General features: G+C 44.9%; 1 protein-coding gene across 2 annotated transcripts; it reads left to right on the forward strand.

Moving 5' to 3' along the window:
• Positions 1 to 18261: 18261 nt before the first annotated feature.
• Positions 18262 to 60041, forward strand: RFWD3 (ring finger and WD repeat domain 3). 2 transcript variants are annotated; one of them, XM_027843253.1, is made up of 13 exons: positions 18262 to 18357; positions 22369 to 22783; positions 30433 to 30641; positions 31714 to 31808; positions 31896 to 32105; positions 34279 to 34370; positions 38279 to 38393; positions 40180 to 40405; positions 47648 to 47798; positions 48204 to 48380; positions 54314 to 54528; positions 55618 to 55829; positions 57487 to 60041. In XM_027843253.1, the coding sequence occupies exons 2-13, from the start codon at positions 22371 to 22373 to the stop codon at positions 57628 to 57630; spliced, it is 2259 nt and encodes a 752-aa protein (XP_027699054.1). In that variant the 5' UTR covers positions 18262 to 18357; positions 22369 to 22370; the 3' UTR covers positions 57631 to 60041. The 2 variants fall into 2 exon arrangements, with proteins under 2 accessions (XP_027699054.1, XP_027699055.1); XM_027843254.1 differs by having other exon boundaries at positions 31899 to 32105.
• The last annotated feature ends 4361 nt before the right edge of the window (positions 60042 to 64402 follow it).

A 64402-nucleotide genomic window follows, 5' to 3' on the forward strand; every position in this document is an offset into this window, starting at 1 on the left:
TTTACCCAGTTTCCTGCTTTCCTTCTAATCTTGGCTGCATTTGTCTTGTTTGAGCAAAAACTTTTTAATTTGAGGTAATCAGAATTATCCATTTTGCTTCCCATAATCCTATCTCTTGTTTGGTCATAAATTCCTCCTTTATCCACGGACCTGACAGGTAAAATTTTCCATGCTCCCCTAATTTGATTATGATATCACCCTTTACACCTAAATCATGTACCCATTTTGACCTTATCATGGTATATGGTGTGAGATGTTGTTCTATGCCCAGTTTCTGCCTAACTGCTTTTCATTTTTTTCCAGCAATTTTTGTCAAATAGTAAATTCTCATCCCAAAAGCTTGGATCTTTGGGTTTATCAAACATTAGATTACTGTGGTCATTTCCTATTGTGTGTTGTGTACCTAATCCATTCCACTGATCCACCACACTATTTCTTAGCCAGCACCAGATTGCCTTCATGATTACCACTTTGTAATACAATTTGAGATCTGGTACTACTAGGCCACCTTTCTTCACATATTTTTTCATTGATTCCCTTGATATTCTTGACCTTTTGTTCTTCCAGGTGAGTTTTGTTATAATTTTTTCTAGTTCTATGAAGTAACTTTTTGTTAGTTTGATTGGTATGGATCTGAATAAGTAAATTTACTTAGGTAGAATTGTCATTTTTATTATATTATCTCAGCATACCCATGAGCAATTGATTTTTCCAGTTGTTTAGATCTGACTTTATTTTTGTGAAAAGGGTTTTATAATTGTGTTCGTATATTTCCTGGGATTGTCTTGACAGGTAGACTTTCAAGTATTTTATATGGTCTGCAGTTATTTTAAATGGAATTTCTCTTTCTATCTCTTGCTGCTGGACTTTGTTGTTAAGATATAGAAATGCTTATGGTTTATTATTTATACTACAACCACAACTGCTAAAGTTGTTGATTTTTTCAATTCTTAATTGATTCGGTAGGATTCTCTGAGTATACCATCATATTGTCTGCAAAAGGTGAGAGTTTTGTTTCCTCACTGCCTATTCTAATTTCTTCAATTTCTTTTTTTTCTTATTCCTATAGTGAGCATTTCTAGTACAACATTGAATAATAGCAATGATAATGGGTATCCGTGCTTCACCCTTGGCCTTATTAGGAAGACTTCTAGTTTATCCCCACTACATATAATGCTTGATCATGGTTTTAGATAGATACCCCTTATCATTTTAAGGAAAGTTCCATTTATTCCTTTGCTTTCTAGTGTTTTAATAGGAATGAGTATTGTATTTTGTCAAAAGCTTTTTCTGCATCTACTGAAATAAAGATATGATTTTTATTGGTTTTGTTATTGATATAGTCAATTATGCCGATTGCATTCCTGGTATAAATGATGGCCACCTGGCCATAGTGTATGAACTTTGTGATAAATTGCTATAATCTCCTTGCTAGTATTTTATTTAAAAAATTTTGTATCAATGTTGATTAGGGAAATTGATCTATAGTTTTCTTTCTCTGTTTTTGCTCTTCTTGGTTTAGGTATATTTGATATATGTGTCATAGATATGTCATAAATAAATATATATGACATATATGTGTAATAAAAAGAATTTGATAGGAGTCTTTCTTTGCCTATTTTTCCAAATAGTTTATGTGGTATTGAAATTAATTGCTCTTTAAATGTTTGGTAGAATTTACTGGTGAATCCATCTGGCCCTGCGGATTTTTTTCTTAGGGAGCCCATTTATGCTTGTTCAATTTATTTTCCTAAGCAGGGTTATTTAAGTATTCTATTTCCTCTTCTGTTAATCTGAGCAATTTATACTTTTGTAAATATTTATCAATTTCACTTAGATTGCCAGATTTACTGACATTTAATAAGGCAAAATAGATCCTAATAATTGTTTAAACTTCATCTTCATTGGTGATACATTCACGTTTTTCGTTTTTGTACTGGTAATTTGATTTTCTTCTTTCTTTTTTAAAATCAAATTAGCCAAATTATCTTTTTTTCCCACAAAACCATCTCCTAGTTTTATTTATCATTAATGGTTTCTTTACTTTCAGTTTTGCTCACCTCTCCTCTGATTTTCAAGATTTCCAATTTGGTTTTTAGTTGGGGATTTTAATTTGTTCTTTGTCTAGTTTTTTTCATTGAGTTCCAATTCATTGATTTGCTCATTCTCTGTTTTATTGATATAAACATTTAGAGGCATAAATTTTTCCCTAAGTATTGTTTTGACTGCATCTCGCAAATTTTGGTATGTTATCTCATTATTGCCATTCTCTTTAATGAAATTATTTATTGTTTTTATGATTTGTTCTTTGACCCATTCATTTTTAGGATTAGATTATTTAGTCTCCAATTATGGTCTGAAAATGATGCACTTAATATTTCTACTTTTCTTCATTTGTTTGTGAGGTTTTTTATACCCTAATACATGACCAATTTTTTGAAGGTGCCACATACAGCTAAGAAAAGGTATACTCCTTTCTATTTCTATTCAATTTTCTCCAAAGGTCAATCATATCTAACTTTTCTATAATTCTATTACTCTCCTTAACTTCTTTCTTATTTATTTCGTGGTTAGATTTATCTAGTTCTGAGAGAGGAAAGTTGAGGTTCCCCCACTAGTATAATTGTATTTGCTCTTTCCTCCTGTAACTTATTTAACTTTTCCTTTAATAATTTGGATGCCATGCTTTTTGGTGTATGTATGTTTAGTATTGATATTACTTCATTGTTTATGGTGCCTTGTAGCAAAATGTAATCTCCCTGCTTACCTCTTTTAATTAGATCTATTTTTGCTTTTGCTTTGTCTGAGATCATTATTGCCACCCCTTCCTTTTTTTTTAACCTCAGCTGAAGTGTGATAGATTTTGTTCCAACCCCTTATTTTCACTCTGTGTGGGTCTCTCTGTTTCAAGTGTATTTCTTGTAAACAACATATTGTTGGACTCAGGTTTCTAATTTGTTTTATTTCTACTTCCTAGAACTCACCTACTTAAGGTGAGTTCATCGCATTTAGCTATTAATTCTGTGTATTTCCCTCCATTCTATTTTTACCCTGTTTATTCTTCTCTGTCTCTGTCTCTGTGTCTGTGTGTCTGTCTCTGTCTCTGTCTCTCTCCTCTCCTCTTTCTCTTCTTTTTCTCCTCTCTTTTTCTCTCTCCTCTCTTCTCCTCTCTCTCCCTCTCTCTCTCTCTCTCTCTCTCTTTCTCTTTCTCTCTCTCCCTCCCCTGTCCCTCCTTTTAAAAGTCAGTTTTGCTTCTGATCACTACCTCCCTTAATCCATCCTCCTTTCTATGAGTCCGCCCCCCCCCTTCTTCCCTTTCTACTCCTTTGTTGGGTAAGATAGATTTCTATACCCAACTGAGTATGTATGTTATTTCCTCTTTGAACCAATTGGGATGAAAGGTTCATGCATTGCCTGCCACCCCCACATACATTTTCCCTTTCCTTACATGCCTCTTTTATGTGAGATATTTTCCCCCATTCTTCCTCTTCCTTCCCCCTTCTCTCAATGCATACTTTTTTCTTATCCTTTAATTTTTTTCATACCCATGCCCTCTGTCTATGTATACTGCTAACTGCCCTAATAATGATAAAGTTCTTAGAAGTTATAAGTACCATCTTCCCATATAAGAATGTAAATAACTAACCTTATTGAATCTCATTTGATTTCTCTTTCATGTTTACCTTTTTATGCTTCTCTTGAGTCTTATATTTGAAAATCAAATTTTCTATTCAGCTCTGATTTTTTCATTGGGAAGGCTTGAAAGTCCTCTATTTCATTAAATATCCATTTTTCCCCTGAAGGACTATACTCAGTTTTGCTGGGTAGGCTATTCTTGTCTGTAATCCAGCTCCTTTGCCTTCCAGAAGATCACATCCAAAGCCCTCAGCTCCTTTAATGTAGAAGCTGCTAAATCTCATGGAATCCTGCCTGTGGCTTCACAATATCCGAATTGTTTCTTTCTGGCTACTTGCAATTTTTTCTCCTTGACCTGGAAGCTCTGGAATTTGGCCATAATATTCCTGGGACTTTTCATTTTGGGATCTCTTTCAGGAGATGGTCAGTGGATTCTTTCGATTCCTATTTTGCCCACTAGGATATCAGGGCAATTTTCCTTGATAATTTCTGGAAATATGATCTGTAGGCTCATTTTTTGATCATGGCTTTCAGGTAATCCAATAATTCTTAATTTAGTTCTCTATTTTCCAGGCCAGTTGTTTTTCCAATGAGATATTTTCACAGTTTCTCCTATTGTTCAGTCTTTTAATTTTGTTTGATTCTTTCATGATGTTTCATGGAGTTATTAGCTTCTACTTGCCCAATTCTAATTTTCAAGGAGTTCTTTTCTTCAGTGAATTTTTGTACCTCTTTTTCCATTTGGCCAATTCTATTTTTTTAAGGTGTTCTTTTCTTCAGTGGATTTTTGTGCCTCTTTTAGTATTTGGCCAATTTTAGTTTTTTAAGGTGTCATTTTCTTCAATATTTTTTGTGCCTCTTTTACCAAGCTATTGACTTTCTTTTCAAAATTGTCTCACAAAACTCTCATTTCTTTTCCCAATTTTTCACCTACCTTTTTTGTTTAATTTTTAAAGTCCTTTTTTGAGCTCTTCTAGGAATTCTTGTTCGGCTTGAAAATTCCACATTTTTCTTTGAGACTTTGCTTGTGCTGTTTTGACATAGATGTCTTCTGAGTTTGTGTCTTCTGAGTTTGTGTAACCGTAGTAGCTTCTCATGGTGAGGTTCTTTTTTATTGTTTGCTCACTTTTCCAGCTCTTTGCTTGACTTTCAGTTGTATGTTCAAGTTGGATGAGGGTGGAGGCAACACTGTCCCAAGCTTCAGGTTTTTCACACTGCTGTTTTCAGTGCTGGTTCCAGTGGTCTATAAGTTTTTGGTGCTTCCAAGGCAGCATGGTCCAAGGAAAGGTGTGGTCATCACTCTTCTGGCTTGTGCTCTATTCTTTACCCAGGATGGGCCCTGCTCCTCTGTAGCTGCAGATGCTATCACTCCTCTCCACCCTGGAACTGTGACCAGCTCCCCTGTTCTTCTGTAGTCACAACACTAGCGCTCCTTTCTGCCTTGCACCTGAGACCAGGGTCCCTACTCCTTTGTGAGTGACCGCAAGCACCCCTCTCCACCCTGGAACTGTGACCAAGGATCCTGCTCCCTTGCAGCCATGAGCTCTAGTGCTCTCCTTCACCCCAGGAACTGCATATGGCCAATGCAACAGGGTCCTGACCCCAGCACTAGCAAAGGACCTCCTATAAGCTCTTTCTGACCAGTTGTCCAACCTTCTTATTGTCTATGGGCCAAGAGCTCCTGAAGGGACTGCTGCCACTGATGCAGCTACCTGCAAGGTCTTCCATCGGTGCTTCTGCTGGTGCTCCACTGCGTGCACTCTGAGCTGAACCCCACCCTGGTGTCCCAGACCTCTCCCACCAACCTCCTGAGTCATCTTGGGCTGGAAAAAAGTGTCTCACCGTAACCTTTTGTTGGCCCTGCCACTCCAGAATTCTATCTGAGGTGTTATTTTAAAGTTATTTGGAGGGGAGTATTGGGAGAGTTCAGCTGAGTTACTAGTGCCTCTTTTCCACCATGTTGGCTCCACTCGCAGGTGATTTTTTTCTAAAGTGTAGATCTGACCAAGTCAACCAGTTTACTCAGTAAACGCCAATGGCTTCCTATTATCTCCTCAATCAATATAAAGGCCTCTTTTGGTGTTTAAAACAATTCATCACCTGGCCCCTTCCATTTTTCTTACTCTTCACTCCACTCCATGCAGGAGTATGCTGGAGCCAACTTATGCCTGCTTGAGAGAGCCGATTGTTAAATTTTCAATGCTAGTCAGGTGTTGATTTATTGTTTTGTTGATTTTTAGATTTAAGAAAGTGGTGGAGATCATGTTGATAACGCAGATTAAACTTAAAAGTGTACCCTAAGGGTTAGCTATGTGGCCACAGCGGATAGAGCACCAGCCCTAAAGTCAGGAGGACCTGAATTCAAATCTGGCCTTAGACCAAACACTTGACACTTACTAGCTGTGTGACTGTGGGCAAGTCACTTAACCCCAATTGCCTAAAAAAAAAAAAGCATACCCTAAATGCATTTTCCCTAGAGAGCCAGTTAAACATTTACCAGCACACCCCTACCCCCCCATACTCTTTGATGATTTCTTATGTCTCTGCCCTCGTGTTGGCTGTCCCCAGCATGCCTGGAATTCACTCTCTACTCCCCTTCTCCTACCAGCTTCCCTGGCTTCCTTCAAGACCCAGCTCAAATTCTACTTTCTATAGGAAGCTTTTCCTGGTCCCCCCAACTACTTTTCTTTCCTCTTCCCCTTTTCCTCTTGAATGACCTTTCATCTGTTCTCAATCCATCTTGTGTATACCTAGTTATCTCCATGTTGTCTCTCTCATTAGAATGGGAGCTTTTTGCCTTTCTCTGTATCCTCAGCTCTCAGCATAATGCCTGGCATATACATGGTAGGTATTCAATAAGTGCCTCTTCACTGATAGCCCAATATGTCTAAGGTAGTGAGTGTTAGGGCTAGGATTTGAACCCACGTCTTCTGATCCTAAATCCAACACTCTTTTCTCATTGTACTGTGCTGCCTCTATAACATTATTTACCCCAAATTGCATGGGGAAGAAGAGCCAGGATTTGAACCAGGGTCTCTGATTCCAAGTCCGGTGCTCTTTCTATAACACCGCACATCTTTGTTAAAGGCGATTGAATGAACAAACCATTTACATTAGATCTAACAAAGAGCACTTATATGTCAAGCCTTTGAAAAATGACAAAAATCCAGGGACAGACAATGGCTAATTGGTGGAGAATGTAAGGCAATAATGCATGCCAAAATGAATAAATCCTTCCCATCTGTCTGGCCAAACAGAGGGCAGGGGAATGCAATAGAGTTTGGAGATAGCTGGCACACTCTACATTAGTAGGATTCCCTTGTCCACTTCCTGGGGACTGGACTTTTTATTCTCTTAGACAAGCAGTTTGCCTCAAGCTTGCATTCAATTTTCATTTCCTCATTTTGGGAGAGTTCACTTGTTTCAGCCGTGATCAAACCCTCGGATTCCCCAAAAGCCTGTTTGAAAACATAAAATACGACAAAGATTCATAGCAGACGACCGGTAGTTCTATTGTATGTGACACAGCATTCACCAGCACACTGACTGCTTTCCCCCAAGCTCCCCACAGAGGGCTGCTGATAAGCTCAGCAGCTCTCAATTACCCCCAGAATCAAATATAAACTCCCCTGTTTCACTTTTAACATTCTTCACAGCCTGACCCCAATCTATCTTCCCATACTAGATGATGCTGCCAAACTGGCCTTTTCTGCATTCCTCATGGGCAGCTAGCTCAAATCCAGCTTCAGATACTTAGGAGGTGTGTGACCTTGGGCAAGTCACTTAACCCTGTTTGCCTCATTTTCCTCATCTGTAAAATGAGCTGGAGGAGGAAATGGCAAACTACTCTAATGTCTTTGCCAAGAAAACCCCAAATGGGGTGATGACTGTGAAAGACTGGACTACAATGTGCTAAGCGCTGGAGTTACAGAAAAAGACCTTGCTCTCTAATGGGAGAGACAACACAGAAAAGGAAGCTGAAAAGGTGGGGGGAAGGGAAAGTAGTATCTTTGAGGGGAGGGGTGCAACATGATGGAGAAATCCAAAGGAGTGGATCCGAGCGGAAAACGAAGAGATGGCCTGGGGACCCTCCTTAAAGGGAGGTTTGAGGAGAAGCTCTCCATTCTTCCCTCTAATCAGAGAGGTCCCAGGGACAGAGTATACCAATGAGATGGGAATTCCAAGGCTGATTCCAACATGCAGCTTGATGAGGTTCCTGATGATGAGGTTTGGGTTTTTTGTTTGTTTGTTGCTTTTTGGTGAGGCAATCAGGGTTAAGTGACTTGCCCAGGGTCACATAGCTAGTAAATGTTAAGTGTCTGAGGCTGGATTTGATCTCAGGTCCTCCTGACTCCAAGGCCAGAGCTCTATTCACTGCGCCACCTAGCTGTCCCTGATGATGAGGTTTTGGGGGAGCATGATATAAAGTCCAAAGTAACCCAGCCATATAGAAAATGAAAAGGGTATTAGGAGCCCCACCCCTACACACACACACATTCCTTTTCCATTTCTTCAGTCTCCATTGGTTTTTCTATGGGGATTAACTTATGATGGCATCTTGTATTTCTCCTCTTTTTGTTATTATACTTTTAGTTTATTGAGCATATTTTTTGGATTTTTAGATGATAAGCCTCCAACTCCTATACCTCTATGTAGCATAGAGTTGACCCTGGATTCTTGAAGGTTGTTGGCAGGTTTTACTGTACCACAAAGACATTGAGTATGGTTCTAACCGACATTCTGAGTTGGCTTCCGCGGACCAGTTTAACTAAGTGTAGGGAGGCTCACCAGTAGGCTGGTTATTTGGTAAAAAATTCTTTGGCCATGGCAACCCATGGAATGAAGAAAGACACAAAATGGTCCTCAGTCTTGAGTAGCCCTCTTTAGCCTCCTCAGTGATGATGGCAGAGTGATGGAAAAGGGAGTAGAGAACTTCTGGAGGGTCTGTGGAAGGATAAGAACACTAATCTTGTTGGGAGATTGGTGAATTAGTCTCAGAAAAACAATTTGGATCTAAACTCCCAGGCCCGTTGACCAGCAATACCATTACTTTGACTTCACCCACACATACAAAAGTATTAATAACATTACTTTTTGAAATAGTAAAGAATTAGAAAGTCAGTGCCCATCAGTTGTGAAATAGTTCTACCAATTGTGGTATGTAGATAAAACGAGGTATTGAACCACAATAAAGAAATGACAAATAAGATGGATTCAGAAAAACCTAGAAAGACTTGTATGAAGAAGAACATTTAGACAATGACTATAACAACATAAAGGAGATTTTGCTGTCTAACTGAGCTCTGACCCCTAATGATAGGGACTGAGCTGGTGGAAGGAGAGAAAAAGACAGGCCCACAACCTTTGGAGTACCCTAGAAGGGCAGATTAGTAGCCTGGCTCTGAGGTAGAGAACCAGAACGATAACATAGTACCTGTCCAAGATAAAATTGGGCCATTTTCTCGCATAAGTCAGCTCTACTGAGGGGATTTTGCAAACTTATGTATTTGTTACTAGGTTACTACTCTAACACCATCTGTGTTCTCTCTCCCGCCTCCAACCTTCATTGTTAGGAGGCAGAGGTCAGTCAGTAAACATTTATTAAAAGCCTACTAAGTGCCAGAGATACAAAAAAAAAAAAGAGAGAGAGAGACAAAAAACAATCCCTGCTCTTGGGCGGCTCAACAGTCTAAAGGGAAAACAACATGAAAACAACAATACACAAATAAGATATAGTCACCATATATTAAAGATAATCCACAGAAGGAAAGTACTAGAAAATTTAGAGGGATGGGGAAAGACTTCCCATAGAAGGTGGGATTTTAGTTAAGGATTGAAGGAAGCCAGGAAGTAGAGATGAGGACAGAATTTGGGGGAAGTCTGGGAAGTCACTGAGGAGGAGAGAGCTCTCCATCCTTGGAAGTCTTCAAGTGGACGGCTAGAGGATCATCTGTCCCCGATACACGGAAGGGTCTTTTGTTTTAGATGCAGATGAAATTGGAGGATCTCTGAGATCCTGGGAATTTGAGATGAAGACCCTAAACCCAAGGGCCATCTGAAGAGGTTTCTGCTCATGCTATTCACTATTTTTATATCACTATCAACCCAAAATAAACACTAAGATCTTTGAGAACCTCCATGACCGGCAGGGTTATGCAGACTGTCCCAGGAGCTAGAGGCTTATGCTGAGAGACAGAGATGAACGAATGAGTAAATGAACAAGCATTTCTTAAGTGCTTCCTCTTTGCCAGGCACTGTGCCAAAAAATAATTATGCAAACACAGAGCCCTCCCCCACTTGCATTTACACTCACGTGATTGAGTCCTCAGAGGGGCAACTGCTACTTTGGGGTTTAGGGGTAACCCTGTGGAGGGCTATTCTGGCTACTATAGTTCATTAGTTCATTAACAACCAGCCTTTAAACTTAATTAACTTAGCAAAGGCATTTTATTCAAATAGCATGGCAAAAACAAAAAAACAAACAAACCAGTAACTACAAAACATCTCCCCATAACCTCAGGCCTATTGTCTCAAAAATACACAAGGTGTCCTTGGAGAGAGTAATTACTATGAAGTTACTAAAGTAATGAGGTCTGTGTGTAAAGGTGTGTGTGGAGCACAACTCCTGGTATGACTCCATAGTCTATTACTTTCCAGAGCTGATGGAAAGTAAATAACTCAGTGTCAATAAATCCTCCCAGTATAATATAAGTTCATTGATGATAGGAGCTGTCTTTCTCACCTTTGTACTTGTATCCCAAGTGTGTGACACATGTCGTTGAGTCATTTTCAATCATGTGAGACTCTTTGTGACCCCATTCAGGGTTTTCTTGGCAAAGAACCAGGAATGGTTTGCTGTTTCCTTCTCCAGCTTGTTTGATAGAGGAGGAAACTGAAACAAACAGGTGAAATGACTTGCCCAAAGTCACATGGCTAGTGACCAAGGCTGGATTTGAACTCGGGTGTTCCTGACTCTAGGTCTGGCGCTCTATCTACTATGCCTACTTGAAGTAGTTGCTTCATAATTCTTGAGCTTATTGATTGATTAAGACGCAATTGGTTAATTAAGACAGAAAGCTAGTCAAGAAGCTTCCAAAGGGAGAAGAAAATAAGAGCTGTTCCCAAATGCAGTATTGGCATAGTGAAAAGAGCTCTGGTTTAGAGCCACAAGAGCTGGCTTTCATCCCCACCTCCGTCCCCTCCTAGCTGTGGGACTTTCAGGTGAATTACTCCCTCTTGTTGGGTTTCCATTTCCTCACCCGTTAAATGATGAAGGATCGTACAAGCTGACCTCTGAGGCAGGGACCTTACACTTCTGAATCCTATGATCCCGTGAAAAATAATCCAAACTGGAATTGGGTAAGTGGATAAGAAGAGTAGAAAGTACTATGAGATCAGGAGAGGCAACTAGATGATGGCAGCCGACAGAGATCTGGGGTTGATGTCAGACAGACCTGAGTTCAAATCCTCTTGGGACACTTACTAGCTGTGTGACCCTGGGGCAAGTCATTTAACCTCCGTGTGCCTCAGTTTCCTCATCTGTGAAATGGGGATCATCCCAGCACCTCCCTCTCAGGATTGCCATGAGAATCAAATGAGATGATATATGTGAAGTGCTGGCTGTTTTCGTTATGAAGGAGAAACCACCGGCAGGTAGGGGGATCAGGAAAGGTTTGGAGGGGGAGGGAGAGTTGAGGGGTCTCTTGTTGGGGAGATTTTTATGAGTGTGGGAGTGGGTTGTGCTTTCCTGAATTAAGCACAGACACTGAGATGAGAAAGTGCGGGATGTGTGTGGGGGATGGTACGTCCTCTTTTTCCTCTGGCCTTTATAAGGAAGCTCCTGGGTCTTGAGAGGGTAAGACTTGGGGAGAAAAAACAAAAAACAAACAAACAAAAAAAAAAACTTTCTTTATAGATTTAAGGGGCACTGGCTCCCCCTTGTGGCCTCTTTGCAAACAGCGCTTCCAACCTGGGGCTCTGACTATTTCCAATGCCCAGGGGTACTGAACGGCCTTCTCTCCATTTTAGTGTTTTTCAATCAGACCTTGAATTACGATGAGACTTTTATTTATTGATATTTTCCCAAGAACGATCTTTAGGGACATCTTGAGGCACAATTGTCAATAGGCAAGGTTTATTTGTTCCCTCTGTGTTGCGGGCTCCCTGGAAGCCCAAGCGTCTGGTGCCCTCAAACAGCTGGTCTTCCACTCCTTGTTGGCAATACCCCAGGTTCTGCATCATGATGGCCCCCATCTCACCCACTGAAGTTCCACTACCCCACCTGTTCTTTGCACAAGACACTTCATCTCCTGACTCTGAACATTTTTACTGGCTGCCCCTGGTGCCTGGACCACTTTCCCTCCTCATCCAGTCTTCCCAGACTTCCTTCAGATATCAACAAAAGTCTCACCTTCTGTAAGAAGTCTTTCCCAGTCCTCCTTAGTCTAGCGCCTTTCCTCTAAGACTACCACCGATTTAACCTGTATATATCTTCTTTGTACATAGATGTTTGCATGTTGTCTCCCTTGTTAGATTGTAAGCTCCTTGAGGGCAGGGACTGTTATTTGCCTTTTTTTTTTTGTATCCCTAGAGCTTACCATAGTTCCTGGCACATAGTAGGAGCTTTTAAAATGCTAGTTGACTAACTATCCCTTTCAGGACCTTGCTCTCTTCTTGGTCACTCCAATAAATATATTTGAGGAGCAGCTAAGTGGCATAGTGGATAGAGCACTGGCCCTGGAGTCAGGACGACCTGAGTTCAAATTTAGGCTCAGACAGATATCACTTACTAGCTGTGTGACTCTGGGCAAGTCACTTAACCCCAATTGCCTCACCAAAAAAAAAAAAAAATCAAACAATAAACATATTTGAGCTAAGAATGCAAATTTCTAAGGCTGGGGACTATTAATCATTTGCTTCTTTGTATCCATAGAACCCAGCACATAGCTGGTGCTCCATATGTTAATTGACTGAATGAATGAATAAATGATAAAGCATTTATGAAGCCCTTACTGTGTGCAAAGCACAGGGTTAAGCTCAGGGGATGCACATAGACCAGTCACACAGGTACACTCTTGAGGAGCTCAAATTCTAATGGAGGAGACAATACGTGTGAAAGGTTTTAGAATAAAACCTCATCATTTTCTGATGTTGAACCGTTTGCCGGTGCCAGGTTGTTGGGAGCAAGAATTTTCTTTTTGGTTCTTCCGTAGCTGCGGCTGCAGCTTCTGAAGGAGCAGCTGCCAGGCTGTGTCTCCCCAGACCCTTTCCAGGATGATTAACTGAGGGCTCTGGGCTAGAAGCCTTGCTATTCCCAAGGCTCTTGGGCTCAGGGTCCTGGGACTGTCTCCATCAAGATCTGAGGGGATGGTGGTAAAGATTCTGACAGTGGTTTGGCCTGCGCGGCGCATGCTGCCGCATCCTGTCTCTTGCTCAGGGTGCTAGGTGTGGGTGGTAAGCAGTGGGTTGGCAGGTGGTAGGGGTGGCTGATCCCTTCTCCACAGGAGTTGCTTCCCCAGATGTTGGCTGTGAGGGCTGAAAGCAGGAATCATGGTCTGGGGGCTAGGAGAAGGGGTTGTCATTCCCAGGGCTCCTGTGCTTGTCTGCCTGTTGGTGGCAGCTTGTCAGCAGATGCTGCTTGTGGTGATGAGGAAAGTGGACCTCTTCTCCACAATGATTCCTCACCTCCATGATGGCTGCCGGGCTGGCCTAGAAGCAAGTCCAGTGGCCCAGGGCACATTTCATTCCCCAGGCTCTTGGGTTCAAAGTCCTGAGGTGACTCTGTCAGGGTCTGAGGTTTGATTGACAAGGGTATTGGAGGCTGGTAATGGTCTTAGAGATGTTGAATGACAAGGTTTACTTGGGACTTCTTTTAAATTGTTCCCTCTCCCCCCATCGCCATTTTATTATTATTCATTTAATCAAGCATAGAGTCAGCTTTCTGTGAGGGCACACAGCTGCCAAAATAATTTTTCTTAAGAACAGATCCGATCATTAAACATTCATACCCAGTAAACTCCAGTGGCCTCCTATTGCCCCCTTAGGATAAAATAGTGTTTTAGACCTTCACCACCTGGACCTAATCTATCTTTCCAGACTCATTATATGTTACTCATTATCCTGCTATCCTACACTTTACAACCCCACCAAATGCCCTCCACTTCTTATCTTAAAGCCTCTTAGCTTTAGAGGGGAAGTATTTTATGTCAACTATTCCATATCACCTAGTACATGTCTTTGATACAAGCGCTTTGAGGTTACTGCCTGATTATCAACGGAATACACACCGATGGGGACTCATGAGGAAGTGTCAGAAGCCACAGCCCCTTTAGCATTACCCCTAGAAACCTGAGAGGAGAAGCAGCCGACCTCTAGGGAGCTGGCCCACCAATGAGAGTGGGAATTGAGGAAATAGCCCTGAAGAGATGTCACACAGGAAATAAATAAAAAACAAACACAAGATAGCTAGGAGGGGAGGGCACTAACAGATGGGGGGGCGGAATCAGAAAAGATTTTGTGTAGAAAGTGGTACTTAATCTGAATAGTGTAGGAAAGTGTGGGGGGTGGCTAGCACCATGGTATGTGGATCGGGAGGTGAGAGAGGATAAGTTCTATTTTGGACACGTTTGGTTTGCAGTGTCTCCAGGACATCCAATGAGAAATGTCCAAGAGGTCATCTGTGTTGAAAGACTGGACCTCAGAAGGCTACAGTAACAGTCATCACTAGCATTCATATACTTTTTAAGGGTTACAAAGCCATTTACATGTATTATCTCATTTAATCTTCACAATGACCTTGCTAGCTAGGTGCCATTATTATCCCTATTTTATGGATGGGGGAACACATTCAGAGGTTAAGTGACCTGCCCAGGGTCACAAAGCTAGTAAGTGTCTCAGGCCAGACTTGAACTCAGGTCTTCCTGATTCCAAGTCCAGGTTTCTAGCTGCCATATCACCTAGTTGTCCTAATAATACATAGCTTAGGGAGTCACCTGCATAGAGATTATAACTGAACCTATAGCAACTGATAACATCACCTAGAGAGGGTATGGAACAGGTATTTTTAGCTTTTTTTTGTGTCATGGCCTCCTTTGACAATCTGGTGAAACCTAAGGATGCCCTTCTCAAAATAATATTTTTCAATGCACAAAATAAAATACATAGTATTATAAAGGAAATTATATTGAAATATAGTTATTAATTTTTAAGTACACAGACCTAACGAGAAAAGGGACCAAGACAGAGCTTTCGGTGACCCCCAAAGTTAGGGCACACAGTAGGTATTCAATAGAGATGATTGATTATTAATTAATGCTCTATTATACATGTAAACATTATAGTTGGTACTTTCCCAGTGTCTCATTGTGATATGGAGGGGACCCTGGGTCCCCAAGGCTATACTTAACAAAGTAACGCTAAATGCTTGAGAAAGTTTCAAATCCTGACCATCAAAGGACTGACATGTTTGTTATCTGAGGACCAGCCTGGCTAAACATATTCTCCAATTCTTAAGTCCTCAAAATTCCTAAGTGTAGAGAAACTCATTGGCCAGAGCTGTGACTAGGTACGGTTTGCACCAGGCACAGATACTATCAAGTGCCCCGGGGCAACTAGGTGCCAGGCAGCCCTACTTGGAGGAGAGGTCTGAGACAGAGCTCCTGGGACCTTGGCCTGAGGGTGGGAGAGCAGGTACAGGGGGAGGAGGAGCTCTCCCCAGTCCACCATCTGGTAGCCTCCTATTTTAACAAATGATTCTTCCTAACTAGACGCTAGGCTTTATTTTTCTATGCTGTCTATGCAGACAACAAGCACCCTCTGAATTCAGCGCCCTGAGGCAAAGCCCCAGTTCTGCCCTGGTTCCAGCTCCAAGAGGTCGGCCACCAAATGATTCATCTGAGAAGGGCCGTGTGACTATATCCTGCTACTGTAAGGAACTGGGCTCTGCCATCCTTCACGAAGCTTCCCAAAAAATCTTTCTGAAGCGTGAGTTTAACCAGACCATCCCGCTATTGAAAAGCCAAGATAAAACAGAAGCCCAGTATTTGAGGTCCTCCATAGTCTGACTCCAATTGCCTAATTCTGCAAACCTCCCTTTGTAAATGCTGCGTTCCGGCCAAGCTGGACCATTCTGGACCAAGCTGGTCCGTGGCCAGGGTGGCCGTGTGCTGCTTCCCTCCCTTTGCAAACCGCACTCTTCATGTGTGTACCTTGGAGAGCCCCTGTCTTCTGGGCTCAGGTCAAATCCCATCTCCTTCCTCTCAATAAATATTCCCCAAGCACCGTCTGAATCTTTCCTCCGCCCCCATCCTTCCCACTCTTCTGTTACACCCGCCTGAATGCCTGTCACGGCCACTTTCCTCCCATGACACACTGAAAGCAGAGTCATTCCAATTTTTGCATCCTCGGTGCCTAAAACAGAGCCTTGAATTTAGGGGGAGGGCTTCATTCACTGAGACACAAGGTAATCATTGGGCCACAGGCAGGACTGAAGGAATAACATTAAGGCACAGTGTGTTTCAAAATTCTCCTATTTTTCATATAAAAACATTTTTACTTTACTGATAAATTTTGTTTCATTTTCTTAAAATGGCCCCAGTCAAGAGGATCTGAGTTCAAATGTGGCCTCAGACACTTACAGCCATGTGACCCTGGGCAAGTCATTTAACCCTGATCGCCTCCCAAAATAAACAAACAACAAAACAAAAAAAACCAGCATACAAAACTACCTGTTAAATGTTTGTATCTATAATCCCTGAAAACTCAAGGAAAGTAACACCCAGGAATGCTTGTGAATGATACGGCAGACAGCAGTTTTCCATTTGTAAAAGCTGGGTCAGGAGCGTGCCTTATAAATTAGTATGAGCGTTATCCAAAGTTTTCAACCCGAGTTTCACTGCCTTTTAAAATTTTCTTTATTTACAATTGTACTCATTGAGTAAATTGTTATTAGATGGCTCAGTAGATGGTGTCAGGGAGACCTGACTTCAAATCCAGCCTCAGCACTTGCTAGCTGTGGGAAAATGGGGATAATAACGGCACCTACCTCTCAGGGTTGTTGTGAGGATCAAATGCGGCGATGTTTATAAAGCTCTCAGCATAGTATTTAGCATACAGTAGGCGCTATATAAAATATTAGGTTCCCCTGTTGTTCTCCCTGGTGCTACTTTGCTCGTTAGGCATCACCTCACACAAGTCTCCCTTTATTTCAATGAATTCTTCCTAGGAAGGAAAGAAGGAAATAAGCAATTAATAAGCACCTACTGTGTACCAGGCACTTGTGCTAACCATTTTATATATATTGTCTCATAAATGTTGCCTCACAACAACCCTATGAGGTAAGTGCTGTTATTATCTCCATTTTACAGATGAGGAAACTGAGGCAGACAGAGGTTAAGTGACTTACCCAGGTCCCACAGCTAGTAAGTATCTGAGGCTGGATTTGTCATATTTGTCATTCCTTGTGGAGCACTAGTAGTCTATCACATTCACATACTGTAATTTGTTTAGCCATTCCTTAATTGGTGGTCAATTTGCTTTCCTTTTTTTTTTTGCTATTAATAATAATAATAACATATTTTTATAGCACTTTAAGGTTTGCAAAACACTTTACAAATATTGTCTCATCCAATGGTCACAATGATAACCCTGGCAGGCAGGCGCTGTTATCATCCCCATTTGACAGATGAGGAAACTGAGGCAGACAGTGATGTGCCCAGAGTCAACTATTACCAATAGTACCGAAATATAAATATATATATGTGTGTGTGTGTGTGTGTGTATATATATATAAAAACAGGTACAGAGACAGATAGAGATATACACACACAAAGTGAAATAGATTTCTTCTTGTTTGCACAAAAGTCCCTTGGGATATTAACTCAATAAGGAAATTGCTAGGTCAAAGATTAGGCACCATTTTCTAATATTTTGCATGAATCCAAATTGTTGGGGGAGGCAATCGGGGTTAAGTGACTTGCCCTGGGTCACACAGCTAGTACGTGTCAGAGGTTGAATTTGAATTCAGGTCCTTCTGACAGCAGGGCCAGTGCTTAATCTACTACGCCACCTAGCTGCCCCTAAATTGTTTTTTAAAATGGAGGTCATGGACTCAAGGGGCAGAATGAGACACGTACTTTGAGCATGGCTAAAGACTCGCCCATTTGTTACAAGGTTTTGTTTTCCTTTGGGGGAGGGGGGTTGGGCTTGATGGCCAACTAGGTCTTTGCCAGTTTCAAGACTCCCCAGGGCCTAGGCGACCCAAGATCAGCAATTCTCCACCAATATAAGTTTTTCCCGCCCATAAGTTCAAATGAAATGGAGATGGGATGAGTCCATTTCCGTACAACCTTTTAGGGGGCGGGCTGTACGGTGATGGAAAGATCCGGCCACCAAACGGACGGAAGTGTCTGAGCTTCCCGCCTCCGTGCCGGACCAGTCTGTGAAGAGCCGCCAGAAGAGCCAATCAGAGCGCCTCTGGGCCTGACTCCTCCGACCAATGGGAGAAGAGGAGATGGGATTGGCTGGAAGCTAGAGACCATCGTCCAATGGGAGTTGGCGGCGGTGGCGGCTGTAATGGCTGTTGTAGCGGCGGTAGCGGCGACGGAGGCGCGGCGGCGTCTGCGGAAGGCCCAGGCCTGAGCTAGCCTGGGAGGCTTCGGGGAGAGCGGTCTCCGCGTGCGGCCCCGACCCGGGATCCCAGCGTCCTCTGTGAGGCGGCAACAGGTAACGAACGGCGCGGGGCCGAGGTTCCGGGGCGCCTCCTGCCCGCAGGTCTAGCGCCTCCCGGCCTCGGCTGTCCTGCCGACCCGGGCCCGGGACCACGGAGGGGCCGCGGTAGGCCTCAGTTTTCACGTGTGTCACATGGGGCCGCAGGCCTGCCAGGCCCGTTGTCCGCTCCCAGCTCGAGCCCCGGGGTCCCCGGCGGAGGCAACGGCGCAGGCCGCGTGGGACGTTCTGGGCCTCAGGAGTAGAGAAACCTGGGGCCAGAACCCACCGCGGCGGACGCCGGCCGTAGGGCCCAGGCTGAGCCCGACACCAGGCATGCATCAAGCGCCTACTGCGTGCCGGGTACCGGGCTAAGTGCTGGGCATCCAAAGAAAGGTGGTAAGCAGGAAAGGAAATGTGTATTCCTTAAGCACCTTCTGGGTGCAGACACTGGGCAAAGTGGTGGGAATACAAAGACAGGCAAAAAAACAAACCCGGAAACAGCTGAAACACCCACCCCAGCCCTCAGAGAGCTTACAGTCTAATGTAGAAGGCAATATGAGAATGGCTCTGTGCTGACCAGTTAGGGGTGGGATAAGCTGCAGAGAATCTGTAGAAGGAAGGCAGTAGCATTACTGGAAATATATATGCAGGAAAGGCTTCTTGAAGAAGGTGGGATTTCCAGGGACCCACAGGAAGCCAGGAGATGGGGGGGTGGGGGGAAATATCCAGTGAAAGGAGATGGAGGGTCTTGTGGGTCTCCTTATCAGAGGACTGGCCGGGAGGGGTCCAGCTTATGAAGGGCTTTAGAAACCAGACCGTGGGTTTTAGGTTGATTGGATCCAGGAGGTAAGAGGGTGGGCTGGAGTTGATCGATCTGGGGGTGACCTTACTTTATTTAGGAAGCTTTATTTTTATTTAGGAATACTTTATTTTGGCAGCTGAGTGATTGGAATGAGATCCGAGTCAGGAGGCAGAAAGCTGTTGTACTAGTCTGGGAGTGGATTGTCCCTCCTTTGTCACAGGAGAGAAAGGGGTGTCTAACCAGGATGTGTGGGGTGACCCCTGAGGCTTCCTGGGAGGACTTCAGCTGTAATAGGGAGGTTCTGAGGAGGGGAACAGTTTGGGGCAAAAATAATGAGTTCTGTTTTAGACTTGTCCAGTTTAAGATGTCTGTGGGACAGCCAGTTGTGCCAGGAGAGACCCTCAGCTGGTGAGCGCGTCACCAGATGTAGTCGCACAGAGAGGAGATGGGAGTGCAGGACAGAGCCTTGGGAGACGCCGTCAGGGAGTGGGGAGGACCTGGATGAAGATCCAGCAAAGGAGGCGGACAGAGGAGAAGCAGGAAAGAGGGTCGGCATCAAAACTGGGAGAGGAGAAGACGGTGATCTGTAGCGTCCAAGGCAGCAGGAACGTCCGGGAGATGAAGCTTGGGCCACTGGGGGTCATTGGTCACTGGGCGTGCCGTGGAGCAAAGCCAGTCTGCAGAGTCCAGGAGAGAGAGTGACCTTCTGGGGAGGAGATGTAGAGGGCAGAGGGATCGAATGGGGGTTTCAGAAGAGATAGGGAGGTGGTGAGATTTGACAAAGGGTGACTGCTGGGTGACCAGGTGGGAAGAGGGTCAAGAGTAAACAGTCTTGTGTGGTGTGCGCCACTAGGTGGCGCCATGGTGCGTGGAGCCTCAGGCACTAGCTGTGGAGCTCTGGGCAAGTCACTTACCCCTGTTTGCCTCACTTTCCTCTTCTGTAAATTAGGGGCAAATAGCGCCTGCCTCACGGAGCTGTTTTGAGAATCAAATGAGATGGTTTACGTGGAGCACTGCATAAATGCTAGTGGTGGTGGTCATCGTGCTTGTGGTCAGGACCAAAGAAAAGAAAGTTAAGGTTGTACATCCCGGGGAACAGGCCGGGATGGAGGGAGGAAGGCAGAATAAGGGCGAGGAGTCAGGACCTTATGAGGAATAAGGTCAAGGGAGAGTTAGAAAGATGGGAATCTGTGATTAGAGGAAGGAACTTCAGAGTTAGAATCACAGATGTAGCACAATTATGGGTCATCGAGGCTATGACCCTCCTGAGACAGAGGATGGCCTGGGAATCCAAGATGTTTGAAATGTGTCTTTGTGTGTGGGAGGCCCCAAGTATGGAAGGAGGAGTTTGGACAGAAGATGGAGACTGTGTATCAAGTCATAGATCCCTTGAGAAAGCAGGGAGAATTACCAGCAGAAGAGTAGATGCTGCTGTAACGATTTGGGCAGGGTCAGGCAGACAGACAGACAGACAGATGGGAGAAGGTTACTTAGTGTTTCTGGCAAAGGGACAGTCTAGAAGCCCTTGTCAGGAGCAAGGATTGTGCTGGCTCCAGAGTTTGGAGAATAATAACTGAAGGAGTACCTAGCACTCAAGAGAGTGGCTATGAATGTACAAGGGTTAAAATCTAAAAGTGCTCACAATTTCATGCTTGTGATTTGATGTTTTTAGAGTAAGCTGATTGTCCTTCCAAGCTTTAGATTTTGATAAACTGATTATTTCTGCTTTGAAAGCTATAAATTCTGATATTTGTTCCTGGATTCAAGTCCTGCTTCTGAAAGGTAAGGCTGTCTGAACTAAGGTTATTCACATAAACCTTTCAGTACTTGAGGTCAGAGGTGTCAAACCTGCTTGCAGCATGGCCAATTGCAAAATTTTTAATATAGCCTGAAGCAGATTAAAATACAATTGGGAAATGTTTAACAAAATAAAAAAGTATCATACAGTATAGATAAGTTAATTTGTGGTTTTCTAAGTCATCCTATGGCCTGCAGGGATCCATTTCTCTTTGAGTTTAAGTTAGTAGAGGGAGTTATCAGTCCTATCTCCACCTCAGCTCTACTCCCCCTTGTTCTTGATACTCCTGAAACCACAGGTCCAATCTCTCTCTCTCCCTAATTTCTCCTTTTATGGATTTAGTTTTCTTTTGCACCATTTTGGCATTTCTTATTCTTCCTTATTCTCTTAGAATTTTACTGGATTCTGTGTTCATCGAGTATTGGTTCACTTTCCTCGGTCTTATAATATTTGTCAAGTATTCTCTTAGAGGATTAAGTACTTATCTTTCCTTCCAGTTTTAGGAACCTCTCTTTTGATCTGCTCCTGCTCTTGATTTATTTGAATTTTCTTCCTCTTGAAATCTTTGGTTTTAGAGACTTTTTTTCCCTGTATTCATTCCTCCATCACTCACTTTCTGATTCTTTCCCGCTTTAATGGGTACACCCCCAGAGTCAGAGTGCACAGCTTCTCCAGCTTTATTCCATGTTGGAGGAATTTCACTGACCTAGGTCTCTGCCTTAAGGAGCTTCCAAAGGGACATCTGTGACTGGCATTCCACCTGGTTTTTGCCCCTTGCAGCCATTCCAGCTGATCCCATTACCCAGTTCATCATTAACCATCTACCTTTTCTTCTCTGGATGGCTGAGTCACTATCTGGACATTTTCACAGGGCTGAAGGAATGTGGGGAAGGTATTCTGGCCAGAGTCTCTACAGTTTTGGGGGTCTCTAGGATAGGGACCGTTGCAGCCGGAAGGCAACTCAGTTTTCTCCCACCCTCTCTTCACGTGGCTGGGCAGAATTAACGTCTGCCTTTCAGGATGGAGAGTGTGCACAGGTTTTCTGCTGAAAGAGGAGAACCTCATTGTGCGTCCCAAGCGCAAGCTCTAGTGGGTTGAGAAGATGACGACTGGTGGAGGATGGACGCCGAGAGTGCTTTAAGGATGAGCGCTTAGTGTCAGGTGTTGATCCGTGGGTTTTCTCTCGTCCTGTGCGTTTAGCTGTCGTTGCTCCGTGTCTAGTACGTCAAAAACGCTCCCTTTGGCATTTATGGGGCCTGCCTTCCCGGGCCAGCCAGCCACTGGCTTGTTAATGAACGCCTCCCAAAGCAAAGCAGCACAGACCTCTGCTGAAGAGCAGCTCTGAAAGACTAGACCTAGTCAAACCAATGGCGAGGCGTTGTATGTTTGCTTTGTATGTACTTTTATCTCTTTTTTGTCTTTTCAGCAATGGCTCAAGAAGAAATGGACATTGATCTTCAGGTGGGAGAAGGAGGTCCTGCTATGGAACATGGGGAGGAGGCCTCTGCTGATGCATTCGTTGGGCAGGTGGATGCCCCTCTGCTTCCTGTTCCTCAGGTGCCAATCGAAGTGACCGAGGAAGTTGTGTCATCTGCCGAGGAGAATGTGGACCTTGGCGCCGCAGCAGCAGAAGATACAGTAGGAGCTGATGTCAATCCCATCCTCCCAGAGTCTGCCCTGACCTCGGTGAACAGTTTCATTGACAGACTGCAGCAGCTGCATGGGGTGCTGGGCCTCTTGAGGCAGCCCTCCCAGCAGATGACGCAGTCAGTGCGAACGAGGAGGAGGACAGTCCGCCTGCAGAGGAGGGCGGGAGGGTCTCAGAGGACTGTGGACTACAGGTAAGAGGCAGGGAAACGCCCACACAACCAGGCGGGCACGCAGAGACTATACTTTTTCACCCACTGTGCCCGGGGAGACATCTGGCTTTATACCAAAAAGAAAATCCAGGTGTTTTCAGGTGGGATAACCGTGTTCATCTGGCAAAGCGTATCTTGGCACGTAATGATGGAAATCCGTTTACCAATCCATGGTACCCAGGGGGCCCAGATGGGTGGATTTCAGTCAGATTATCTTTTTTTTTTTTTAAAGCAACTGGGGTTAAGTGACTTGCCCAGGGTCACACTGCTAGTAAGTGTCAAGTGTTTGGTCTGAGGCCAGGTTTGAACTCAGGTCCTCCTGACTTCAGGGCCGGTGCTCTATCCACTGCACCACCTAGCTGCCCCCAGTCAGATTATCTTAAATCCTTTTAAAACACTGGAGGAAAGTAGCCTAGCGTTGTGGGAAGAGTCAGTGAGGTTTGGGGTAAGTCCTAGCCCCGTAAGCTTGGGTGTCTACAAAATGAAGAAAAAAACACGTCCCAGGTTGGAGTAACACACATAAAAGTGCTCTGGGGTGCAGACCTATGGGGATCCCTTTTATCGAGATCAGGGGCCCCCTTTGGCGGCTGGGCCAGTGAAGTCTATGCACCCCTTCTCAGTCACGTTTTTGAACAATTAAGGAAGTGCTGGTTTTCAGTTAGAGGTCAGTGAAAATGTAAATGGTATTTTCTTTTTTCCTGAAATTTATCCGTGAACTCCAGGTGAAGAATCCCTGGCCGAGATGCTATTGCTCCCCTCGCACGAGTTGTTACGTTTCTCATAGGCTGAAACTATTTCCCAGCTTTGAATTGAAGTCTTTAGGGGCAGGGATGAATTACTTCATTTAAGAATCCCCCAATAGGGGCGGCTAGGTGGCGCAGTGGTTAGAGCACCGGCCCTGGAGTCAGGAGGACTTGAGTTCACCTCCGGCCTCAGACACTTGACACTTACCAGCTGTGTGACCCTGGGCAAGTCACTTCACCCCACTGCCTAGCGAAAAAAAAATAATAATAATAATAATAATCCCCTAATAAATAAGCGTGTCCTGTCTGGTCATCTTTCAGGGGCCCTAAGGCTGGAGTGGGGAGAGGGAGAGTTCTAGAAAGAAAGTTATGTTAGGTTGTGAGTTAGTTTTGAGCATATTCTTCAGTGTGAAGACCTTTGCTGCTCTCGACACTTGAGAATGTGCTGTGAATTTGAGAATGACTTCCCTTTATAACCTTTTGTCTGGACTGGTCTTACCAAGAGGTAGGTGTTCTTGATAGATTGTTGTGCGGTGCAATTATTATGCATTACGTTTTCTGCTAAGACCATCCCTCTTTATTAAGTGGTTGCACTTTTGTGGAGTATATATGTGTGTGTACATATGCATGTATGTGTACATACATGCATATGTATGTATATGGAGGCTGCACCTTCATAAAATCCTGCACCGATTCCTCCTTGTGTCATGGAGGTGACCGTGGCTTTGTGGACGCTGCCTGCAGAGTACAAGCTCTGACAGTTGTCTGTGTTAGAGCAGCTTCGAGTCTGATCCCAGCCTCAGACCATGCCTGTCTGCCGAGGACCACCAGCAGGCTCGCCTCTTGGTAATGGATTTTAGCGGCTGTGGCCCCCCCGTGAATCCAGATAGGGAACTGCCTTCTGCAGGGCCATTGGCAGCGTGATGGAAGAGGAGGCCGAGGGTGAGCCGCTGAGGGGTAAGGAGCCCAAGCCAGCTGGGTGTTCTCCCCTACATGAAACCAGAAGTCAAATGGCGGCCCCAGGCTCTTCTGGAAGAAGCGACTTCTTGGCAAAGTTGGGTTTATTGTGTGTCCAAGAACCACGTTGTGGCGGTATACGTGGTCGTCTGTGACACTGCTCATGCTGAGTGTTTGCAGAACGGCCGCAAGAGAGGTAGCAGAGCCTCCGTGCCAGCCCCATTGTGGAGGAGGAGGCAGGAGAGACCTTCTGTGAAGAACTCAGGAAGAATTCTCTAATTGAACTTCAGGGTAAAAATGGGCCTTGGGAAGAGGGGAATAGAAACAGTGTTGGGAAAGATGGTTCAGGAGAAAGACATGAATGAGACCAAAGACCTCACCCCCATCTCTCAAGACAACTTTTTTTTTTTTAATGAAACATTAACTGTAGCTATATGCAACAGGATATGGAACCAGAAGGTTTTCATCATAAAACATACATTTGAGAGCTACTCCTCCAACAGCCCATCCTGACACAAATCCTCTTCTTATCCTAAAAGTTACCCTTCACAGCCAAAATGGCTTCATCCTGCAAATCTCCACGGCTTTCTCTTGTGGATTTCCTCCATTAAAACTTCTTTCCCAGATTTTCTCCTGAAGCAGTTGAGTGTTTATGAAGTCCCAGAAGCACTGTGCAAGGCACTGGGGTTACAGAGAACAAAATGAAAGTCCTGACCACAAAGGGCTTCCATTCCATCAAGGGAGACATTGTGTGCTGAAGTAGCTGCACAGTATTTATAAGGCATATTCCAAGTACAAAGTGAAAACTTGAACAGAATTTTGAAGGAAACAAAATGGTTTTGTTTGTTTAGTGGGGGGGTATATTCCAGACATGGAGTTGAGAGTTTGACTGGACCATAGTGTGTGAAGGGCAGTAACAGATTGAAAAGGTTGATTGGGACAGGGTTGGTTGTGAAAGATTTGCAAAGCTAAGAGAAAATCTTGTATTTGGTCCTGGAGGCAATAGGGAGCCACGGAGTTTACTGAGTGGGAAAGTGACCTGACTAGACCTTCACTCTAAGGATAGGATGTGGAGGATGGCCTGGAGAGGAGAGAAACTTGAGGCAAGGAGACCAAGTAGGAGAATATTGCAGCGGTCCAGGCAAGCAATGACAGACCTCATGGGCGGCTGCCCTGGGCATAGAGAAGGGGGTGGAGGTAGAAGTTACTGACTCTGAAAGCTGATTGGGTAAGGGTAAACCTGAAGTTGTGACCCTGGTGATGGGAAGAATGGTGGTGCTCTTGGAAGACAGGGAGGGGGAAATAGGAAGTAAAGAGAACAGGTTTGTTTTGGACATGTTGATTTTGAGATCCCTGTAGGATATCCCGGTGTTGCCCAGCAGGCATTTGGTGGAGAGAGATTAGGGCCAGATCTGTAGATTGGGAAGCTGTCTACATTCTGGTAGTGGTGGTGCTGGTGGTGTTTTTCAGTCGTGTCCTATTCTTCGTGACCCCTTTTAGGGTTTTCTTGGCAAAGATGCTGGAGTGGTTTGCCTTTTACTTCTCCAGCCCATTTTACAGATGAGGAAACTGAGGCACACACATAGATTTGAACTCAGCAGAATGAGTCCTCCTGACTCGAGGCCCAGCACTCTATCCACTGTGCCATCTGGCTGCCCATATACACCTTAGAGATGACAGTTAAATCTGAAAACTAATGAGATAGCAGGGAGAGTGTTGTTAGAAAAGGATCCCTTTCAGAGCCACTGGGGATGTGTGCACATGCGCACCGGCCTAGGTTGGGGTGGGGCATGGATGGTGACCCATCACGGGCGACTGAGAAGGAACATCCCACCAGATGGGGAAAGAATGAAGAGGCCAATGTTCGGGGTGCCTCCAAGGAAGGGATGGTCAGCAGGGTCGAAGTACACACGGATGAGCGGGAGGAGAAGAGAAGGCCAGACCCAGGTCTGGCAATTAAGAGATCGCTGGCTGTGGGATCAGGGGTTGAGGCAACAAATGTGAGCAGCTTCTGCCAGGGATTTGTGAAAGGTGGAAGGGATGTGGGATGATGGTGTGAGGGGCTGCGAAGTTTAAGGGTTGGAGAGATTTGCTCCTGTTTGTAGCCATCAGGTTAGGGGTCCTGTTCCCAGAGGATGTGGGAGGGACTTGGCAAAAGGTACAGAGAAGAGGGTACATTGTGGTCTTCTTGAGGTTTCAGATCCTTCCGTTCTTCCCGAGATTTAGACTGGACATTGGACAGGACCTCAGGTATCCCACAATCTGGTCCCCTTCCTTGACAGATGAGGTCACTGGAGTACAGAGAAGGGATGGGACTGGCTGAGCTCCCCCTTTTGAGACATCCCCAGCTGTCAGGACACCCCCCCCCCTCGCCCCATGGAATAGTGAGGTCATGTGTAGCGAGAAGCCCGTGAATTCTCTGTTCACCCTGCTTTACAGATTCGGAAGTGGGGAGAGAAAAAGCTTACAGTCTGCTGCAGGGTGGACAGAAGTAGTAGGGCTGCAGTCGGAGACCTGGAGACCCCAAGCTCCCCACAGGGAAGGCCTTTGGCAGGCTCCGGTGTCTTGTCCGTCATTCTCTGTGCCTTTGGGATCTTTTCAGCCAAAGAGCATTTGTGGCTTCACTGGGCGCTGACAACACGTCTGAGAGTCAGGTGGATCCTTTGTGGCCCAGGATGGGCACAAGGCTTCAGGGCACTGCACGTGAAGTGAACACCCACTGCTCTTAATTTCCCAGCAGAGTACCCAGAGAGTTCCTGAGCCTCCGAGGTCTCGACAAACCTTATCCTTAATTTCCTTAACAGTTCTGGAGGGCAGTGAGGCAGCCAGCCAGGTTTCGAGGTTATGTGCCTCTTGCTTAACTGTCCCATGTTGGCATAGTCTTCATTTTCTGACCCAGCCCCTGGGCGAGACTGTGTTGTAATTGCTGTTTTCTAGCAAAAGGTGGCCAAGTAACTCAAGAAGAGCTGGCGCTTTAGGCCGGCCTGCTGCATGACATCTTGGCTTGGCTGTGCATGGCATACAGCATCCCTGTGTGCCGCCGCGCCTCCCTGGGCCTCCGGGAGCCCGGGCCCGCCCCACGGAAAAGTTTCTAAATCATCATGGAGGCACCGGCTGTCCACACCAGCCTCACTAACTCTTGTCCTCCAGCAGAGGCAAGATACTGAAATGAGAAAGGAAGGCAGACTGGACCCTAGGCGGAATTTCTGACACTTATCTCTTTCATACCCTCTTCAACCTTTTACTTTTTCCTCCCGCATTGTCCAGAATTATCCACTCTTTCCCTGGCCCCATCAAAACTCTCATTTCTTGTCTCAATACAGCTCAGCTCAGAAAGCAATCTGATTAAACCAATCTGCTATAAAATGTGAATAACTAATGGTTTTTCTTAGCCCTCTTGGGGATATTTGCTTGTTCACCTAAATTGGTGTAGTTAGGGGCAGCAAGGTGGTGCAGTGGATAGAGCTCCAGCCTTGGAGTCAGGAGGACCTGAGTTCAAATCTGGCCTCAGACAGTTGACACTTACTAGCTGTGTGACCCTGGGCAAATCACTTAACCCTGATTGCCTCACCAAAAAAAAATTTTTTTTTAAAATAAATTTGTGTAGTTTTAGGTGGTTTGGGGGAGACCTGGGAAGGGAGGGTTCCTTAAATCTCATGTACTGTCCTGGTTTAGTCTATTTACCCAGGTCCTGGGTAGAAAAAGGAATGATTGAGGCCCCCCAGGGCCCTCTCTCTGGCCATGTGCAGCCAAGGGCTAGAGTTGGGCAGAGTGGATCTGTTCTGAGGACTTTCTGAAGAAGCCTGGGGAATCGGAACAGCCAGGACTGCTACAAAGTGACCCCTCCTCTCAGGGTGCGTGGTCAGAGGACATACTTTCTGTCCCAGACACCTGGATCTTCTGAATTATGGAGAGAGACCCTGTAAGAAGGAATCTCCTAGTTGTGAAATGATCCAACCATTCTGGAGAGCAATTTAGAACTCTGCCCAAAGGGCTATAAAAATGTGCATACCCTTTGGCCCAGCAATAGCACTTCTGGGGCTGCATCCCAAAGAGATCATACAAATGGGAAAAGGACCCACGTATACAAAAATATTTATAGCAGCTCTTTTTGTGGTGGCAAAGAATTGGAAATTGAGAGGGTGCCCATCAATTGGGGAATGGCTGAATAAATTGTGGTATATGAATGTAATGGAATACTATTGTGATGTAAGAAATGATGAGCAGGCTGACTCAGAAAAACCTGGAAAGACTTGTATGGACTGATGCTGAGTGAAGTGAGCAGAACCAGGAGAATGTTGTACACAGTAACAGCCACGTTGTGCGATGACTCATACTGATAGACTTAACCCTTCTCAGCAATACAAGGATCTAAGACATCTCCAAAGGCCTCGTGATGGAAAATGCTAGCCACAGCCAAAGAAAGAACTATGGAGTTTGAATGCAGATCGAAGCATACTGTTCGCTATTTTTATTTTCTTTTGTTGTGTTTTGTTTCCTCTTTCTGGTGGTTCCTCCTTTTGGTTCTAATTCTTACCTATGACATCACTAATGTGAGAATATGTTTAATAGGAATGTATATGTATGTGCAGATTGCACTCCATCTTGGGGAGGGAGGGGGAGAAAAATTTAAAACTCAAAAGCTTATGGAAGTGATTATTGATAAAGCAAAATAAACTATTTTAAAAAGGGGTGGGGGGAATCTCCAAGCAGCTTCCTGCTTCTCTGTGCACCTCATCCACAGAGGCCCCTGAGGCTGCTTAGTTTGCCAGTTTAACCTGCTCACTGTTGGTGCCCAGTTGTCCATTCTACACATAGTGATGGGTCAGGTTAATGTTACATTTCATTTGGCTGCAACTTTGGCTTCAGGGGCAGCTAGGTGGCACAGTGAAAAGAGCACGGGCCCTGGAGTCAGGAGGACCTGAGTTCAAAGTCAGCCTCAGACACATGATACTCACTAGCGGTGTGACCCTGGGGAAGTCACTTGACCCTGATTGCCTCGCAAAAAAAAAATTAGCTAAATTTTTAAAAAAAAATTCTTTATACATGCTCAGTCTTCATAATTTTGTTGCCTGTGTAACATAATTGTCTGTCCCTAACTTAAAAAACTGAGATTCATTGGAAGCTGATGAAGATGTTTAAGAACTTTACGGATGAAAGGATGAAAAGCTCTATTTAATATCCCTCTGTGTGTGTATGTGTCTGTCTGTCTGTGTGTGTGTGTCTGATATGTGTCCTTCCAAGAATGGATCTCCTCTTCTGGATCTCAAATAGAAAATAGAAACAAACCCTGTGAATTCTTCTTTAAACTCTTTTTTAGCTCAGCTCTTTGAGTAGGTACTTAGAAACTCCTAGTTTTCCATGAGAAGCAGGCAAGCCATTAGAAAATGTAATATTTCAATAGCGAATCATCTCTAGAAGTTCATCTGGGGACTTCTAAATTTGACTCAATGACATAAAAGCAGCTATTAAAGATAAAAGTGGGTCATTTTTTAATAGTCGCACTTTTTAAAACATACCCTAGATAATTATTATGAAGTGCTCAAAGCACTTTGGGGAAAAGGATGTCAGAAAATATCAAATTAAAGTAGAAAGTGGGTCTGACTGACAGGAGCCTTCCTGCTCACACCCTGCAGAGTTTTAGCCAGGGCTGCTGGAGCAGCCAAAGGGCAGGAAAGGGACACTTTCCATCTTTTCCCTCCCCATGCCAAGGTGCATTGTGGGTGCATGGCCAGAGAACCATGAGTGCCCCACCCCGTCAGCCATTGCAGACCCTGCTCATCCCACTCGTGGGTCCCATTCTCAACTCTGTGAAGGGAACAATTAAGCACTCCCCTGGACTAGGGACAATGTTGAGGGCTCTTCGAAGTGTCCACTCTGTTAGCAGGGCAGGCGTTTCTCATGCTGTAATGTGGTTATCTTCCTGTACAGAGCAAGGGCACCACTGGACACATACTTCCGAGTTAACAGGGTACAACCAGTCCAGTTAGCAGATCCGCCCAATCCTGATGATGATGACAATGACCCTGGCTCTGAGGTCATCCATGTGTCGAGTGACTCTGATACAGAAAGTAACAGTTCCAGTGAGGATGAGGAGGTGGACATCCAGGACGAGGACCCAGACGCTGTTGGGCTTGGAGGTAGGCGCTCTCCAGGTTTGGGTTTGGTGGACGACAGCCCATTCTGGAGTTTCCGCACATGGCCACCAGGTGGACAGTGTTACCACTTATGCTAAAGTCCCAGCTGGGATCTTTCCTCCATGTTTTCATTAAAGCTTTCCATGTTACAGTGAGAAAGCTAGATTAGACAGTGCCAAGTACATACTTAATTTGATCTGAGGTATGTGGTATTTATGGGATATAATGGGATTTTGTTTTAGAGAGCTAAAGATGGATAAAGATGGATATGTTCATTCCCCCCATCTTAGAAGTCAGTGACTTTTCTGGGCTTCTGACTAACTTTCATGTGTTAATATGCAAAGGTCAAAGTAACTGGGGTCTCCTAAGTGTCCATCCTTTTATTAATCAGCAAGCTTTTATTTAGCATCTGTTATGTGCTTAATAAAACACAACGAATGAAGCCGTCCCTCCCCCTACTGAGCTGACATTCTGATGGAGAAGTCAAACAAGGATATAGGTGCATGTACATATACGTGCATAAAGAAGAAACAGAAGTTTAGTACCGAGTGGTGTGGGAAGGCACTGGCAGCTTGGGGACGAGGGTCTGGGCTGTGTCTTACCGGAAGAAAGAGCCTGGGGTAGAGGTGGAGGAGGGGAATGAGAAGAATGTCGCCCAGACAGGACAAAAGCATGGAGGAAAGAGGACGAGCCCATCTGTGCATCCCAAAGCAGAATGGGGAGGGAACATCCAGTGAGGCCGCAGAGGTCGGCTGGGGCCGGGTTGAGAAGGGCTTTAAAACTGAGCAAGCCCTAAAGGCAAGAGGGAGCCGTGAAGGTTTATGGAGCTGAGCAATCACGTTGTCTGGTCCAGTATTGAGGACTTCGGCAGCTGTATCGAGAATGGGTTGGAGTGGGGAGATGTTCAAGGCCATAGTCTAGGCCAGAGGTCAGGAGGCCCAGAGCTAAGGTAGGGAAGGGAAGGGTCAGATGCAGAAGATGTTATGGAGGTGGAAACAGCCGACTCCCCGGCCCCCTGATGGGCTCCATGCTACTGTGCCTGTGTCGGTGACTTCTTTTCTGTGCCCGCCTGCAGTTTCTGGAGAGGTTCCTGCAGAGGCTCTTCCAGAGGACCCTTCGGCCCAGCAGGAAGCTGCTCCTGCTGCTGGCGCAGAGGCCCCCCTCAAACAGGTAACAAATCTGTTTGGTCTTTCAGAAGAGCAAATGAGGGGGCCAGTGCCCAAAGCCGCCTAACCAAAGCTGCTTTCTTCCCTTCAGCAGTCTCCACTGAAGCCTGAACCGCTGCCTCCCCCGGCTGCAGCAGCCCCGGACCCCTCGGAGGAGGAAGATGGGGACACTTGCGCCATCTGCTTTGAACAGTGGACCAGTGCTGGGGACCACCGGCTCTCTGCGCTGCGATGCGGGCACCTTTTTGGGTACAAGTGCATTTCCAAGTGGCTCAGAGGACAAGCTGGGAAATGTCCCCAGGTGCGTACCCTGGTTTCCTGGTATGCAGGTGTAAAGTCTGCATTCTTTGTTTTGGGGGAGAGGAGTCAGGGCTTCCCGTGCCTGCCAAGCAGCAGCCTTGTGTGAAGACAGTCTCCCGGAGGCCCTGTGGGCACCTCCAAAGGTCATTCACACCACGCCCCCATTGGGGGCGTGAGCCATTCTTTCTTTCTGCTGGATGATGAGCAAGCCTCATCTTCTGTCCTTGGCCTCCAGAGAAGTGGACAGTGGTCCTTTGCTGCTTCTCGGATTGACCTTGGGCCCCCACTCCCCACAGAATCTGCTTCAGAGCCACCTTGCAGGTGATCTGGCATTCTGGTCGGCAGGGAATTCTCTGTTGTGACTCTCATCTCCTTTCTCTGGGCCCTGAAGAAGGAAGTGCCCTGCCCTTCCATGTGCCCTCGATCCCGTCCCCCTCCCGTTTTCTTCCACAGATTGCAGGCACATTGCCTCTCTCCTGGCGCCTTCCCTGCTGCCTACACACGTTCTCAGGTCTCTCCTGTCATCCCCTGCACTGTTCATCTTTCCTCCTGAAAAAGAGTGTCTGTCCTTGCTGCCTCTGCAGCTTTCTAAACACCCACTCTTGATCCTACCTTTGCAGTCTGGTTATCATTGCCACAGTCCTACCAGTTACTAAAGCTTGATCTATCCTCAGCTTTTGACACTGTACAGAGGGCCTCCCCCACGTCCCCCATTCCCTTCTTTTCTGGCTTTTGGGACACTGCTCTGCCATCTCTTCAGTCTTCTTTGTTGGGTCACTCTCTGGTTCCTCCTCCCTTTAAGTGTGGGGGACTTTCCAGGCTCTAACCTGGGACCACTTCTTTTCTCACTCTTGGTTATGTCATGCAATCTCATGGGTTTGGCCATCCAAATTTGTATGTCCAGCCCTAATATTTTCTTCTGGACTCCAACCCCACATTGCTAACTGCCTGCTGGACCTCCACCGAAGCGTCCTGTTGACTCCTCAAACGTGCTATGTCTGTCTCTTTTTTCCTAAATCCACGCCTCCTCCAAATGTCTGGACCCCACCCCACTGCCATCCTCCTCATCCTCCTCAGCCCAGCTGGAGGCCGCCCTTATGGCTCAAAGTTATCCTGGACCCTTCTCTTTCCCTTGTTCGTTGAACGAGCTGGATGTTTTTGTATTGGTTTGGACAAAAGGTTCTTCGTTTGGTTTGTGTCCCAGACCCCTTTGGCCTGTGGACCCTTTCTCCCCATACCATCAGTAAATGATAAAATAGAATGCACAGGATTACAAAGGGAATCAGTTGTGTTGAAGTACACTTATCAGAATGTTTTTAAAAGAAGTCGACAGACCCCAGGTTAAGGGCTCCTGGTGTAGATTGTTTTCTTTCACAAATGCCATTGTCCATTGCCTCATCTTGGCCTGGCAGAGACCTTGGACTCTTGGCAGCCAGGTTCTGCCACACTGCCAAAGGCTTTAGGTGCCATTTCGGTGGTCGCTACGATAAGTCCAGGCAGCCACTGTTGAGCATTAGGGAATGGCGCCATCGCTTTGGAAGGATCACAGCTGCAGGATCCAGTTGTTGGGGGAGGGATTGGGCTTCGGGACGTTCTGCCAATGATTAGTAACCGAGAAGTAGAAGAAAGGAAACGGAAAACACATGGAAGGCCCTGGAGTCAGGGCCGTGTGACCCCGGACAAGGCAGCGTCCCCCTCAGTAAAGCAGGGGAGCTGGACGAGGGGACCGCTAAGGCTCCTTCCGTTTCTAGCCCTGAGGTCCTGTGCTCCCAAGGGTAACCAGAGGAGAAGGTTGGCTACCAAGATGGTCAGCCTGAGCCCACAGAAATTGAGAAGCCAAGAAGTCTGTGTGGTGCCTTGGGTAGAGCCCCAGGAGCTCAATGGAAGGCCTGGCCAGAGGGGCGAGAAGGGGGAGTCCTACAGGGGAAGTGGGTAATGACAGCCAGCGATGCCGTGCAGTGTGAACTCTGCACAGGGGCTGCTTCACCAGCCCAGGCGGTGCCACATGGACGGGGCCCCCCAAGGTCACTGATGGAGCAGCACCTGCCTTTAGATAGTGACATGCCGCTGTGGCTGCTGAAGCATCAGTACCTCTGGTTGTGTGGTTTGGGTGTGAATCAGGAAGGAGGAGTCCTTCTTTAACGACATTAATGCTTTTCCTTCATTCTCTTTAGTGCAACAAGAAAGCCAAACGCTCAGACATTGTGGTTCTCTATGCCCGAACCCTAAAAGCCCTGGATACCAGTGAACAGGAGCGCATGAAAAGGTAGAAGGAAAGGGGTCTGCTTGTCATGTTCGCCTTTGATTCTCTGCTGGCATTTCTTAGGAAACAAGTTGGCGCAGTGGGTAGCACTCTGAATTTGGGAGTCAGGGAGACCGGAGTTCAAATCCTCCTTCAGAAATTTCCTCAGCTATGTGACACTCTCGAAGTCACAATTTCAGAGCCCCTTAAATGTGGATAACAATTGAACTTCCCTTCCCAGGCTGTTGTGAGAATCAAAGAAAGAACACCTGTGGAAGCATTTTGCTGTCTTAAAGTGCCAGATAAATCTCAGCTCAGTATTGTTATTACTCACTATTGTTAAAATGAGCTCCCATGGGTTTAATGATCACCTCTCCAGGGATTCCTGACACAGGAGTGTATTCAGCCCTCATCTCTAGGTCCACGTTATCTGCTAGGCATCTCCATCAGAATGTCCTGGGAGCATCTCAAACTCACTAATACATACAGAGCAGAACTCTTCATAGTTCTCCCAGATCCCATCCTTCCTCTCTGCTTGGGTCAGGGCCACCAGCCTCCTCTGTTCACCTAGCTTCACGACCCCAGACTCACACTTTCCTCTTCCCCCTCCCCTCCCCTCCATTGTCAAGTCTGGACAATTCTAGTTATACAGCACCCTCACTGCCCTCCCCGTCTCTCCCCTGCCCCTAGCCATCACTCGCATCTCATCCTCTGTCACCTCTTGCCAGGAGGCATCAGCCCCTTCATTGTTCTCCCTGTTTCTGGGCTCTTCTCCAGTCGCAGTGCCTAGCACTATAGAAATGTTAGCTATTGTTATTATCTTTCTCAAATCTGCCAAATTGATATTACCAGAATACCTACCTGAATACGCCACTCCCCAGCTCAAGCATCTTCCATAGCCTCTAGGATAAAATGCAGGCAGAGTCGTAGTTTGACCATGAGAAAGGCCAAAGTGGCCATCGGGTCCAACCCAGACCAGAAGGAAATCCCCGCTCCACCATAAGCCAAGAAGTGTGACCAGCCGGCTTTGCTTGAAGAGCCTCCTGGGCCCTCCTGAAGGTGCCTTTTCCACCGTGGTGGAGAAGATTTTCCCTTTGTGGAGTTTGTAACTTGCTTCTGGTATTGAAGGCCCTCTATGACCTCCCTCCCCCCCATCTACCTTTCCAGGCTTATTTTATACTAGTCCTCTTCAGGCACTGTCCCGTCTCCTGCTGCCTGCCATGCCTTTGCCCACCCTGTGCCCCTTGCCTGGAGTCAGTCATCTGTGTACATGTTGTATAGCCCCCATAGAGCGGAAGCTCTGTGAGGGCAGGGATTCTTTCCTTTTGTTTTTGTACCTTCCCTCACCTGCACCTAGCACAGAATAGGAATTTAAGAAGTGTTTTTGAGTTGAATCCACATTACTATTTCTGCATCCAGATCTTGGTCTCAGTGGGATGAACGTGAGGTGTGTATGCATGTGTATCAGGACTCAGAAGTCACAGTTTGTGTGGATCTCTGTGATTCAGTTCAACAAACATGCCTTGGGTTCCAGTTTTGTGCTATGCACAGGTGGGGTGAGTACGAGGACAGAAAGGCTGTGATGGCAACCACCTGTGTCACTCCAGTGGGCGATAGAACTTGTACACAGATGAACATGCTCCTCACTGCAGCCCCACGGAAATTTATCATGTTCCCTAGTGGCTGCCCTTTCCTTTCTTCCTCCTGAATGCCCTGAGCCCCCTTGCAGCTGGCCACTCTGTGGGCAGGGGGCCAGCACCCAGGATGGAGGGCGGGGACAGGCCGGACAGCTCCTGGGATGATGACATCCTTGGAGCACATTCCCCATTTCACTGCCTAGTGAGCTCACATTGCATTCAGCTATTCTGTTAGAACTGTGATGCTGCTGAACACGATGTTTCAAGAGTGAGCTGTTATTAGGAATTCTAAAATACCGTGAAAGGACACAGAAAATAATATTTTAATATGCTGTACTCTTATCTAATAGCAGCTGCAGGGACCAGCCTCGTAGGAGGCAGGTTTTCTGTGTACGTGCTTCCCTTCACTAGAGAGGTAGGGGAATTCAGATGGAGAATGTTGTCTATCCAGTCAGATTAATTTGCCAAGTTTGCTTGACTGTTTTTCTTTGTTTTAAGACAGGGCTCTAGAAGTAATGGTATATATGTCAATGGATCAGTAAGAATTGATTAAGCACCTATTGTGTGCCATGCACTCTGCTAAGTGCTGATGATAATGATACAAACACAAAGAATGAGTCATTCTCTCCTTCATAGAACTTACATTCTAATAGGGGACACTTATGTGTAGAAGTATTTACAGAATAATAACAAGAACAAATACAAAATTACGGCAGTGTGGTTAAATTCAAGAGTTAGAGAGGGAAGGCACTGGCAAAGTAGGGTCAGGAAAAACTTCATAAAGGAGGTGATGCTGGAGCAGCATTGGGTGGGAAGAAAGGGATTCTGGGAGAAGGAGCGCATTGTCTGGGTCACAGTGTGCAGGAGCGGGGAGTGATGAGGCTAGAAAGAGAAATTGGGGGGCAGCTAGGTGGCACAGTGGATAGAGCTCTGGCCCTGGAGTCAGGAGGATCTGGGTTCAAATATGGCCTCAGATACTTGACACTTACTAGCCGTGTGACCCTGGGCAAGTCATTTAACCCCAACTGCCTCAACAAAAAGCACAAAAAAAAAAAGAGAGAGAGAGGTTAGGAAGGTTTCTAAGAGCCCCCTAGAGGACTTAATATTTTGTTGCATCTGGAAGCCACAACCAGAGTTTTTTGAGTAGGGGAGTGGCCAAGTGAGTTCTGCACTTGAGCATCCCTTTGGCCACCGTATGGAGGGCAGGCTGGAGTGGGGACAGACTTGAGACGGGGAGAAGACAAGGAGGCCAAGTAGAAGGCTTTACAAGATTTAAGTGGTGGTGATGTGAGCAGAGAGGAGTCAGATGCAAGAAATGTTGATGGGGTAGACACAGCAAGGCTTAAGAACTGAGTGGATATGGGAGATGAAGAATAGTGAGTCATCAAAGATCATGCAGAGCTTATAAACCTGGAAACGTGGGGCTTCTCTCAACTGATGGGTTTTGAGGAAAAGACAATGAGCTCTTTTTTTGGACGTGGTGACTTAGAAATGTCTTCAAGAAATCCATTTCAAAATGTCCCATTGGACTGGAGATGACAAATTTCTAGGAGATATCTGCTTAGAAATGGTAATTAATTAAACCCATGGGAGCTAATGAGGGAGAGTTCAGAGAAAGAGCCCAGGATAGGGACCTGGGGTGCACTCACAGTTAGTGATTGTAAACTAGCAGAGGAGACTGAGGGGTGATCAGACAGATGACAGGAGAGCCAGGAAGTGTCACAGAAACCCAGAGTCAACAGTGTCAGAAGCAGCAGAGAGGTGGAGAAGAGGGTCCATTTTTGTTTTTGAGAGGTCATGCGTAACTTTGGAGAGAGCAGGTTCGGGGGAGTGAGGAGTTTAGGAGCCGGTCTGCAAAGGGTTCAGGAATGAATGAGGGGGAGGAAATGCCTTGAGGGCTTTGTCTGGGAGTTTGGCTGAGAGGGGAGATGCAGGACAGTTGGTTTAAGAGTGTGGAAGGACATACTCATGCTTTTTTTAAGGATCGGAGAGGTGTGTGTGTGTTTGAAGGCAGTAGGAAAGGAACCAGTTGATAGGAAGAAGTTGAAAATTATACAAGGGGATGATTAAGGAGGAAAAGACTGGTATAAAACCAATGACATCAAACAACTTTTAGAAGTAGATATGGTAGACCAGAGAGGAAAATCCTTTTGTGCGATGACGGTATGGGCATGTGGGACATAGGAAATATTATAATCTAAGTATTGTGCAGTTGTGCTGTGGTGGGGGCATTCATGTGTAAAAGAGATGCTGCATTTCTTGATGGCTACTTGGTGCTGGCTTCTCTCTTTCCAGTTCCCTGCTCAAGGAGCAGATGCTGAGGAAGGAGGCTGAGTTAGAGTCAGCCCAATGCCGGCTCCAGCTGCAGGTCCTTTCAGATGAATGTAACAAGCTTCGAAGTCACGTCCAGGTATGTGTCTTACCCCTTTAATCCGCAGCATTTTTGGAATAGGAGTGAAACAGGAGTATTTCTAGTAGCTAGGCATAGTCTTCAGCTTACTAAGCATTTATTAAGTGCCAGAAACTGCTGGATGCTAGATGTCTAGACCCCAAAACCAATCCCCATCTTCACAGAGTTTACAGTCTGCTGAGGGAAGGCGGGTATGTAGATTAAACAAATACAAAGTAATTGGGGGAGGACACCTATGAATCAATTAATCAACAAGCATTTATTAAGCACTTACTGTAGGGAGGGAAGATATTCTCGGCACGTCCAGGGCACAGTCAGTGCAAAGACAAAGGGATGGGAGACGGAATGTCAGAGAGAGAACAGCAGGTAAACAGATTCAGCTGAGCCTCTTCGTGGAGGTTGGCTCTGGATACCTAGGCTTTCGGGGGCAGAAATGCAGAGCAGTTTGCCTTCTCTCCTCGAGGCAGTAGAAGCTGCTGAGCTTCCTGGTCAGGGGAGTAACATGGTCAGACCTGTGCTTTAGGAATCAAGTTTGGCAGGTACCTGGAGGATGGATGGAAACGGGGAGCAGGGCAGGAAGAAACTGCATACAGAATAAAGAGGGAGGCGTTGGTGGTATTTTGCGGGGGGGGGGGGGGGGGGATGGCCAGGGTGATGGGTCTGGAGGCAGAATTGACCATGTTTGGTAGTGTCTGGCCTCACTGGGTTATCAGGTGTCAGAGCCTCATCCTCTCACTGCAAAGCAGCAGTGTTGAATTAGAAGATCCTCTTTGGCCTAAGCAGAAGAATAAGCCACAGGTGGAACATGTATGCCATATTTTAGAAAGGACATTGATGAACGGTCCAAAGGAGGGCCCCCAGATGGTGAAGGGGCCAGTGGGTGCTGATAGGCATCTCATGTGGAGCAGAGGTTGTTTCAGGAAGTAAATAGAGCTATTCATTACACTCTTGAACCTCTCTTTTTAGAAGCAGCTAATGATTTTTACCAATTTTACTGATCCTTTCTTTGTTTAATTCAATTTTTATTTTTGCCTTCAATTTTACTTACTTCACCTTTGATTTTGATGATTTCCTCTTGTGCCTGTTTTGGGTTTACTAACTTGATTTTCTAATCTTTTAGCTATACACTCAGTTCATTAATTTTTTCTTTTTCCCTTATTAATTTGTGTTCATGGATATGAATTTGCCTCTGAGGATTGCTGTAGCTACATGTCATAAACTCTGATATTGACTGTTACCCTTCATATATTTCTTTATTGTCTCTGTGACTTGGTCTCTACTGTACTTCCATTTAAGACTCATCAGTTTGGTTGCTTAATAAATGTAATTTGGGGTGGTGAGAAATCAGAAAAGTGGCGTGCCCATCCTTAGCTAGAAGGGATCTCTGAGCTTCCCCCATCGGACTGGCCTCCTGTTAGCTATGAGGATGCTGAGGCCTACCTCCAGAGGGGAGTGGCTCCCCTAAGGCCACCTGGTGGGGAGCAGCAGCTGTGTTGAATTGGAACGTAAGGATTCCACCCTCCTTTATCTATTGGGTCATACAGAGCAGATCCATCGAAGGGCTTCCTGTGACTGCCTCAGCCTGGGTATGACAAAAAGACTCCCAAAGCCTGGCTGAAGAGGACCCCCCTTCACTCCAGCAGCAGCTGTCTCAGGCCAGATTTCTGTGTGCACAGGGAGTTTGTCTGTCACAGATGGTGTCCTGTGCATCTTCTGAAGTTTCAGAAATGGAGAGTGTGGCCAACGCCAGAGTGCTCTTCATGCATTTTTGTGGTTGACTCCTCAGGAATTGAAGGTTCTTGTGGCTCAGCATGGGTCAGGTTCTGCTCAGCCGGGCAGCTCCCAGGCGTGTTTCCGGAACTGTCTGCCTCTCAGCCAGAACCAGCACAAGTACCAGTTTCAGAAGGCCTTCACAGTGTCACCGGAAGGGAAGTGCCGCATCATGGCATACTGTGACTCCCTGAGCTGCCTGGTGGTGTCCCAGCCCTCTCCTCAGGCCACCTTCCTTCCTGGTAAGCAGCCTGAAACCTTGGGCTTCGTGGTCACTATTGATGCCTTTGGTTCTTGTTTTCAGGTCTCATAGTGGAAACGGAGCTGGGGCCAGGCTGTGAAGAGTTCTGTAAGCTAACCAGGAGTTTATGTCTTAGCCTGGACATGGTAGAAAGCCCCTGGAATTAGGGGAAGAGGGCTCACGTGGTCAGATCTGTGCTTTGGTGGCAGCCATGGGAAGGATGGACTGGAGTGGGAAGACGTCTGCTCAACCCTCCACCAGGGGGCGGTTGCCAGAATCAAGGAGGGAAGGCTTGAAGGCCTGAGCTAAGGGGGAAGCTGTGTAGCTGGGTCATGGAGAGGATGCCAGCGGTGTTGTGAAACAGCAGTCTGGTGGGCACCTCTCACCGACCCATTTTATATAGATCCTTTCAGTCCAACCTGATGTTATTGCATCTTTCTTTTCATACTGCTCTCTTTAGCACTCTCTGGCTTCTCGTTCTTTGGCAGGAGCAAGGGGAATGTTAGACCACTTTTTCATTTTGAATCTATTTAAATATTTCTCCTATGAACAGCATGTTGTTACCTACTGTTTTTTCATCTACTCTGTGGTTCTCTTTCCTCTTATTGAAAATTTTAGTCACTTTTTATTTGGCCTGTAGGAAGGAAAATTCTTATCCTAAATTTAACAGAAATCGCTATAAATGAGTTTCCTGTCTCATAGTAATAGGTGTGGTGATTTCTTTAACTTGGACTTAGCCCTTTTAGGGTTAGTTTCTCCCTCTTTCTCTTAATTCCTTCATTCCCCTCTCCCCCTTTTTATTTCTGTCTTGTTCTGGAATACCATTCTCAAACAGTTCGTGATTTAGCCAGTACAGTTCTCTGAGTGTTATTGTATTTTGTTAGCAACTGGTTTATTTGGTTGGAGGATGTAAATTTTAAGACGCGTATGTTGAGAATTATAGCTTTTAAAAATACTTACCTTTTTAGTTGGGAGACCTGCTTATGGTTCATAGAGTTCCTTGAAGTGTTTATGTCTCTCTTTAACATATCATAGTTGTAGTGTTTCTTTTACCTTCAAAAAGCAACCATATTTTGCTTAGTAGATAGCTGTGGGCTCGTGGCCCCTAGTTCTTAGTTGTCCCTTGTCCTTCTTGAATAAGGGGGTGGAGGGAGAGGTGTAGGTGGAAGGAGTCCACTGGGATGCTGATTGTTCCTTGGTAAGTGATTTCTGTATTTTTTTTTAAATTGATTTATTTTGATTTATCAATAATCACTTCCATAAGCTCTGTGTGTGTGTGCGTGGCAATTGGGGTTAAGTCACTTGCCCAAGGTCACACAGCTAGTACATGTCAAGTGTTTGGTCTGAGGCCGGATTTGAACCCAGGTTCTCTTGACTTCAGGGCCGGTGCTCTATCCACTGCACCACCTAGCTGCCCCTTTCCATAAGCTTTTGAGTTTCAAATTTTTCTCCCCCTCCCACCCTAAGACAGCACGCAATCTGATAAAGGCTGTACATATACATTCCTATTAAACATATTTTCACATTAGTCATGTTTAAGGAAGAATTAGAACCAGTAGGAGGAAGGTTTCTGTGTTTCTTGTAAAAAACTAAAATATTTTCCCCTTATTGTAGTATTGATGGTTAATTAGAATATGTCGAGGAGTACTGAACCTTGTCAGAATCCGGTGAGTTCCTCCTCTATGTACTTTACCAATTATTTGTTCCATTTTGGGAAATTTTATTTAATGATTACTTGAAACAAAATGTTCATGTTCTTTTTTCCCAGATTTTCTGGGACATGGATATTAGTAACCCTAGACAGATTATTGCCTCATGATCTTTCCTCTTGGTCTGTCACTTGTACAGTTTTTCTTTTTTTTTTAATTAATTTTTTAAATTTTTTAAAATTTTGAGTTCCAAATTCTCTTCTTCACTCCTGTCCTTCCCCCACTGACTGAGAAAGAAAGCATTATGATCATGCAAAACATAATTACCATATTAGCCATACTGGGAAAAAATAATAAAGTGAGAAAATTACACTTCACTTTGCACGCAGTTCATCAGTTCTCTCTCTGAACATGGATGGCGTTTTATCATCATAAGTCCTTTAGAATTGTGTTGGCACTGTATTGATCAGAGCTGCTAGGCCTTTCACAGTTGATTATCATTACAAACGCTGCTGTTAATCATTGTACACAGTGATTTCCCAGTTCTGCTTACTTCACTCTGCATATGGTCTTCCCATGTTTTTCTGAAATCATCCCACTCGTCATTTCTTGTAGAACAATAGTACTCCATCACAATCATTGACCACAACTTGTTCAGCTGTTCCCCAATTGGTGGGTATCCCCTCAATTTCCAAATCTTTGCCACCACAAAAAGAGCTGCTATAAATATTTTTTGTACATGTAGCTCCTTTTCCTTTCTCTTTGCTCTCTTTGGGATATAGACCTAGTAGTGGTGGGTCAGAGGGTATGCACAGTTTCATAGTCCTTTGGGCATAGTTCCAAATTGTTCTCCAGCACAATTAGGCCAATTCACAATTCCACCAGTAATTCATTAGTGTACCTATTTTTTCTTCATTCTCTCTGGCATTTGTCATTTCTTATAAGTGTGAGGTGGTACCTCAGACTTGTTTTAATTTTCATTTCCCTAATCAATAGTGAGTTAGAGTATTTTTTTATATGATCATAGATAGCTTTGATTACTTCTGAAAACTGCCTATTTGTATCCTTTGACAGTTTATCAATTTGTGAAATGGCTCTCTCTCTCTCTCTCTTTTTTCTTTTTTTTATAAATTTGACTCAGTTACCTACCTATCTGAGAAATGAGACCTTTATTAGAGAAATTTGCTGTAAAAATTTTTGATACTCATTGCCTATGGTACCTTTTAGCAAAATGTAGTTTCCGTGATTATCCGTTTTAATTAGGTCAGTTTTTGTTTTTGCTTTGTCTGAGATCATGATTGCTCCTTCTGCCTTTTTTTACTTTAGCTGAAGCGGATTAGATTCTTCTCCAGCCCTTTATTTTAACTCTGTGTGTCTTTCTGTTGCAAGTTTGTCTCTTGTAAACAACATATTGTTGGATTCTGGTTTCTAATCCATTCTGCTGTCTGCTTTTGTTTTATGGGTGAGTTTATCCCATTCACATTCAGTTATGATTACTAACTGTATTTCTCTCTATCTCATTTCTTCTCTTTCTCTCTCTCTTTTTTTATCTTGTCCCTTCTCTTAAAAGTCTGTTTTGCTTCTGACCGCTGCCTTCCTTAACCTATCCTCCTTTTTCTCATCACTTCTCCTTCTCTTATCTTCTTCTCCTCCTACTTCTCTATTGGAAAAAATAAATTTTTATACCCAACTCTGTGTATATATATTCTTCTTTCTTTGAACCAATTCTGGTGAAACTGAGGTTCAAGCATTACTGACCACCACTACCCCAATTTTCTACTTCACTTCCTGTTTGCCTCTTTTAAGTGAAAATATTTTCCCCCTTCTACCTTTCCTTTTTCCCTTCTCCCAGTACATCCCTCTCTCACCCCTTTCTTATTTTGGAGACCATCCCAACATAATCAACTCATACTCATGCCCTGTGTCTATGTAAACTCCTAATTGCTACTAATAATGGTAAAATTCTTAGGAATTACATGTATGATTTTCCATATAAGAATGTAAACAGTTTAACTTTATTGACTCCCATATGATTTCTCCTTCATGTTTACCCTTTTATGTTTCTCTTGAGTCTTGTGTTTGTTAAATTTTCTATTCAGCTCTGTTCCTTTCATGAGGAATGCTTAAAAGTCCTCTGTCCTCTTTCATTAAATGTCTACTTTTTCCCTTGAAGGATTATACGCAGTTTTGCTGGATAGGTTGTTATTCTTGGTTGTAATCCTAGATTCTTTGTTTTCTGGCATATCATATTCCAAGCCCCCTGCTCTTCAGATATGAAAACTGCTAAATCTTGTGTGGTCTTGACCGTGACTTTACAATATTTAAATTGTTTCTTTCTGGTTGCTTGTAATATTTTCTCCTTGACTTGGGAGCTCTGGATTTGGGCTATAATATTTCTGGGAGTTTTCATTTTAGGATCTCTTTCAAGAGTAGGTGGTTAGTGGATTCTTTCAATTTCTGTTTTACCCTCTGGATTTAAGCTATTGGTGCAAGTTTCCTTGATAATTTCTTGAAATATGTCTAGGCCCTTTTTTTGATCAAGGCTTTCAGGAAGGCCAGTGATTCTTAAATTATCTTTCCTCAATCTATTTTCCAGGTCAGTTGATTCTGTTTTTTAAGGAATTTTAATTTTATTTATTTATTTATTTATTTATTTATTTTTCCAGGAATTTTAATTTTAAGGAATTTTTTTTAGTGAGCTTTTATACTTCTTTTTCCATTTGGCTAATTCTGCTTTTTAAGGAGTCCTTTTCTTCAGTGAATTTTTATAACACCTTTTCCATTTGGCCTATTATGCTTTCTAAGGAGTTATTTTCTTATGATTTCTTTTGGTTTTGTTTTTTGGGTTTTTTTTTTTGTTTGTTTGTTTGTTTTTAATTTTAGTGGGGCAATCGGGGTTAAGTGACTTGCCCAAGGTCACACAGCTAGTAAGTGTCAAGTGTTTGGTCTGAGGCCGCATTTGAACTCAGATCCTCCTGACTTCAGGGCCGGTGCTCTATCCACTACACCACCTAGCTGCCCCAAGGAGTTATTTTCTTCAGTGAATTTTTGTGCCCCTTTAACATTAGACCAACTCTGTATTTTAAGGTATAATATAGCCTTCAGTATTTTTGTGCCTCTTTTACCAAGCTGTTAATTCTCTTTTCATAATTTTCTTGCATCACTCTCATTTCTTTTCCCATTTTTTTTCATCTACCACTTTTAACGCTTCCATAAATTCTTTTTGGGCTTGTGTCCAATTAGTATTTTTCTTTGTGCCTTTGCTAATAGCTGTTTTCGTGTTGTTGTCTTCTGAGTTTGTATCTTGGTCTTCTCTCATATCTGAGTAGCTCTTTATGGTCAAGTTCTTTTTTGTTGTTATTGTTTGCTTATTTTTCCAACTTATTTCTTGACTTTGAGTTTTATATTAAAGTTAAGCCCTGTTCCCAGGGTGGGAAGGTACTATCCCAAGTTTCAGGCTTTTTCATGCTGCTACTTTCAGAGGTATTTCTGGGAGCATGCAAATTTTCAGTGCTTCCAAGGTGGTGTGGTCACTGCTCCCTTGGTCTGTGCTCTGGTCTTTACCCAGGAAAGTCCACGGCTGCCTTGTAGCTGTACTTGTACGCTGTTTGCCTTGGAACTGTGACCCAGAACTGTGTATGGGCAGTAGAGTTGCCAGTCGGTGCCAGCTGTACCCAGTCCCAGCAAAGGGTGGGTCCCTTGTAATCTCTTCCTGACTAGTTATCCAACTGCTTTACTCTGCCTGGACTGAGAGCTCCTAAAGCTGCTGCTATCGCTGTTGCAGCTGCCTCCAAGGCCTGCCTATGTCTGCACTCTGAGCCGGGCCCCCACCCCAGTGTCACAGACCTCTCCTTCCAAGTTGTTGTAGGCTAGAAAAATGTCTCACCCCAACCTTTTTCTCGCTCTGCTACTCCAAAATTTGATTTGAGGCCTTAAAGTTGTTTGGAGGGAAATGCTGGGAAGGTTCATTGGGTGGCTGCCTTTACTCCACCATCTTAGCCCTAAAAGTATGATTATTCCTTTTTTTAAGATTTTATTTCCAGCTGCTCTGTGTCATGCACAGCTCTGTTTTCTGATGTAATAAGTCTTTTGTCCATTGTGGAATTGTTCATGGCGGGGGGGGCATTCTATTTAGAGTCTCCATATTGGTTGTTTTCTTATTTGCTCTCAATCTTTTTATTTTTTTTAAGCATCTTTTAATTCTAGCTTGATTTCCCCCTGAAATTTTTTTAATTCTTCAAGGTCTTTACTTTAGCCTTAAGGTTTTCTTTCCAGCATTTATTTGTACCTAATTTCTTTGAATGTACCATTTGCCCATTTTAATATGACTGTGTCTTTTTCATATGTATTGCTTTGGTAATTGAGCTGGTTTAATTGCTCTACAGTATTTTTATATTGTACTGCCACTTTTCTTCGCTTTGCTTATTTTCTGTTTTGGCTGATTTCAATTTTCTTGTGGTTTTTTAAAAACCAATTTTCTTCCCTTTGATGTTTCACTTTGTTGTTGTCCCTTTATTTATTTATTTATTTATTTATTCATTCTTTTTTTTTTTTTTTGAGGGCTATGTGCGCTCCTTTGATCCTTTCACTGTATCTCCTTAACTGGAAAGCTCAAGAATGGATGCATGAACATTTAGTAAGCTGATATGATAGATATTGAGACTTAAGACAAAGATAAATAAGAGGTGGCTCCTACCATAGAAACTTACAGTCCAGGGCATTGTGAAATCGAGGTTCTACTCAACCTGAATCCTTACTGCTCTTGTGCCATTTCTCCATACCACTTCCTAGCTGGGTCCCCCAGAATTGAAGGGGATTGAGCCATAGGATGTCCTCAGGATAAGAGCCCCATGTCCTCTGATTTATCATCAAGATTAGTTATGAATTAAAGGAAACAGCAATGTCAGCTGCATTAAGAACTTCCGTATTGCACTCATGTTGACATTTTCAGAGATTTTCACTCAGGTCCTCTTGATTCCAGGCCTGGAATCCACTGCACCACCTTACTGTACCGTATATCTCAGATAACAAACCTTTATCTGAGAAATGTGATACAAAAATTTCCTATCCCATTCAACTGTTTCCTTATCCTGGAAGCATTCATTTTTTTGCAGAAGCTTTTCAATTTCGTGCAATCAGCATGACCTGGTTTTGTGATTGCCTTCATCCCTTGCTGGGTTCAGAATACCTCGCCTGCCCGTAGCTATGGAGGTGTACATAGCTACACACAGGCCTGCTTCTCTTCTCATTCTTTATGATGTGATCTTTAGCATGCCGGTCACTTACCCATTTTTGCCAGTCTGCTTTCCAGGTTTTTTTTTCCTCCTGCAGCTTTTATCAACTAGCAAGTTCTTTCCTAAGTAATTTCTATTGAGGAGGCTTTACCAAACACGCTCCTTGGCCTTTTGAAAGTCTCTATTGCTGTTGGTTTCTCCGGCTCCTCTCATTCCCCTCCACTCTGGTGACACCCGAATCCTCTTCTCCCACATTGGTGTTCAGACAACCTAGAGGCTGATGTGTGGAGCGTCCTGGTTAAAGGGGCAGGGCAGAAGTGCTTCTCTTCGGTGGGCTTTCCCTCTTCTTTTCTTCGGTAGGCTTTGGTGTGAAGATGATCAGTATGGCAGACATGAAGAGCAGTCAGTACGTTCCGATGCACAGCCGAGAGATTCGGGGGCTGGCCTTCAACAGCAGGCCCAATAGCTGGCTGTTGTCCGCTGCACTGGACAACACGGTCAAGCTGACAAGGTACGGTGTTCTGGGAGAAGAGAGGAGCTTCAGAACGAGCGGGCGCATTTCCCCTGAGCCTAGGCTGCTTTCTTAGGATGCTACCGTCCAGTGAATTCATCACATGCTGATGGTTTTAAAATGCCTCATTCTCTTCATCTTACCCTTTGATCTCTGTATGACACGTGAGAAGGGAAATCTGTACTAATGAAAAACCTAATTCATTTGTTTTGAAATAAAAGGGGTCCTGGGATAGTTGGGGGAGGATCTCTCAGGAGAAAATGAGAATGAATCTAGTTTCTCAGGGTGGGCTTAATGAGGCACGTTGATGACTGACAGTCTTCTTTGCATCCCTACAGTGTGCTCAATGCATAGGATTCATTTCAAGGTGTGTCTCTTTTCATCCCTTTCCCCTCTTCCCCAAAGCCTAGAGACTAACACGGTGGTCCAGACATATCACACTGGCCGTGCAGTCTGGAGCTGCTGCTGGTGCCTCGATGATGAGAATTACATCTATGCTGGGCTGGTCAACGGCTCAATTTTGGTGTATGATTTGAGAGACACACACTCCCATGTCCAGGAGTTAGCTCCTCAAAAATCCAGGTAGGAGAGTTACTTCTGTTTTCTTTCTCTTCGTGGTTTTCCTCCATATTGTTACTTTTGTATTTATCACTGCATCATTTATAATAATATTAATAATAGTTAACATTTTTATAGCATTGCTATGTGCTAGACATTGTGCTCATTGCTTTACAATTATTATCACACTTGATCCTTACAACAACCCTAGGAGGTATATTATCTCCATTTTACAGATGAGGAAACTGAGGCAAATGGAGTTTTTTTTTTTTTTTTTTTTTTTTAAATGACTTACCCAGGGTCATACAGCATGTGCCTGCGGCCGGATTTGAACTCAGGTCTTCCTGACTCCAGGCTCTGTCCATTGCAACATCTCCCTACTGCATAAGGGCAGCTTTCAGTAGTAGTAAACTGTCATCAGAGAGTAGCCCTCAGGTGCTCTGATGAGCATTGTGTTTACATCAAGAAGATGCTTCCTACTTCACATCGGGGAAAGCTTGGTGGGCTTCACAATATATGTGAGCTCTTGGCAATCGCCAGATACTAGAAGAGGGTATGCCCCTGGCCTGGCCTGGGGATGGGGGGAACAGGATGGCTGTCTGGATCACAGATAAGAAGGAGATATAAATGCCAGCCCTGGACCTAGAGGCCTGAGGGAGTCGCTGGCATTTCTGGGATGGATATGATTGGACTTGAGGCTGAAAAGAAGCTCGTCTTTGGCTGCGGTCCAGAAGGAGGCAACGAGGGCCTGGCTTCATTTTGGGTGGTGTGTGAATGGAGAGGAGGGGTGGGGTGGAGCTAGAACGAACAGATTGGGCAATTGGTCGTGTCTGTGAGGGGCCTAAGAATAGGGAGTCTCAAGGGGCTAAGTTGTGAGCTTTTGTGCCTCTCTAAAAACAGGGCGAGGTGACAACTTCTGGTTTGCATATGTTGAATTTTCAAGGGCTCTGGGACACCCACTTTGAAATGTCTAATTAATCATTTGTGGAACAGGCCTGGAGCTCAGGAGACTTAGGGATGGGTAGATGGGTCTGGGATTGCATCTGCCTACAGATGATCATCGAACCACCACGTGGGAACACGTACAGAGAAAAGAGAAGAGGAGCCTCAGCCAGAGCCCTGGGGGACCCCCTCCATCAGTGGAGGCAGCGTGGATGATGAATCAGCAGGAGAAGCAGCCGTCACGTGGGTGGGAAGAGAACCCATGGCTGTATTGTCTCTGCCTAGTGTTTTTTCAAATGTGCCCTGAGGCTGGGGGGCTTTTTAAAGACTTAGGAATCAGAATCCTTGTCCAGTTTTTCCAAATGTATCTTCCGCTTAAGAATGACGGCTATTTCTTCATGTTGCCTCAGAATAGCTAAGCAGAGGAGGAGGAATTCATTATTACTGTGGAGCTTTCTTTGGAAACTGTAAAATAATAACTTTTATCTTAGCAACTTCCCAGCAAAACTGATCTGATTGGAATTTATCTCAATTAAGAAGTATCTACTTTGATACCTGTTGGGCCCCTTCTATGAAAGGGATGGGCAGAAAGATGGCACAATGGATAACTTTGGTGTCAGCCAAGCCAGAAATCATATTTGCCTAAATTTACCTTACCATGGACCCCACACTTATTCGTGATGATAGTAGCTCACCCTTCATAGAACTTTGTGACGATCCAGGAGAACAGCGTCACCTACAGTCAGTCTCAGAGGCTGCAGAGAGGTCAGGAAGGATGAGGTGAAAGCCAGAGCACAGAGGGCATTTAATAATAGCCCTCACTGTGTGCTGGGTATCTTTTACAAGTATTCTCTTTCAGTCTTTATTACAACCTCTTGAGGTGTAGCAGGAAAATTTGAGGCGAACCGGTAAAATGACTTGCCCAGGGTCACACAGCTGGGAAGTGTCAGCAGCCAGATTTGAACTTGGGTCTCCCTGACTCCAGGCTCAGTGCTGTATGCACTGTGGCACCACCAGTACCTGGAAGATAGGTGGAGGAAAGGGAAGGGGGGGCACTGTTCACAGGCGGCAGCATCAAGGAATTTTGCTGAGAGAGTCTCACAGACCTGGGGGGATTCCACAAGGGCTGTTTAAGGAAAGGCCAGGGAATTGGGTGAATCGCTATGCAGGCCGGAGTCCCTAAGAGCTGTTGTCTGCTCTGGACTGATTTCAGAGTGTGGTCATACCCAGAGGCCAGCCCATACTTAGCACTTTGCTGACATGTTTGATTATTATTCATGATGGGTGACTGGGCAGGTGTTAAGTGCCTCTTATGTGTGAGCTGCACTTGATGGGTCTGTGGCTGGGGGTACACCCTCAGTGATGGAGGATCCTGACACCTCCGCAACTTGGGAGACAGTCTTGGGGAGTTACTGGGACCCCTCTAATGCCTTCATAGCTCCCTGATTAGGACTGTGGATGTAAGCATCCTCGTCTCTCCTAGGGGCAGCTTGGATAGCTCAGTGCAACACAAGATTATGCAGTTTAGCACCAGAGCAGTAACTGTCTTGTAAAATGTTCACATTTAAGGGGAAAAAAAAGTTCTCATTTTACAGATGAATAAACTGAGGCCTACCGAGGGGAGGTGACATGCCCAGGGCCAGGCTTCAGGTCCACATCTCACTGTTAGCACTGCGCTGCCTACTCTGATGTCTAGGGAGGCATTATCGGCTCAGTACCTTGAGAGGTTGTCCACATCCTTTTATTTTCCATGACTTTGATCGTGTCGGTTGTTATTTGGCATAAATGGATTGGGTTTTTCAGGCAAGATGATGGAGTGAGAGATTGTTCAAAGGGAGCTGGGCTTTTCATGTGCCTCTCACAAGTAGAAACAACAGCAAAGAAAAACGGCTTTGAAAAAAGACAGAAGCCAACCAAGATGGACTGTGAGCAACGGTGAAGGAGAGTGCTGATCTAACAACCAAAAACCCTCAAACGGAGCAGCTGAAAAGGGGAGGTACCACAAGGCCCTGCCCAGGCTGCCCCCACAGGTGAATGGTCTCTGCTGTGGGCAGGGGGCTTCACCAGGGGCCAGGAACTGTCTTTCATCATCATTGGTCTCCGTCATCCTCTGGATTTTATTTTGTGCATTTAGCAGCAAGATTCTGAGAAGGTGCTCTGTGGCCCAGAAAGGTTAGAGCCCCTTTCTGCAATGGAATTTGAAGAAGGTAAGCAAAAGTTATATCTAATAAAGAGGGAACAAGACCAGCTCACTAGAAGAACTTGAATAAAGTAAGAAATGTCAGGGAAGAAACAAAGCTCGAATTAAAAGTTACTTTTTTCAAGAAAGATTGGGAAGAAATAGTAAAGAAAATGACAAATTAAGAAGAACATTTCACAGAGTCATAGAAGTGCTGCCATAACAGAAAACGAGGATTTCTGCCAACACATATGTACAGGAAGAAATTCAAGCTCCAAATGACTGAATTGTCCAAAGAATTGAACACTTATGCCGATTTGAGTGGCAGCCGTTGCTCAGAGGATGAAGGACTCAGCTTTGGAACCCAGGAGGCCTCAGACAAGCCATTGGATGTCTCTGGGAAATTTCTGAACTCTCGAAGTGCAGACTAGGTCTGGGCCTGCTTTGGAAGGTGGAGTTTCCTCATCTGTACCAGCAAGGGCACAGCTCCAGACCTTCCCCGTGTCTTAGGAGAAGGAAGTGGCGGCTTTGGAGGAGAGGTGGAAGATGGATGGAGGCAGGAGTCTCCAATCACTGGTACTCCTGATGATGTGGACAGATAGAATAATCTGAAGAAGATATTCCAAGAAGTCATTGGAAAAAATCTCTCAGCTCCAGCAAAAATAAGCAGCAATATACATATAAAAGGAATCCATCGCCCCTTGTCAAGGAGGCATCCAAAAGTTCAACTAAACACCTCAGTGCCTAAATAGTTAAACTCTTAACATAATCAGGGGGAAATACTGCCATATTTTTTTTCTAGAAATTACCTAACCATGCAGCATTAATTATGTTTGCAGAAGACTTTTGAAGGAAAACAAGAGATGATTGGTGAAAATTGGAATTAAAACCTCTACAATATTAATACCTACTACTAATTACGTGCTGTTTATTACAGTATTAAGAATCAATGGAGGGGCAGTTAGGTGGCACAATGGATAGAGCACCGGCTCTGGAGTCAGGAGGATCTGAGTTAAAAATGCATCCTCAGACACTTACTCGCTGTCTGGCGCCGGTCACCTAACCCCAGTTGCCTCAAAAAGAGAATCAATGGGCTGTGTATTCAGAGTTACCTTGCAAAATTCAGTATTTTGTATTGATGCAAGAGTAGGACAATTGGGAAATATTGTGACTCCCAAAAGAACCTCAGAACTTCAGAAGTCTTTGAAAAACAGTCAAGCCACGAAGCAAAAAAGTTAAATACTGGGGCAGCTAGGTGGCAGTGGATAGAGCACCAGCCCTGAAGTCAGGAGGACCTGAGTTCAAATCCAGCCTCGGGCCAAACACTTGACACTTACTAGCTGTGTGACCCTAGGCAAGTCACTTAACCCCAATTGCCTAAAAAGAAAAAAAAAGTTAAATACTTAAAGTAATTCTGATTCCTGAAATCAAGATCAGCTATCTGCTAACAAAATGTGAAATCCCTGGGAGAATTCTGTTGCCTAAATCCCTAAGTGGTTTTTCAGTGTGTTTCTGAAAAACAAAGGGACACCAAGAGGAGGGAAAGGGGTAGAGGCAGAGTGTAGCCTGCCACTGAAGCACCGATCTTTATTAAGAGGAAGGCCAGTTCAGATCACTAGAGCGACATCCCAGGGAGAGGGTGCCCACCCCCAGGGGAATCCGGGTGGACTTCTTGGAGGGAGGCCGGGGATTCCACACTATGGACGTGAGTCTGCACCTTGTGCAGGCGTAGAGATAGGAGATAGAGCCCATTTGGCATGCCCTTGAGGGTGTGTAAGGCAACGTGCAGTAAGACTGGCATGAGAATGTCGAGCAGCAGGAGTTTGTCTTTTCTCCTAGAGGCAGGGGGAAACCATTGGAGCACAAGCCTGTGCTTTAGGAAGTCGCTGTGGAGGATGGATAGCAGAGGGGAAAGACCCCAGACAGCAGCGAGGCGATTAGCAGCCTACAGCCAGACTCCCAAAGAGAATGGATAGGACCTGAACGGGACAGGGGTGGCTGTGTGGGTGGAGGGGATGGGTTAGATGGAGGTAGAATCAACCAGCCGTGGCACCTGATTGGATTGAGAGGTAAAAATCAAAGGTGACTCTGAGGTTGTGAAAAGGACACCACAAACATGTTTCTGATTTGTTCACTTCATGTAAAATTGTATTACCTGTTTGTATGTTTGTTTTTATCTGTATTGTGGGCTATTAGGTTTATTATGAAAATGAGAAAAGAAATGTCCTACTGAGACTTAAAAGTCTTTTGGTTTGGTCCTTAACCTGGGGTCTGCAGACCTAGCAGAGCCCTTGGGAGTATCTGTGAACGAATGGGAAAAACACATCTTTTATTTTTACTAACCTCTAGATGAAACTTATCATCATTCCTGCCATTCTTTAAAAACATAGTTTTGACGGGATATTGTGTTTTCAGAAACACACTGAAGAGTCACTTTGGGATTTAGGCAACAGAATTCACATTTTGTTAGCAGATAGCTGATCTTGATTTCAGGAATCAGAATCACTTTAAGTATTTAACTTTTTTGCTTGACTGTTTTTCAAAGACTTCTGAAGTTCTACAAACTTTTAGGAGTCAGAATATTTCCCAGCTGTCCATCTCTTGCATCAGCTTGCATCATTTTGAGACAGGGGATCTGTCCCCCGAAGAAGGGTGAAGAATCCCTGTTTTAGGGAGACATTGTTGCCATGGTATCTGTTGTGTATTTTCTCCTGTGTATGTTGCCTTCCCTGCTTTCCTGGCCCTCGCTGAATCCGCTCGTGCTCTCTGAGGGCCAGCCTTGAGAGGCGGAGGCTCCACGAGGACAGAGCGGTGACTGTTGTTTGTCCTTCTTCAGGTGTCCTTTGGTTTCGCTCTCCTATTTACCGCAGATGGCCTCGACGGCATTTCCCGCTGGCGGGATATTGGCCGGAAGCTTAGAGGGTGCCTGCTTCTGGCAGCACAACAGCGGTGACTGCTTTGACCCTCACAGCCTACCTCTGGAGCCGGGCGGCTGCACTGACCTGCAGGCAGAGAGCCGCAGCGGACACTGCCTTGTCACCTACCGGCCCAGTAAGTGGTGGCTTCTTGGAAGTCAGCAGATGCTACAGTCGGGGCTGAACTTGAGAACGGAATGGAGGAAATGCCAATAATGAAGGTTAAACCTAGAAGTGGGCCCTGGGGCTCCCTTTCTGTCTCTGCCATGTCCAATAAAACAGGGGGTCAAAATTCCATTGCATGAAGACAGATCTCCTTTTCCCCTGCTCCTCAGTGTGAATGTGACCAGATTCTACCAATAATGAAGGTACTCGAATAAGGGAGTGAAGTGGGGACTTAAGAAGAGGCACGACTTCTTTTTAAGCCAGTACTGCCCTGAGCAGTCATTTCATAAACAGGGGTGATAGGGTGGGGCCCTGGAGAGCTGCCTGTGACGTGATTAAACAAGAACCTTCTGACCAGAAATATAGCTCTGTAAATGCCAACTTTTTTTAATTTAAATAGTATTTTATTTTTTCCCCAGTTACATGTTAAAAAATTTTAGCGTTCATTTTTATAAGATTTTGAGTTCCAAATTTTTCTCCCTTCCCCTTTCTGACTTATTATTACAGATAGCAGGTTGTTAGTGAGGCAGGCTTTTTAAATTCCTAAGCCACTGCTAATTGGGAGTGGGCATAATATATTGTAAATGGAAAAATTTCAGAACCATGGCAACTTCTTGCCTTGTTAATTGTCCCTTGTGCTGGGGCTTTCTGCATCTAAGAGACTTCTAGCCATTGTAGAACATTTAGCAAAGACACCTTCCCTGAGCATTTGGAAGATTGACTTTGAGAGGGAACAGAAGGGAGAACGTGTGTTTTGTTTGTCTTCCAGTAAAAGCTGGCTTTGCTGTTCCCCTTGTAAAATAACTTCTCTTCTCTGTAGTAGTGCAGACAGGTCACAGATGAAAGGAGCCCTTTAGAGGGACAAATTCCCATGACTAAGGCTGTTTGTAGGAGAGATGATGCCTCGGCTAGGACTGGAGATGCCTCTTGCTCTCTGGTCATTTGGGCTGCACTGTTGGGCCTTGTTGCTTCTCGGAGGGTGTCCTCTGGCTCTGCGTGTGCAGGACTGTGCTCCGTGGGACAGATCCAGCTTGCAATGTGCTATTTCTTCCTCCCCTAGATAAAAACCATAGCTCCGTGCACAGTGTGTTGCTGGAATTGACCTGCAGTTTAAGTGAAGCTACTGAGCCAGTCTACTCATGCCGGCCTATTCAGACATTCCTCGCTGGACCCACCTGCAAACTGCTGACCAAAAATGCCATCTTCCAGAGCCCAGAGGAAAATGGCAGCATACTGGTGTGTGCTAGTGATGAATCTTCAAATTCTGCCATGGTAAGTTATTAAAAACCAGAACAACAATTTCAGGTTTGAGCTCCAGACCAGGAACCATTATTCCTGATTCCTAGGTTTAAATCTCAGGTAATTTTGCCACTGCATTTCGGTCATATAGGCCTGCAGCCTACCTCGATACAGCAAATAGACAGCTTTCTGTTTCTCATCACTACTTTGTGAATGAAGGTTAATTCTTGACGTGGAAGCTCTTTGTTCTAAATGCAAACAAGCACTGGGGGAGAGACATCAGGAGCCTTTTGCCTCACGGGTCTCAAGGTACGTGTTTGGTTGTGCGGACGTTTCAGGATGCCAGCAGCCAAGTCAGCGCTTGGTGGAGCTCTGGGACTCCCGGGGGAGCTGTCAGAGTCATCTGAGACCCTTCTCCACCTCACACTTCAGGGATTTTCGGTTTCTGTCACTGTGGGTACACCTTGTACCAAGGCGGATCGTAGCCCCGCGGTGCCTTAGGAAGTAGCTTCACAAGTAGCCTGTTTCCAGGGGCCACAGAGCCAGATATTTCCAGTACCTTTTACCTGCCAGAGTTTATTGCTGTAAGCTCCCAAAGGGGGTAACACAGCCTGAAGTGAGTCACCTGCACATCCAGGAACGGGTTCAGAGGAGGCTCGAGTTTATCTTCAAAGAAGCAGTTGGAAATTTGTCTTCTGCAAACTTGCTTCCTTTTCACCCGTTCAGGAGTTCTGGAGGCAGATTTCTTGTACTCCTCTCTCCACCCTGCCCACACCCTGTAAGAAGAGGAGGAAAGTGGTTTTATAGTTGTGTAAAACTTAGTCATTTCAGAAATCTTTCCAAGAAGCACCTGTAGACGTTTGTAAACACAAGCTTGCCCGTCATGCTTGTACTGTTAATGGGGTCACATTGCGGTAACCAGCTTCTCCAAATGCAGAGCAGGCCCCTACTGTCCAAAGGTCACCTGGATTGCAGTGCATGGCCGCTTCCTTTGGTGTCTGAGAAGCATCAGTGTCTGGGCCCCAGCTCACTCTGCTGGACCTGAGGGATGAGGGTGGGGTTTTAAGCCCTCGATCTTTCCGTGCACCTTCGATTCCTCATCCAGAAGAAAACACTGGGCTTTGGATAGCGAGTGAGAGCTGGGAGTTATTTCCCAGTTTTTCTAACTTCTTCCTGACACTACTGAGAAGAAAGGTGGGTTATGGATGATGGCGTCCCGGCCACCGCTGAGGTGGCAGCAGCAGCGAGGGGCAGAAGGAACCTCCCTGCCCCGGGATTCTCAGATCCTTCTGCAGTCTCAGTCTGTCATCGCCTGCCGCCCTAGGGGTGAGCCCCTGGCCCAGACCTTGTGTCCTGAGGCACCAGGCCAGGCTCACTTGGGATCCAACTCTCCCCAGCGACCTCCCCTTAGTGGGCTGGCCTTTTCCATTAGAATGGAAGCTCCTGGAGAGGAAGGACTCCCTTTTTTGCCTACATTTGTGTCCGCGGTGCCTGTCTGGGGATAGCAAACCCTTACTGGGTGACCCACCTGCCTGTGTGTCTTTCTGCTCCTTACCCTGATCCCACTAGGCAGGTGGCCCTCAGACAGCCCTCTCACTTAGAGATAGCAGCACCTTGCGCTTCTTCCCGTCGCCTGCCCCTGCTCCCAGGTTTGATGCCGGCTGCCTGACGTCTGCCTCTTCTCTTTCAGATCTGGGATGCAGGAAGCGGCAGCCTTCTCCAGAAACTCCAGGCAGACCAGCCTGTGCTGGCACTCTGCCCCTTCGAATTCAACGAGCACAGCTACTTGGCCACCCTGACAGAGAAGGCCGTCAGGATCCACAAATGGGAGTGACGAGGTCGAAGGTCCAGCACGCCGCAGCCTGGCCTCTGGCAGCCGCATGGTCGGCACAGGCTTGTGGCCAGTTTGAACTGGAGCGTTCTGGCTTTAAAAGCTGACCTCGGCACTGGTGAAGGGAGTGGCCAGGAGTCTTTTCATGTACCTCTCCTGTGTGAGGCTTCATTTGTTTTCTGTCTGTGGTCTCCTCTTAGCTAGCAGGATCCAGAGGGCCTCCAGATGGGAGGTTGTATCAGGCTTTGGGGGTATGATGTGTGAAAGCTCCCCTCCCCAGGGGTTCGTGTGAACTGCCTTTACAGAAGTCCTGTTTGCTGGTTCCATTCTTAACAGGCACAGGGAATTGTCTCTGATCAGACAGTGCTGGGAAATAGAGGGAAACTTGGATTATTATTGACCGAATAGCCTCAAATCTCAAGGGACAGCAGTCCCTTGAGAAACAGGGTATCTTATGTTGGGGCATCGGCTCTTTGCAGAGTCTCTTGAGAAGGCTGCCTAGGCCTCTGTGATGTATAGGTTGAGGGGAAGAGGGGAAACTTAAATTTATCCTGAGATCCCAAGAAGTCTGGTAAATTAGTCTTCGCATCTGAAGGCTTAGTCTTCCTTCTTCTCCCTTGAAAAAAATGTTGGAAAAACAACAGGAATTATGTCAAGGTTAATTCTTTTCTCTCCATCAATGACAGCTAACAAAGAAACAGCAAACAGCAGGGATGGCAAAGGGAGGGGAATTTTAACTGACATAAAACCAGGGAGTGTGGGCAGAAGGGTCTCTTCAAGCTAGTTGTTATCAGAAAAATCCCAGTATAACTGTTATTTATATACACACCTGGGAGTGAGCACTGTGTTGCTCCTTGAAATGATCATAAAGCCCAGGTGCACTGTGGCACGTTTCTCCATCCCAAACTGAAGCTGGATTCCAACCCTCCCCTACTCCACCCCCAGAAGCCACCCCTTGTTTACACACTGGCTTGTTTCTCCAGAGAGGTTGGCGGCAGAATAGCGGCATCTTTACAGATAGTAGGAAAAGCCACTGCCATGCCAGAAAGGCGTGAGCCACTTTTTTTGTCGTGCAGAAGGATTCGGTTTGGCTATTTCTGTCCCTTTAATAGAGGATTCCTGTAGCCTGAGCTGACAACCCAGCAATCCAATCAGAAAAATTTCCAGGTGCAGGCTTGTGAAATGAGAAATGTGATGCTTGGAATGCCAAGTTTTTCAGTATTCTCAAAGGTTGGAGGCTTAACATAATTTAAGGAAAGGTAAGGCAACATGCTCCCAAGACCCTGGGCACCCATCAGAGGTCATTCCCCTTAGCTGGGGCAGCCGCAGTTCTCTGGCCCAAATGTTCCAAGAACCTGCTTCACCCTTTGGTAGGTTACAGTGTTTACTAAATTAAATGCCCCACGCACCCTTCAGATCGGCCCCTTTCCTTCCCTTCTCAGGGACAGTGTTTAAATCCCAGCTTCTGGACCTAAGAGAGAGAAAAGAGAAGAGCCCCCTTTTATCAGCCAAAGAAGGTTCATTTGCTCTATTTTGATTATCAGGAATTGTTGCCTAAATCTTGGCCTGGGGCCCAGATGGCAGCACAAAACTTGAGTTAACACCCACTCCGTTGGGCCTTTCAGCAAACAGACTGTTAGCAGAAATGATGAGGGCAGACACTGGGCACAGGCTCTGTTTTCAGAGTCCCTGACTGTGGACCAAGGATGGGGTGTAGATTGTATTCTGTGTCTGGGTAACCCCAGTGCCAGGAGGCCGGAGTTAGCTGCCCAGTGGTTCAAGTACATTGAGGTTACGTGCTGGTGAGTTTCTGGCTCAGAATTCCCTAAAGGACAGGAAAAGGAAGTGCTTTGGGTAGGCAGGGTTGACATTTTGCCAGTTCTTGCTTACTTGCTTTATTACAGTGAATTCAGGCTTTTTGCTGACAAGTATTAAGGAAAACCAATAACTAAATTTAAGCACTCCCTCAAAATGCTTTGTTGGGAACAGAAACAAGATTATTCTCGACTTTATGGCCAGAACCATTGGGTGATTTGTCGACTAGTGTGAAGGCTGCATGGTACCAACATCTCCTCCTACCTGTCAGCCTTCTAACAATTTGGTCTGCATTTATTCATCAGAGGGACGTTCAGTTAGAAAATAGATTAAGAACCTCCTTCTGATGAGGCTCTGTGTCTGAGGATCCCTCCTGTAGTCTGTAGGGTATATCTTTTGTGGCATCTGGCACAATATTTTTAATTTCAGTTATTTCCCGTCTAAATCTTGGAGCTAAGAGGGATCAGAGTATTTGAGCTTGCTTTGCACCTAAGTCCATACTTGCTTGGAAAAACAAGATTATGTGATCTAAGAAACCTTTGTTTAATTGTACTTTTTTGTGTCCTGTGTGTATATGTAAAAATAAAGAATTTACAGTAGGCTCTCTCTCCTTGTCTATTAAATGTGTATGTGGTGATGTGTTCTCTCTCTACCGGGCTTAGTCTCCACATGGTAGATTTTTCCATCTTATTCAGGCCCGTTTCTCTAAACCCTTCTAGGGAGAAGTACTCTTGATATGTCTGGCTTCAGCTGTGTCTAAAATGAAAGTTTTTTAAAAGTGTGCGATGCTGTTGTTTTTAACTGAATCGGCTCTTAAAGCTTTACTGGAAGTGTCCATTTTACTGATGTATTTTTCCACTTAATGACTCTAAGCATTTCCCTGAGGTGTTCTCGGAATGCTAGCAATTTCCTGGGGGATGCCCGAGAGGCATGCCCAGAATCCTGAGAGTGGGAACTTAAATCAGAAAGGGTGGAGGGGGTCCTACCTGGTGACAGGTACATGCCTAGACGTCCAGGGGACATTTGAGCTTGGGCCTCAGGCTTCACTAGCACAGAGCCTGAAGGCAGCTGACCACAGCAAGTTCATACCTTCTACCTTGGCATTTTTGTAGGAGGACTGTTTCAGTCAGCAGATTTCCCCACCATCAGCCATCATGTTACTGGTATTAGATTAGGAGGGCTATGGATAACTTTGCAACTAAACCACCAGCAAACCATACTGGATCCTAACTACAATACCTGGGAGTGGGGAAGGTCTCATGTATTTCCCCTGGCAATGGGCAAAGAATGATGGACAGAGAAGTCTTTGATTGTGAAGCACAAAGTGGCATATAGAAGTCCAATTTGCAAGGGCATTTCAAATTCAAAGAAATTTTTGCCACGAGAACTAATGAGTGTCAAAAAGAAGCTAACGACAAATACTTATTGGGTATCCACCATGTTTAGGTACTGGAAATAGCCAAAAATGAAACAGTCCTTCTCTCTGGGAGAATCCTTCCACTGTTCTGGGAGATACATACACAGACAACTTAAAATAGGGTAAGTCAAGGAGGCCAAGACCACTCATGACTAGTAGAATTGAAAAGGGGTACCCGGCCCGAGCTTTGAAGGGAGGCAGAAGGGTCTGTTTGGGTTCCAAGGCCCAGGGACAGTCCTTGCAAAGACATCGAGGCAAGGAAAGGAGGATGTTGAGTTTGAGCAGCACCAATCAAGCTCGTTTGGCTGAAACAAAGTCCAGGAAGAGGACTATCATAAGAAATAACTGGAAAAAACAGGCAAAGGACCAGACTATGAAGAGCCTTCAATGCCTGGGTGATGACTTTGAATGGAAGGATGCCTCGTGGAGAATGCGGATACAATGCTTGGAGTCAGGAAGACCTGATTTCCTATCCTGCCTCGGATACCACTGCAGCCATGAGTCCTCATTCACGTCCCTTCTCGGCCTGTTTCCTCTTTGTCTTTAGAATAGGGCTAATGAGTACGTGCATAACCTACCTTCTGAGGCTACAATAAGAGGATATGTGAAGCTATCTGTAAATGGGAAAGTTCACTTGTCTTCCCCATTAGACTGCAAGCTCCTTGAGGGCAGGGACTGTCTTGCCTCTTTCTGTGTCCTTAGCACTTAGCATAATGTGTGGCATAACAGTAAACACCTAATAAAGGTTTGTCAACCTATTACTTATATAAATGTCCATTAATAACTGAGTCCTAGAAGCAGTAGGAAACAGTTGAAAAATATTTTGCAAGGATCTGGCATGGGGAGCACTGCTCCAGAAAGATGATTTCATCCGGTTGAGACGTGATAAGGGCCAAAGTAGAGTAAAATGTACAGATGTGAGATGCGTTTACATCAACTCAACCATACTTGGAAACTAGTTATGTTTACACTTCAAGTTGAGCAGTTTTGTAGGGTAGAAGGGCCATGGGGCCATTCCCTCCTCTTTTGGCTCCTCAGCCTTAGTCTCTGATCATCTCTCTTTGACCAGGCCTCAAGATTTCCCTCAGTTTCATGCTGTGTTGAAAGTGCTGTGGACTCCAGCAGTTGGTCAATCAACCAAGGAACATTTATTAAGCAAGAGTTTACTGAATGCTGGGCACTGTATTAAGTTCTGAGAATACAAAGGACAGAAACACCATCCCTGTCCTCCAGGAGACAATATGTAAACAGTCATATATATATATGTGTGTGTGTATATATATATATATATATATATATGTATATATACACACATACATATAAAAAATGATACAAACAGTTGAGGTATGTGGGTTTCTTTGTGGAAATGGAGAGGTTTATGATAGTGATTTAGAAGCAGGTCATTGCCAAGAAAAGTTACAGGAGCGTTACCCTTCAGGAGGGCACACTTACTGACCAATGTAGATTATGCAAGGAAATAGTAGAAATTGTACAACATACCGTGGCAGGTTGCAAAAAATTAGCATCAAGCTAAAACTTGGTGCCTAGTATTTTATATCATTGTCATTTATAACCTGACAAATGAAAAATTGCATATTGCAAATATAGGATTCAAAATATCCTTGAGAATTACATAAACTATCATGCCCATTCTTCGTGACTCCATTTAGAGTTTTCTTAGCAAAGACATTGAACTGGTTTGCCATTTTCTTCTCCAGTACATTTGACAGATGAAAAAACTGAGGCAAACAGGGTTAAATGACTTGCCCAGGGTCACATAGCTAGTAAGTGTCTGAGGTCAGATTTGAATCCATGGAGATGAGTCTTCCTGACTCCAGTCCTGGTACTCTATCCACTGTGTCACCTGGCTGCCTTAGTTTTAGGCTTAATCCGCATTATTAACATTTTGTCCATCACTTTAAGTCTAGACACTAGTCAAAAAAGACAGTCAAGCCCTGATTTGTAGTTGTTTGCTTGCTGATTGAATAAATGAATGACTGCAAGTAGCCTTTCCTGATCCACCACTCCCACAGTTGATAATACTTTTACTGATAATCCAGTGTCTGGCACATAATTGGTATTTAATAATTACTTGTTGACTTAAGTGGGAGGGTTGAGAAAGGAGGAGGAGTGAGAGTAGCAGAATCTAAGATAGAGCCTGAACATTCCCTTATTTACAACTAACATAAAAAAGTCAGTTTAGTGACTTGCCTGCCCTAAGTATAGAATGAGGCCTATGCTAGCCAGCCTGATCAGTCCATCTGTTCTAGACTGGGTCTTGTGGCTGGTGAGCTCATTTTGTTGAGGTCTTGGGTGAGGAGACCTGGGTCACAGGTACTATCCCTGCCTCCTCCAGTTAGCCTCATTCTATCTCCTGACCACAGTATGTTTCATTCCAGGGACTAGACCCCATCTTGCAAATGCCTGTCCTTATTCACAAGGAGGGGAGGGAGGAATAGGGAGGCCAAAGCTGAATGTCCTAGAGTAATGCCTGGAAATGCTTCCCTACTCATGGAAATAGCTCAGTGAATGGCCAGCTGATGGTGGGTCCCTGGCATTCTCTTATCTCAAGGACAACAAATTCCTTACCCTGTATGGATTTCCCTTTAGCTTTGTGGCATTCATCCTGGGGAGGGCTTAGATAAGAAAGGGAAGAAATGTCAGGAATCCTTTTTATTAAAGTCAATACCCAAGAGACTTGTCCAGATGCTCTCTTCAAGAAACTTATCAGTCATTCAAGCTGGTGCTTCTCAGGTGCTTCAGAGATTGAGAAGGCTTTGATCCCACTCTCTATGGGAGGAAAGATCTCAGAAGGGTAGCCAAGTGGTCAGGCCCCCTCGGAGAGAAGAGTCTTACAAATCCCTAGCTGACCCCCTGCCTTGACTTGAACACAGACGAGTATTTGGAGGGAGAATCCAGTATATTCACCCAAGGGACTAGAGAAGGAGACATTTCAGCTAGTTCGGTGCACCCTGCCCTAGAAATGGTCAAAAGTTGTGGGGTGGGAGGTTCCGCCTTTACAGTCCCTGGCTTGTCACTTTTAATAAATGCATGTTGATTAATTCAATCCTTTATGGTCAATCCCCATTATATTTGCTGAGTACCTACTATATTCCCAGCATATAGTTTCCCTGGGGAAAACAAAACACAAAATGTATTTATGGAGGCCTTTCAAGCTTACACATCACTTTGCTCACAACACTGTAAAATAGTTGTACTGTGAGTATTATCTCCATCTTATCGCTGAGTATGATCCTGGATTTCAAGTAGCTCTTTCTCTCTGCGTCCTCTTGTTTGCTCTACACGCAGGAGTTTTTAAGCTGGGGGAACATGAACTTTAGATAGATAAAGATAGTCTGTTTCAACAAATTTGTTTCCTTTGTCATGCTATGTATTTTACATACCTAAAAACATTAGTCTGAGTAGGGAGGGGTCCATAGGCTTTCCTAGACTGACAGTCAATTAATATAAATATTATATATGCTATATAGATTACATTATATTATATTATATTATATTATATTATATTATATTATATTATAT

This window comes from Vombatus ursinus, unplaced genomic scaffold, assembly GCF_900497805.2.
Source record: "Vombatus ursinus unplaced genomic scaffold, bare-nosed wombat genome assembly UNPS02014900.1, whole genome shotgun sequence".
Classification (NCBI taxonomy): domain Eukaryota; kingdom Metazoa; phylum Chordata; class Mammalia; order Diprotodontia; family Vombatidae; genus Vombatus; species Vombatus ursinus.

Excerpts from the sequence above, each read along its gene's own strand:
- RFWD3 (XM_027843253.1), top strand. The coding sequence starts at position 22,371 with ATGGCTCAAGAAGAAATGGACATTGATCTTCAGGTGGGAGAAGGAGGT. Across the intron at positions 32,106-34,278 it reads AAGCTGGGAAATGTCCCCAG|TGCAACAAGAAAGCCAAACG; the intron begins GTGCGTACCCTG and ends CATTCTCTTTAG. Across the intron at positions 48,381-54,313 it reads TTAGCTCCTCAAAAATCCAG|GTGTCCTTTGGTTTCGCTCT; the intron begins GTAGGAGAGTTA and ends GTCCTTCTTCAG.